This window comes from Oncorhynchus mykiss, chromosome 1, assembly GCF_057628025.1.
Source record: "Oncorhynchus mykiss isolate SJ-2025 chromosome 1, ASM5762802v1, whole genome shotgun sequence".
Taxonomy (NCBI): domain Eukaryota; kingdom Metazoa; phylum Chordata; class Actinopteri; order Salmoniformes; family Salmonidae; genus Oncorhynchus; species Oncorhynchus mykiss.
This window is the reverse complement of record NC_143022.1, coordinates 40,355,148-40,427,236: the sequence shown is the minus strand read 5'-3', so window position 1 is coordinate 40,427,236 and position 72,089 is coordinate 40,355,148. Positions and strand designations below refer to the sequence as shown.

Here is a 72,089-nt window from a genome sequence, read left to right as displayed (position 1 = left end):
AGGTCGTCAATGTTAGCAGCTTTGAGAATTTCCTTGTATATTATGCTTTCTCATCAGGGGGCTTTGGCTTTGTAGGACCAAACCTGCCAGGCAGGTTCAGAATCTTGAGGGGCTGTGCTGCTTTAGAAGGTCTCTGACCACATTCATCTTTCTGATTTGGCTGCGTACAGGCTACTTACAGTATGCCTTAAAACATATAAGGACTCCTCATTGCATGGGTTGCTCAGTGGGTGTCTAGGGTATAGGGTTGGGGACCATTCCATCATGATAGGACAATAAATAAACTATTTTTAATTATGTTTTATGGTGAAAACACAGACACAGAAAGCAACTACCCACAAACCATAGTGGGAAAACAGGCTGCCTAAACAGAGACAATGGGAACCATACCAGACCAAACACATAGAACTATAACACATAGAACAAAAACATAGAATGCCCACCCCAACTCACGCCCTGACCAAACTAAAATAGAGACATAAAAAAGGAATATTTGCAACCATTATCGTTTTTCACTCACAAAAACACACACCCCACCTTCCATCACAATACATCTGCACATAACCACATACTGTGCCTATGTCCTCTGTTTGCTGTGTTTTATCTCTACCATGTTGATTGTGTTCCAGTTCCTTATATTTGAAGATATATTAGTTAGCAAATTATCCTTTCCTCTAATGCTGTCTTATCAGATTATGAAATACTACAAAAAAAGTCTAATACAAATTATTTTCCAACATTCCCTGTCTAGAATGGTATAGTGAGGTTGTAGTTTATTTCTTTAACAATTTGTTGTATTTTATTGCTTTTCTATATATATATATATATATTTTTATTACAATCCCTACCTTGTGTAGTATTTTGTGTTCCATTATTCAACTACTCTATGGGAACTTTGTAATATTTAGAATAGCCATGGAGTAGTCTTTGTGTCTCGGAACATTTGGTTATTAATATACAGTTTATCGACTACGAGAGCCACACATTTCCCTTTTTGTCTATTCTCCTTGAAAATGAATTTTGCGCTGTTCTGCAATTTCCTTTGGAAACTGATCATTCATGCCTATGTTCGTGCCAGCAATTCTTTTACCCAGGCTTTTAACCATCATTGTATCTTTAAAGCAAATGGTGTACGTGTTCAAGTTGTATTTTGTCTACAGGTTCCCGTGGGATCTGAAGCGCTGTAAGTCACACCCTGACCTTAGTATTCTTTGTTTTCTTTATTATTTTGGTTAGGTCAGGGTGTGACATGGGTGATGTATGTGTTTTTGTATGTTATTGGGGTTGTTTACTATATAGGTGTTTTGTATCTCTATGGTTGCCTAGATTGGTTCTCAATCAGAGGCAGCTGTTTATCGTTGTCTCTGATTGGGAACCAGATTTAGGCAGCCATATTCTTTGGGTAATTTGTGGGTTATTGTCTAGTTGCCTGTGTCTGCACATTTATATAATAGCTTCATGTTCGTTTTGTTATTTTGTATAGTTTGTTTTGTGTCCGTAATAAAGGTAACATGTATTTATATCACGCTGCACCTTGGTCTCCTCCATTCAACGAACGTGACATGTTCTTCTTTTTAAGTTAATTTACGCCCGTTTCAATCATATTGACTGTCCGTTTTAGATTCAGTTGTTAACTCAAAATACAATTAATTCTGCTCTAACTTGAATATTACTTAGCTGATGTTCTAGACCGATAGCAGTATAACACTAACCCCTCATGCAACTTATTTACATGTTGCAGCAGACAGGGAGTAGAATGGAACGTGAGCACGCAATTAACATTCATGTTTGGTTTTGATTTGAAGGGGGGTGGTAGCATCTAAAAAATTTGATTTAATTATTTTCTGGCCACTGCTCGGTGATGCAAACAATGCATTTCTTTTCAGAACCGTCCACTGACCACGGATATACCTTCCGACATGGTAAAAGCGTAGCAAAACAGACACAGGTCTGTAAATAAGTCGCACGGTGGGTTTGTACGAAAGGTTGTCTCTGTCTGTCTCTGTCGAGTTGTTCTCACTCTAGGTGTGACGCATCATTCCTCTAGTTGATGATGGGTCTCGGTCATACCAGTTATTTTGATTATAAGGGTGCTCTTACACTCCGTGTATTATATTTGTGTATGCATACCATTTTAAGTATTATAGCACATTAGTGTGCCTTTTCAGTGTATTTGGCCTATTAAGAGAGTTAGTAATTATTAGTTGGTCAGTCAAGCCTAAGATGGCGCTGAAGCAAGTTGGAAATTGTATTAGGTCCCTCCCTTTCCGGGGTCCTTATAGAAATTAGTCATATTCAACCATTCATAATACCCTAGTCATTAATGTGTTATTACTGCCACCTAGGTGGCTTTAGTTTAAGCCCTTTTATATGTAGTAACATGGTTATAGTGATGCCTTTATAGTTTATATTGTAAGTGGTGTCGTGTCATTGTATTTCTATATATGTTATCCTGATATTAATGGCACTTTATATTCTGCTCTCTCCTAGAGAAACCACACATTCACTCTTCCACACCCTTATTTATGGATCAGTGGTACACACGGTAGCCTTCCTAGTGATCAACCCATTGCCCTGTACATACTCTGCCTGTTATTTACTGTTATTCGTCCAAGTAATCTACAAGTCAATCATTCACTGTGCCTTGCCATCATTACATTCTGACTGATGCCCGGAGACGAATATACCCATAAAAAAGCAACAATCTAAAAATAATACAGTCCTTACAGTCGTGGAACAAATTGGAGATATTCTCCTCCAATCCGTTTTAAAAAGGAGGCGAAGAGGACGTGAGAAATCAAAGAAATACATATTGGGAAAGAGTTTATCCCTGAATCCCAAATGAACCCCTAGCCCTTACACCCTATACACTTGTGTAGACCTGAGCGGATTGGATAGTTGTAAGCAGTATGGGGACAATTCAACCTGGCCTGTGTGTTTTCTTTCTTTCTCAAGTATAAACACCATGGGACCACACAGCCGTCATACCGCTCAGGAAGGAGACGCGTTCTGTCTCCTAGAGATGAATGTACTTGTGCGAAAAGTGCAAATCAATCCCAGAACAACAGCAAATGACCTTGTGAAGATGCTTGAGGAAACAGGTACAAAAAGATTTATATCCACAATAAAACGAGTCCTATATCGACATAACCCGAAAGGCCGCTCAGCAAGGAAGAAGCCACTGCTCCAAAACCGTCATAAAAAAAGCCAGACTATGGTTTGCAACTGCACATGGGGACAAAGATCATACTTTTTGGAGAAATGTCCTATGGTCTGATGAAACAAAAATAGAACTGTTTGGCCATAATGACCATCGTTATGTTTGGAGGAAAAAGGGGGATGCTTGCAAGCCAAAGAACACCATCCCGACCGTGAAGCACGGGGATGGCAGCATCATGTTGTGGGGGTGCCTTGCTACAGGAGGGACTGGTGCACTTCACAGAATATATGGAATCATGACCCAGGACAATTATGTGGATATATTGAAGCAACATCTCAAGGAATCTGTCAGAAAGCTAAAGCTTGGTCGCAAATGGGTCTTCCAAATGGACAATGACCCCATGCATACTTCCAAAGTTGTGGCAAAATGGCTTAAGGACAACAAAGTAAAGCTATTGGAGTGGCCATCACAAAGCCCTGACCTCAATCCTATAGAACATTTATGGGCAGAACTGAAAAAGCTTGTGTGAGCAAGGAGGCCTACAAACCTGACTCAGTTACACCAGCTCTATCAGGAGCAATGGGCCAAAATTCACCCAACTTATTGTGGGAAGCTTGTGGAAGGCTACCTGAAATGTTTGACCCAAGTTAAACAATATAAAGGCAATCCTACCAAATACCAATTGAGTGTATGGAAACTTCTGACCCACTGAGAATGTGATGAAAGAAATTAAAGCTGAAACAAATCATTCTTAAAATAAAGTGGTGATCCTAACTGACCTAAGACAGGGAATTTTTGCAAGGATTAAATGTCAGGAATTGTGAAAAACTGAGTTTATATGTATTTGGGTAAGGTGTATGTAAACTTCTGACTTCAACTATAGCTTGTTTGCTAGCTTAACATTGTAGCTATTAGATATTTTCTTAGCTATCTAATGTAGCAAAATAGCTGGCAACTAGAGCATCAAAAGTATCTAATCAATAGCTATTTAAAACCCAGTGCACTAACAAACAAATGTGGGAAAACATATGCTATCTGGTACAACGTTTTTTTGATTGCTGTCAACAATTTTATTTTCAAACAAGTCACTCTCATTGTCCTCTCCTAGTTGAGCTCCTGCCTCTAACACGCACCTGCCTCTGATTAGATGCCTGACTGAACCAATTGTAATAGTTTCTGCTCTTAGGGTGTCTTACAATAACTTAAACTCTTATGAGCGAAAGAAGGGAAGAAGCGGAATAGAGAAAGAAAAGGAAGACTAAGTAGGCTATTATGGAGGAGAGAGCGTATCCTCTAGAGGAGATGCAGGGAGATATAAATGAGAAAAGCGAGGTGGCCAATTCTGCAGCCTCATTACAGTAATGGAGACCAATCCGTTCTGTCAAGGCCTTTTGAAAATCTCCTCAGACACTATTGCTTTTCTTCACCGCTACACCCAGCATCTCCCGGGGAATGGAGGAGAGGAAAAGCCAGGAAGATTTGTGCATTTGGTACTGTAATAAGGTCTTGATTAGGACTCCTCTTGGCCGTCACTCCATAAAGTTCCCAGCCCGTTGACACTGTGGCCTTGGTGAGAGGGAAAGGCTTCTTAAAAGATATCCAGTAAAGGGGGGGTCACTGTGGGAGGGCAGTCGGGATGAAAGATGGACTGACTGGTTGGGGTGGGAGAGAGTCTAACCTTGCTGAACCTGATTATCAACATCTGTTTAGGTGCTAACCATATTTAATATCTTTAATCTCTGCTTCAGCCTTACAGGAAAATAATACTTAACTCCCATGTTAGAAAAGTTAATAAGGCTTTAAACAGAGAGCCGTCCATGATGGCTAAATTGAGATTTGTTAGAGGGTGTGAGTTATGTGCAGTAATGGTATCTCAGTGAGTGGGTGGTTAAGGAATGCTGGATGCCCGTCTCTGCCAGCTGCTGTCTGTGTCATAGTGCTGTTGTGAGTTGAGGTCAGGATCCACCTTCAAGCTTTTAAGAAAAAACGTTTTTCTTAGTCATGAATATAGTCCTCACTGTAAGAATGTGGCACCACTTTGAGGAGTAGTAATATCATGTTTTGATTGACGTGAGCAGCGCCTGAATTATTAACCCGTCAAAGAAAACTGGTTGCAATTACGTGAGGCTCATGTCATTTGTGACATCGTGGTCAAGTTGTATAATGATTGAAAAGGGAGGTTTTTTTACATGTCAGTTTTAACTATATTCCCATTATCCATCAGATTACTTGAACTGAAAGAGTGTCCTGCACACCAACAGGAGATTTTTTGTTGTCTTTGAATGTATGGTTTTGACAGTGTTTGGTGAGGTCTTCGAATTGATGATTCTCTTTCTGTCAGAACAACTTCTAGTTTCTTTACTCCCCTTTCCAAGGACAAGTTGTGTAGTACTTTTGGTGAATGGTGTGTGAGACATGTTTATCCATCAAATAATATCACCAATGCACACAAGCCCCGTAAGCCATCAGCGTGTTCTCTGCCGAGGTGGAAGAATAAGTTGGGAGCAGCAGAGTGTTCTGAGCTAGAGAGAAAGACCTTTGGTAGCATTCATCCAGTTTTCTTTGATGTTACCATCCTGCCCCATCTCCCCTAAACAAGTACTCTACAAGTTTTAGTTGAAGATTTATTGTCACATGCACAAGTATTGTGAATTGTTTTACTTGCAAGCTCTACCCAACAGTGCAGTAATCAATATCAAAATAGTATACAAATAAAATATATAAACATATAGACTAATGAGAAATACGAAATAAGAGAGGAAGCAATAACAGGGTCAGTGCCAATACCAAATTAAGCTTTCTAGCAGACAAAAAATCATTAGTAAGCATCTGTTTGCTCCAAACATTTGATTTAACGCAGTCAATGGATGCCTTGTAAGGTTCTCTGTATTATCCTACAGTTATTTATTGGTGTGCCATACATTAGGTAACATCCCATTCCATTTCATTCATCTGCAGCTCTGTAATCAGAGGAATAAAAAGCTAACAACTCAAGCAGACTAAAGCTGGTCCCCAGGGAACATCATTTTTCATTTCTGAACAGAGCAAAGACACTAGCTCGACTGCTCAGTGAGATGTGAAGCTCTGCTCCTCCACTTCCCTCGCTTCCCTCAGCCTGTACCCAGCCATGAATTTGAAACCCCTCATTTTCTATTCTCCAACGCCGTACCCCCATCCCCAGGGAACATGCAGTTAAATCAGACCCACTGTATTTGTTGTGTGTTGGGGGGTGTCTTTAGATTCAGGCTGTGGTGGAATTTTTCTCTCTCTCTCTTGGTGTGTGTGTGTGTGTGTGTGTGTGTGTGTGTGTGTGTGTGTGTGTGTGTGTGTGTGTGTGTGTGTGTGTGTGTGTCATTACGATGCCATATTCACTCTCCTTAGAGTGTGACGTCGTCATCAATAGTCATTTAGGGAAGGGCCGCTTTCCATACCTCCCAATGCAATGAAGATTCATAGCTGCCATTTGAAAGTGGGGAGAGGGAGGTAAGTGAAGAGGGAACATGCAAATTGTACACAAACACACCGGGCTGGCTACTCTGTTTTTTATATGGTGTGTCCAATGAGCCAGTAGAGACAAATACCAGGTACAGTAAATGGGCATAATGTGGGAAGGAGACATTGGAGGGGAAGGTGTAGTAGATCAAGAATATGACTCACAAAATTTACTGGACTATTGTATTGATCCGACCGCTGGAGTCAAGTGTGTGCTTTTGTGAGCTCTTCGGTGTGTGTTCGTTTGTGTGTAATTGAGTATGTTTCATCTAGTAATAGGTACAGCATGGAAAGGATTAGGGTTAAAAAAGTTAATCCTGGATCAATTTATACACCAGACCTAGATGAGAATGACAATCACTTGATCATTAGTGTTATCCATAATGCTGAAGTTCAGTGTAAAGCTGTTATTTCCCATTACTATTTTATTTATTTCACCTTTATTTAACCAGGTTGACAAGTTGAGAACAAGTTATCATTTACAATTGCGACCTGGCCAAGATAAAGCAAAGCAGTTCGACACATACAACAACGCAGAGTTACACATGGAGTAAAACAAACAGACAGTCAATAATACAGTAGAAAAATAAGTCTATATACAATGTGAGCAAATTAGGTAAGATAAGGGGGGTAAAGGCAAAAAAGGCCATTGTGGCGAAGTAAATACAATGTAGCAAGTAAAACACTGGAATGGTAGATTTGTAAATAAATAAATACAGTAGGGGAAGAGGTAGTTGTTTGGGCTAAATTATAGATGGGCTATATACAGGTGCAGTAATTTGATCTGACAGCTGGTGCTTAAAGCTGTTGAGGGAGATAAGTGTTTCCAGTTTCAGAGATTTTTGTAGTTCGTTCCAGTCATTGGCAGCAGAGAACTGGAAGGAGAGGCGGCCAAAGGAGGAATTGGTTTTGGGAGTGACCAGAGATATACCTGCTGGAGCACGTGCTACAGGTGGGTGCTGCTATGGTGACCAGCGAGCTGAGATAAGGGGGGACTTTACCTAGCAGGGTCTTGTAGATGACCTGAAGCCAGTGGGTTTGGCGACGAGTATGAAGCGAGGGCCAGCCAAAGACAGCGTACAGGTCGCAGTGGTGGGTAGCATATGGGGCTTTGGTGACAAAACGGATGGCACTGTGATAGACTGCATCCAATATATTGAGTAGGGTATTGGAGGCTATTTTGTAAATTACATCGTCGAAGTCGAGGATCGGTAGGATGGTCAGGTTTACGAGGGTATGTTTGGCAGCATGAGTGAAGGATGCTTTGTTGCGAAATAGGAAGCCAATTCTAGATTTAACTTTGGATTGGAGATGTTTGATGTGAGTCTGGAAGGAGAGGTTACAGTCTAACCAGACACCTAGGTATTTGTAGTTGTCCACATATTCTAAGTCAGAACCGTCCAGAGTAGTGATGCTGGACGGACGGGCAGGCAACAATCGGTTGAAAAGCATGCATTTAGTTTTACTTGTATTTAAAAGCAGTTGGAGGCGACGGAAGGAGAATTGTACGGCATTGAAGCTCGTCTGGAGGGTAGTTAATATAACAGTATAACTTTAGTCCGTCCCCTCGCTCCTACCTGAGCTTGAACCAGGGACCCTCTGCACATGTAGACAACAGTCACCACGAACCATCGTTACCCATAGCTCCACAAACACCATGGCCCTTGCAGAGCAAGGGGAACCACTACTTCAAGGTCTCAGAGCAAGTGACGTCACAGATTGAAACACTTTTAGCGCACCACCGCTAACTAGCTAGCCATTTCACATTGGTTACATTAACACAGTGTCCAAAGAAGGACCAGAAGTATACAGAATGGTGTCGCCTGTGTAGAGGTGGATCAGAGACTCACCAGCAGCAAGAGCGACATCATTGCTGTATACAGAGAAGAGAGTCGGCCCAAGAATTGAACCCTGTGGCACCCCCATAGAGACTGCCAGAGGCCCGGACAATGGGCCCTCCGATTTGACACACTGAACTCTATCAGAGAAGTAGATGGTGAACCAGGTGAGGCAATCATTTGAGAAACCAAGGCTATCGAGTATGCAGATGAGGATGTGGTGATTGACAGAGTCGAAAGCATTGGCCAGGTCATTGAATACGGCTGCACAGTATTGTTTCTTATCAATGGCGGTTAAGATATCTTTTAGGACCTTGAGGGTGGCTGAGGTGCACCCATGACCAGCTCTGAAACCAGATTGCATAGCGGAGAAGGTGCGGTGGGGAAACATTTTTTGGTAATCTGTTTCGAAGACCTTAGAAAGGCAGGGTAGGATAGGTATAGTTCTGTAGCAGTTTGGGTCAAGAGTGTCCTCCCCTTTAAGAGGGTGATGACCGCAGCTGCTTTCCAATCTTTGGGAATCTCAGACGACACGAAAGAGAGGTTGAACAGGCTAGTAATAGGGTTTGCAACAATTTTGGCAGATGGTTTTAGAAAGAAAGGGTCCAGATTGTCTAGCCAGGCTGATTTGTAGGGGTCCAGATTTTGCAGCTCTTTCACAACATCAGCTGACTAGATTTGGGAGAAGGAGAAATGGGAAAGGCTTTGGTGAGTTGCTGTGGGGGGTGCAGTGCTGTTGACCGGGGTAGGGGTAGCCAGGTGGAAAGCATGGCCAGCCGTAGAAAAATGCTTATTGAAATTCTCAATTATAGTGTATTTATCGGTGGTGACAGAGTTTCCTTTCCTCAGTTCAGTGGGCAGCTGGGAGGAGGTGTTCTTATTCTCCATGGACTTTACAGTGTCCCAGAACTTTTTTGAGTTTCTGTTGCAGGAAGCAAATTTCTGCTTGAAAACGCTAGCCTTGGCTTTTCTAACTGCCTGTGTATATTGGTTTCTAACTTCCCTGAAAGTTGCATATCATGGGGGCTGTTCGATGCTAATGCAGAACGCCATAGGATGTGTTAGTGTTGGTTGAGGGCAGTCAGGTCTGGCGAGAACCAAGGGCTATATCTGTTCCTGGTTCAAAATTTCTTGAATGGGGCATGCTCATTTAAGATGGTGAGGGAGGCATTTAAAAAAAATAATCAGGCATCCTCTACTGACGGGATGAGGTCAATATCCTTCCAGGATACCCGGGCCAGGTAGATTAGAAAGGCCTGCTCGCTGAAGTGTTTCAGGGAGCGTTTGAAAGTGATGAGTGGAGGTCGTTTGACCGCTGACCTATTACGGATGCAGGCAATGAGGCAGTGATCTCTGAGATCTTGGTTGAAAACAACAGAGGTGTATTTAAAGGTTGGTTAGGATTATATCTATGAGGGTGCCCGTGTTTACAGCTTTGGGGTGGTACCTGGTAGGTTCATTGATAATATGTGTGAGATTGAGGGCATCAAGCTTAGATTGTAGGATGGCTGGGGTGTTAAGCATGTCCCAGTTTAGGCCACCTAGCAGCACGAGCTCTGAAGATAGATGGGGGGCAATCAGTTCACATATGGTGTCCAGAGCACAGCTGGGGGCAGAGGGTGGTCTATAGCAGGCGGCAACGGTGAGAGACTTGTTTTTAGAGAGGTGGATTTTTAAATTGTTTGGGTACATTGTTTGGGTACAGACCTGGATAGTAGAACAGAACTCTGCAGGCTCTCTCTGCAGTAGATTGCAACACCTCCCACTTTGGTCGTTCTATCGTGTCAAAAATGTTGTAGATTGCAGATGTATACTATAGTCAGAGATTTGTAAAAAAGGAATGGAATATAAATTGAAGACAGAACCATTTTCCGTATATTTATACAAGAAAGACTGTTACACTTCTGCACAATAATTGCCTAATTTAAGTGTACATCAGACAAGGCAAGTGCACGCGCACACACACACACATTATTCATATGTTGTGTCCACGACTGTATAAACATTTTATAAAGTGAATAGTACTCCAGCCTGCACGATTAGGGTAGTCAATGCTAATTCCACTATTTCCAGTTTCTGTGCATTAAATATAAAACATTAACGCACTTAAATTCCGTTGATCACTCAGATATGCAAGTGATTGACGATGATAACCCCTCTTGTTGAACGTTTCCCTATATCTCCACTTCAATGCTATCTATTAGATCCATATTACTACAATTACTTTAACTTCAATTTGACTCACATCAGAAAAGCAGGTAAAGCCTCAGAAATGAGGAAAGTGTGTTTGGGTGGACCAGACCTTTGTCCTGGCAGACATCATCAGACCTTGCAAATAGCACATCATCACCACCTTGAAACAATCCCCAAGTCCCTGGCAATGGTTCACAGGACGACCCATGCTACTACCCACATCCCTCTGAGAAAGTATATTAGAGTTCCTACACAACAGGGAGACAAGAACTGTGTGTGTGTGAGAGAGAGAGATAGAAAGAGAGAGTGTATGTTAGGGCATGGGAATTTTTGTGTGCATGCGAGCATGGGCTTATGTCTATGTGAGTGTGTGCCAATATGTTTGTATGTGCATGTGCGTCTTTGTGTACATGCATGTACGTGTGTGTGCGTGTGGGTGTGTGTGTTTGTGTCGATATGTGAGCAGCTTTCGGAGGATGAATTATGACCGGCTTTCAACATATGTTTTATGGCGTGCACTGCGTAAGTGCACTGGAGTGCTTTATCATCCCCCGAAAGCTGTATCTGTAAATGCAAATACTTTGCCAGAAACTTTCAACATCTCCGCTCCATATCTTTCCCCTCAGGAAGAAAGGCAGGAAAGATGGTGAGAGACAGACACCCCAAGGAAAAGTAAAACACTTAAAAAAACTTTTCCAATGTTTTTAGAGGTGAAAAAAACATAGAACATCAATGACAGGTAGGTTGTTTCATTATTATTAAATTATATACAGTACCAGTCAAAAGTTTGGACACAACTACTCATTCCAGAGGCTTTCTTTATTTTTTACTATTTTCTACATTGTAGAATAATAGTGAAGACATCAAAATGATGAAAAAAGGGTTAAACAAATCCAACTAGGTTTTAGATTCTTCAAAGTAGCCACCCTTTGCCTTGATGACAGCTTTTCACACTCTTGGCATTCTCTCAACCAGCTTCACCTGGAATGCTTTTCCAACAGTCTTGAAAGAGTTCCCACATATTCTGAGCACTTGTTGGCTGCTTTTTTTTCTCTCTGCGTTCCAACTCATCCCAAACCATCTCAAATGGGTTGAGGTCTGGTGATTATGGAGGTCAGGTCAGGTCATCTGATGCAGCACTCCATCACTCTCCTTCTTGGTCAAATAGCCTTACTCAGCCTGGAGGTATGTTGGGTCATTGTCCTATTTAAAAATAAAAAAAGATAGTCCCACTAAGCACAAACCAGATGGGAAGGCGTATCGCTGCAAAATGCTGTGGTAACCATGCTGGTCAAGTGTACCTTGAATTCGAAATAAATCACTGACAGTGTCACCAGCAAAGCAGCCCCACACCATCCCACCTCCTCTTCCATGCTTCACGGTGGAAACCACACATGAGGAGATCCTCTGTTCACCTACTCTGCGTCTCACAAAGACACGGCGGTTGAAACCAAAAATCTCAAATTTGGACTCATCCGACCAAAGGACAGATTTCCACCTGTCTAATGTCCATTGCTCGTGTTTATTGGCCCATGCAAGTCTCTAATTCTTATTGGTGTCCTTTAGTAGTGGTTTCTTTGCAGCAATTTGACCATGACGACCTGATTCATGCAGGAGGAGGAGGTGTAATGGTGCTTTGCTGGTGACACTGTCAGTGATTTATTTCGAATTCAAGGTACACTTAACCAGCATGGCTACTACAGCATTCTGTAGCAATACGCCACTTAATGAGACTATTGTTTGTTTTTCAACAGGAAAAAAAAGGGTTTTCTAATGATCAATTGACCTTTTAAAATTATAAACTTGGATTAGCTAACACATCGTGCCATTGGAACACAGGAGTGATGGTTGCTGATAATGGTCCTCTGTACACCTATGTAGATATGCCATAAAAATCAGCCGTTTCCAGCTACAATACTCATTTACAACATTAACAATGTTTACACTGTATTTCTGATCAATTTGATGTTATTTTAAATGGACAAAAAATGTGCATTCCTAAGTGACCCCAAACTTTTGAACGGTAGTGTACATGGATGAAAGCTTCACGGCAGACTGATTTCATTTTCAGAGTCAGAGAGATTCAGCATGACACGATTGTCCTCCAGAAAGTAGTCCTTCACCAGTAACTCATCTCTTGGCATGTCCAGCCCACTCATTATCTCATCCAATCATGGCTAGCGGGAATGTTGCTGAACCAACTAGGCTCATAATTTAACAATTGTACTCATATTTACAGATGGCATACAAGTTTGATATAAGGCACATGAATGTTCACATGTTCAAGAAGGCATTTCTTCCAAAAAACGCATTTTGATGAAAAAAACAATGTGTAAAACGTAGAAATAAATTCTGTATCATAGTGCAGCAGGCGAATTTGAAGTTTGGTAATGGCATTTTTTGGAGTGGCAGGCGTTTTAGTGAAGATATGATGCTTTGGGCAAAAAGCTCATCTTTGTCAACTACAATAAGTGGAGCTGGTTATACTATAACCAAGCTATACTCGCCCTTGTCTCAGGATGGTAAGTTGGTGGTTGAAGATATCCCTCTAGTGGTGTGGGGGCTGTGCTTTGGCAAAGTGGGTGGGGTTATATCCTTCCTGTTTGGCCCTGTCCGGCGGTGTCATCAGATGGGGCCACAGTGTCTCCTGACCCCTCCTGTCTCAGCCTCCAGTATTTATGCTGCAGTAGTTTATGTGCTAGGGTCAGTTTGTTATATCTGGAGTACTTCTCCTGTCCTGTGTGAATTTAAGGATGCTCTCTCTAATTCTCTCTTTCTTTCTTTCTTTCTCTCTCTCGGAGGACCTAAGCCCTAGGACCATGCCTCAGGACTACCTGACATGATGACTCCTTGCTGTCCACCTGGCCGTGCTGCTGCACCAGTTTCAACTGTTCTGCCTGTGATTATTATTATTTGACCATGCTGGTAATCTATGAACATTTGAACATCTTGGCCATGTCCTGTTATAATCTCCACCCGGCACAGCCAGAAGAGGACTGGCCACCCCACATAGCCTGGTTCCTCTCTAGGTTTCTTCCTAGGTTTTGGCCTTTCTAGGGAGTTTTTCCTAGCCACCGTGCTTCTACACCTGCATTGCTTGCTGTTTGGGGTTTTAGGCTGGGTTTCTGTACAGCACTTTGAGATATCAGCTGATGTACGAAGGGCTATATAAATACATTTGATTTGAGCTGGTGGTGCTGGTGGTCGAACCTATCTGCTTCTGCTTCGAATGCAATCAGGTTGTGCTGCTGAAAATAATTGATATCAAGGGTGTCTGGCCCTTGGGGTACTTGGGGTTGGAGGTCTGGTGGTTTGAGTGGTGCTCAGGGTCAGCGTCGAGGTGTCCTCCTCTGAGAACATAAGCTCTTCTTGGACAGCAACCTCAAGCATTCCCCTGTCCTCTTCTAGCTTGATGTTTTCTTGCTTTTTTCTCCTTCTTTTCCTTCCTTCTTCCCAGCCCCATTCATCTTTCTTTCCAAAGGAACAAAAAACAACAATTACCTTATCTACTTTGCTCAACAACACACACACACGCACGCACACACACACACACACACACACACACACACACACACACACACACACACACACACACACACACACACACACACACACACACACACACACACACACACACACACACACACACACACACACGGCTAGCAGATAATTAGCCTGTACACAATGTAGCTTAGTGGCTATAGCCTACTAACCAACCTGGCATATTAATGTGTGCTGCAACATATTTCCATGCTGCATTTTTGGAACTCTGGTCACAGAATATATCAGAAGTTATATTGAAAAATGCACGGGTACCCGGACACTGGCAAATTGAAGCTCTCCTCCATGTTTTTGCATGATCTTGATTTGATGATGTGGCGCATGGAATGCGACAATTGTGTAAAGTATACAGTACGGCAACGTGATGACACAATCTGTGCACGTGGCGTAAGTATTTTGTGCAAATGGGGGACATGATGGCAAGCTTATTAATAAAAACATAACAAGATGAAGGCATTTGCCGTTGAGTGTTTTATTTTATGAATTTAAAGTATTAGACATAGGAATCTATTTCCTATGTTTTTATTTTCATAACCTTGGCAGAATAAATTCCTCACCTTTTCTGGCCATGATGGGTTCATATTACTGAAGTAGCCATACAACAAATTTACATGCGCAACTGTGATTTAATTAGGCCGATGTAAATAGATAGGCTATGTACAAGTTTGGCTGTATTATAGTCTACAGACTAAGTTAACAGGTGAACATTAAGACTGTTTATATTTTACTTTGAAGTACATTATGCTACTACTGAATGTAGCCTACTGTAATTTCTATTTGTTTTGAGTAACCTAGAGACAATGTTTCAGAATTCGTGAGCAGTCCAGCATATTTAGGTGTGGGAAAATTTGATGCAAAACATTGTTGAATTCTGCTGAAAGGTCCAAAACAATTTGCCATTGTTTTCTCTTTCAGAAACGGTCACAGTCTTTTGCCAAATACAGCATAAGTTACTGAAAAAGATTAAAACATTCTGCCAACAGAGTAAATAGGCTGGTAGCTTATGTCAAATATTTGACAATATTTGTAGGCTACAGTATTGATGCGCACAGGAGAGCAACATCTTAAAACTACAGTATTTAATCTCTGAGCCTATACAAGGCAGGACATAGAAACACAATAATCTATTGGTAAACAAAATATTTATCAACAATTCATCCTTTGCATAGAACTGTGGGCTGTAGCCTATCTTTAAATTGTTTCCAACATACAATCAATCTTGCAGAATGCGTAGACGGGCATTCGGCATAGCCATCGTGCAAGTTTGGTTTGAAAAAGTCACTGCAAAATATCATAACATTCTGCCCACACATCTACAAATATGCAATTACTAATGTATTTTACAAATTGCTGGAGCCTAATTTTAATAGTGCCAGATGATACAGCAAACAAAGGGCCATTATTGTCACCATAAAAGGTCAGTGGAAGGTATTTTCTGGGCGGAGTTAAAACCCAGGCCCAGAACCAAGGATATGCATATTCTCGGTTTCATTAGAAAGAAAACACTCTGAAGTTTGTGTAAATGTGAATTGAATGTAGGAGAATATAACACAATAGATCTGGTTTAGATAATACAATGAAAAAGAACATAACATTTTTATTGTTGTATCGAAAATTGTATGAGACGGAATTCACGACACAAGCGGTTCACAAAATGTTTCGTGTTATGCTATAAAAATTTATTTTATCAAACAAAAGACCAAAAGTACACTGCTCAAAAGAATAAAGGGAACACTTAAACAACACAATGTAACTCCAAGTCAATCACACTTCTGTGAAATCAAACTGCCCACTTAGGAAGCAACACTGATTGACAATAAATTTCACATGCTGTTGTACAAATGGAATAGACAACAGGTGGAAATTATTTAGCAAGACACCCCCAATAAAGGAATGGTTCTGCAGGTGGTGACCAGGCCACTTCTCAGTTCCTATGCTTCCTGGCTGATGTTTTGGTCACTTTTGAATGCTGGCGGTGCTTTCACTCTAGTGGTAGCATGAGACGGAGTCTACAACCCACACAAGTGGCTCAGGTAGTGCAGCTCATCCAGGATGACACTTCAATGCGAGCTGTGGCAAGAAGGTTTGCTGTGTCTGTCAGCGTAGTGTCCAGAGCATGGAGACAAAATGTGCATGTGTCTGCTCAAACGGTCAGAAACAGACTCCATGAGGGTGGTATGAGGGCTCGACATCCACAGGTGGGGGTTGTGCTTACAGCCCAACTCCGTGCAGGATGTTTGGCATTTGCCAGAGAACACCAAGATTGGCAAATCGCCACTGGCGCCCTGTGCTCTTCACAGATGAAAGCAGGTTCACACTGAGCACGTGACAGACGTGACAGAGTCTGGAGACGCCGTGGAGAACGTTCTGCTGCCTGCAACATCCTCCAGCATGACCGGTTTGGCGGTGGGTCCGTCATGGTGTGGTGTGGCATTTCTTTGGGGGGCCGCACAGCCCTTCATGTGCTCGCCAGAGGTAGCCTGACTGCCATTAGGTACCGAGATGAGATCCTCAGACCCCTTGTGAGACCATATGCTGGTGCGGTTGGCTCTGGGTTCCTCCTAATGCAAGACCATGCTAGACCTCATGTGGCTGGAGTGTGTCAGCAGTTCCTGCAAGAGGAAGGCATTGATGCTATGAACAGGCCCGCCCGTTCCCCAGACCTGAATCCAATTGAGCACATTTGGGACATCATGTCTCGCTCCATCCACCAACACCACGTTGCACCACAGACTGTCCAGGAGTTGGCGGATGCTTTAGTCCAGGTCTGGGAGGAGATCCCTCGGGAGACCATCCGCCACCTCATCAGGAGCATGACCAGGTGTTGTAGGGAGGTCATACAGGCACGTGGAGGCCAGACACACTACTGAGCCTCATTTTGACTTGTTTTAAGGACATTATATCAAAGTTGGATCAGCCTGTAGTGTGGTTTTCCACTTAAATTTTGAGTGTGACTCCAAATCCAGACCTCCATGGGTTGATAAATTTGATTTCCATTGATATTTTTTGTGTGATTTTGTTGTCAGCACATTCAACTATGTAAAGAAAAAAGTATTTAATAAGAATATTTCATTCATTCAGATCTAGGATGTGTTATTTTAGTGTTCCCTGTATTTTTTGAGCAGTGTATAACAATGAGCATTGGGTTGCAAACAGAGGAAGATAGTCAAAGGTAAAATATTTATTTTATTACAATTTGTGATTTTGTTACACCTGTGCTGGTTGAAATATATATTTTTTTATGGGGATCTGTCCTCAGATAATCACATCGTATTCTTTCGCAGTAAATATTTTTTTAAATCTGACAACGCAGTTGTATTAGCAATATTCCAGGCTTTCGAATCATGTGAGACACTTGTATTGTCATGAATGTTTAATATGACTATTTACGTAGCGATCACCGCATGTTGTCGAATTTAATCCCGCTCAGGGTTCAGTCCGCAGAGAGGTTAATAATGCTTTTTCACACCGCAAAATTTTACTACAGGTCTGATTTATAACAGAAAACATGCATGTCGTGCACCAATTTATAAATATCAATCTTTTTTATTTACAGATAATGGCAGACAAGTATTTTGTTATCAATTAAGCCCCAGGGCTCTATGGGGACAGATCACTCTCATTTGATTTGATATTCCACTCTTTCCCTCCACCATCACCAGCACAAATGTATGGTTATATTCAAGGCTGCCAGCATGGCATGCTATTTCAAATTCACTCCTCTGGCCCCCTTTGACAATAAGTTTATGTAATATGCTGGTTGTAGCTGTCAAATAAAGCCCTCAGTAAGAGGACTGTACTGGCTTAATTTGGTGCTTTCGCTCTACCGGGTGTTGCATATCACTGAGTATTATGGCTGAACTGGCCCAGCCCAACACCATACTCCCTCCATAAATCACGACTTCCCATTAGAAAAAGTAGAGTTAGGTCAAATGAAACACTCATGAGAAATGTGCCATTTACAACATCTTCCCACAATGGAAATGGAAGATAAGGGGTCCCAGCACAATAACATCTGATAGAAATATCAGAAATAAAACAGCGCAATGGGGTGCCTTATTAATAGCTATAAAGCTATAAAATGCATTGCCAATGCTGTTTAAACGCTTAATATTTTGTGGATTTAATTCAGTGTAAATGGAATTCATTAGGAGCTCTTTGAAAAAGTACAGACATTATTACAGGGGTGTGAGAGATAAGGCTGTGAGGAGGGGAGATTCAGAGCTGGGCAATACATGATGATGGTTCTCCGGATCTGACAGTGGCTCTTGAACCGCAACATGTCAACTTTGGCAGTGCGACGCTGAAAGCATTGCCTGTCCCCCAGGAGAAGCTGGCAAGCTCACCCCAGCGAGACCAGGCTTGCTGCTCATCTCTCTCCCCCACCTTTTCATCATCTCAGAGGGGGGGGGGGGGGGGTGGGGGTTCAAGTACGTCTCAGCAGCGGCGCCTCTCTGAGACAGATGGGTTCATCATCCTTGGCATCTCAATGTGTGTGCCAGTCTGACCTCTCTCTTTCTGGCTCTCTCAATTTTTTCTTTACCTCCCTCCGACTCATCTCAACTCCCCTGAATAGTCTAGCAGGAATATCAATGAATGAGTTTCTATTAATGTCTCAAATGAAACTCCTGGAACTACAGTAACATGGAACTAATGTGAAATACCACTGTTGAAGCATTGGTTTATCCTGTATGAAATGGTTATGGAAATTGCTCTGGAGGGTTTCAGCTGAGTCTACATGTCACGCCCTGGCCTTAGTTATCTTTGTTTTCTTTATTGATTTGGTTTGGCCAGGGTGTGACATGGGTGATTTATGTGTTTTGTCTTGTCTAGTAGTTTTTGTAGATTTATGGGGTTGTGTTCTTTTAGGTGTCTAGGTAAGTCTATGGTTGCCTGGATTGGTTCTCAAATAGAGGCAGGTGTTTATCGTTGTCTCTGATTGGGAGCCATATTTAGGCAGCCATATTCTTTGGGTATTTTGTGGGTGATTGTTTCCTGTGTCAGTGTTTGTGCCACACGGGACTGTTTCAGGTTTTCACGTTTCTTGTTTTGTTGTTGTGTTCATGTTAATTGTCTCTTATTAAAGAACCATGAACTATAACCACGCTGCGTTTTGGTCCGCCTCTCCTTCCCAGGAAGGAAGCCGTGACAGAATCCCCCACCAGGACCAAGCGGCGTGGTGACAGGCAGCACCAGCAGGAGCTGCGCAATCAGGACTTCTGGACGTGGGAGGAAATCCTCGACGGGAGAGGACCCTGGGCAAAGCCAGGGGAGTGTCGCCACCCCAAGGTGCAGCAGGAGAAGCGGCAGCAGGAACAGCGCAAGGAGGAATGGACATGGGAGGACGAGTTGGACGGTGATGGACCCTGGACACAGCCGGGGGAATATCGCCGCCCCAAGGCAGAGCTGGAGGCAGCCAAAGTGGAGAGGCGGCGGTTTGAAGAGGCAGCACGGAAGCAGGACTGGAAACCCGAGTGTCAGCCCCCAAAATGTATTGGGAGGGGGCACACAGGAAGTATGGCGAAGCCAGGTAGGAGATCTGCGCCAACTTCCTGTGCTTACCGGAGAGTAAGAGAGACCGGGCAGGCACCGTGTTATGCTGTGGAGCGCACTGTGTCCCCAGTGCGGGTGCATAGCCCGGTGCGGTACATACCAGCTCCTCGTATCGGCCAGGCTAGAGTGGGCGTTGAGCCATGTGTGCCATGAAGCCTGCTCTACGCATCTGGTCTCCAGTGCATCTCTTTGGGCCGGCGTACATGGCACTAGCCTTACGCATGGTGTTCCCGGTTCGCCTGCACAGCCCAGTGCAGGCTATTCCACCTTGCCGCACTGGCAGGGCAACCGGGAGCATTCAACCTGGTAAGGTTGGGCAGGCTCGGTGCTCAAGAGCTCCAGTGCGCCTGCACGGTCCGGTCTATCCAGTGCCACCTCCACGCACGAGCCCTCCGGTGGCAGCCCCCCGCACCAGGCTTCCTGTGCTTGTCCAGAGCCCAGGACTCCCTGTTCCTCCTCCCCGCACTCGCCCTGAGGTGCGTGTCCTCGGCCCAGTACCACCAGCGCCGGCACCACACACCAGGCCTACAGTGCGCCTCGTCTGTGCAGAGCCGCTAGAGTCTCCCGTCTGTCCAGAGCCGCCAGAGTCTCCCGTCTGTCCAGAGCCGGCAGAGTCTCCCGTCTGTCCAGAGCCGGCAGAGTCTCCCGTCTGTCCAGAGCCGGCAGAGTCTCCCGTCTGTCCAGAGCCGCCAGAATATCCCGTCTGTCCAGAGACGCCAGAGTCTTCCGTCTGTCATGAGCCGCCAGAGTCTCCCGTCTGTCATGAGCCGCCAGAGTCTCCCGTCTGTCATGAGCCGCCAGAGTCTCCCGTCTGTCATGAGCCGCCAGTCAGCCAGGATCTTCCAGAGCCGCCAGTCAGGATGGATCTTCCAGAGCCGCCAGTCAGCCAGGATTTTCCAGAGCCGCCAGTCAGCCAGGATCTTCCAGAGCCGCCAGTCAGCCAGGATCTTCCAGAGCCGCCAGTCAGTCAGGATCTTCCAGAGCCGCCAGTCAGCCAGGATCTTCCAGAGCCGCCAGTCAGCCAGGATCTTCCAGAGCAGCCAGTCAGCCAGGATCCTCCAGAGCCGCCAGTCAGCCAGGGTCCGCCAGAGCCGCCAGTCAGCCAGGATCCGCCAGAGCCGCCATTCAGCCAGGATCCGCCAGAGCCGCCATTCAGCCAGGATCCGCCAGAGCCGCCATTCAGCCAGGATCCGCCCGAGCCGCCATTCAGCCAGGATGCGCCAGAGCCGCCATTCAGCCAGGATATGCCAGAGCCGCCATTCAGCCAGGATATGCCAGAGCCGCCATTCAGCCAGAAGCTGCCAGAGCCGTCAACCAGCCTGAGCTACCTCTCTGTCCTGAGCTACTCAGTCCGGAGCTGCCACTTAGTCCAGTGGGGCCATTTAGTAGGGTTGCCAATCCTAGGTCGGCGGCGAGGGTCGCCGTTCCTAGGATGCTACAAAAGCGGACTAAGACTATGGGGGAGTGGGGACCACGTCCCGCGCAAGAGCCGCCACCGTGTACAGACGCCCACCCAGACCCTCCCTGTGGGTTTAGGTGTGCGGCCGGGAGTCCGCACTTTTGGGGGGAGGGGGGGTACTGTCACGCCCTGGCCTTAGTTATCTTTGTTTTCATTATTATTTTGGTTAGGCCAGGGTGTGACATGGGTGATTTATGTGTTATAGTCTTGTCTAGGGGTTTTTGTAGATTTATGGGGTTGTGTTCTTTTAGGTGTCTAGGTAAGTCTATGGTTGCCTGGATTGGTTCTCAAACAGAGGCAGGTGTTTATCGTTGTCTCTGATTGGGAGCCATATTTAGGCAGCCATATTCTTTGGGTATTTTGTGGGTGATTGTTTCCTGTGTCAGTGTTTGTGCCACACGGGACTGTTTCGGGTTTTCACATTTCTTGTTTTGTAGTTGTGTTCATGTTAAGTGTCTCTTATTAAAGAACCATGAACTATAACCACGCTGCGTTCTTCCCAGGAAGAAAGCCGTGACACTACACTATTACGATACAAAAAGTACAGCAACAAAATTGGAAATATGGTTCAGGCTCGTAAGCTTGAAATTAATAATTAGTATTCAAATGCCAACAGAAGAAAGAGAGAGAAAGACAGTGAACATAAGAGAAACATAGAGAGAAGGAGGGTGGGAGGAAAAAGAGACATCCGATTGCGAGAAAGAGATGCAGTAGATATGAATTGGTCCTGTGTTATGTTCCCAGCATAGTCTTTGGGGCTGTAATGTCCCTGTGCTGCATCAGTAGTTATTTTACACAGTCAGAAGCAGGAGTTGGAATGGGATCAGGAAATAAAACCAAAAACAACAATTTTTGATGAACAGTACCAGAACTGAGAACGAAAGTGATCTATACTGTTACTGAACAAAACCGTTCTTTTAAAACCATGGGAACCGTTTAATAACGTTTGTTCAAGTTCCAGGCATTTTTTTCCAGTCCCACAAAAAGACACAACAAAGTGCCTACGCAAAGCCCTCACTGTCACTCAGTAACGTATTCCAGTGCCTACCTGGCAGCTGAAAATCTTTGCCAGTGTGTGTGTAGACTACCTGCCCCTCCCCCTCCCTACGAAGCATGCCTAGTCCACTGTAGCTACTGGGGTTACAGGCGTGATTCAGAAATTAGAGCGAGAGATTTTTAATTACAGAACAATGGACTAACTTTTTCAATGCTAATTAAAGATTCTATAGTTATCACATTTCACTTTGGATTCATTAACTACAACAAGGTAAGACATGTTTTAATTTTAATTCTGGTCCCGCTCTGCACACACAAGCTTGTTAGCATGCTAGCTTGTTAGCTAGCTCTGATCTAGCTCTTAAAAACTCTAGGCAGCATTATGTGTAATGTAATGGAAGTGAGAGTCATGATCAAGGGCTAGCTCTGGTCCAAAGACATTCAAAGTTCCTTCATAGATGCCGCTCCTCCGTAGTATAATTCTGTGGGTCTAAATCAGATAATGCATGTTAAAAAAGGGACAGAAAGGAAGGATATAAACCGTTACCTTTTTTTGGTTCAAACTTTATTTTTGTGTTCGGAACAGTGGAACAGAATGAAACGATTGGAAAATTATTTTACTTCCAACCCCTGGTCAGAAGGTCGCTCACTGTACAGAACAGTCCACCTATCCACATCGACGCAACCGCAGTGGAAAACTTGGAAAGCTTCAAGTTCCTCGGCGTACACTTCAATGACAAACTGAAATGGTGAAGAAGGTGCAACAGCGCCTTACAGATGCACAATTGAGAGCATCCTGTCGTGCTGTATCTCCACCTTGCTTGGAAATTGCACTGCCCACAACCACAGGGCTCTCCAGAGTGTGGTGAGGTCTGCCCAACTCATCAACAGGGGCAAACTACCTGCCCTCCAGGATACCTACAGCACCCGATGTCACAGGAAGGACAAAAAGACAACCACCCAAGCCACTGCCTGTTCAACCCGCTTTCATCCAGAAGGCGAGGTCAGTACAGGTGTATCAACGCTGGGACCGAGAGACTGAAAAACAGCTTCTATCTCAAGGCCATCACTACCACATTAGAGGCTGCTGCCCTATATACATAGACTTGAAATCACTGGCCACTTTAACAATGAAACACTAGTTGCTTTAACTTCTCTAGGGTAGGGGGCAGCATTCGGAATTATGGATGAAAAGCATGCCCAAATTAAACGGCCTGCTACTCGGGCCCAGAAGATATGATATGCATATAACTGGTAGATATGGATAGAAAACACTCTAAAGTTTCCAAAACTGTTAGTATAACATAACTGATTTGGCAGGCGAAAACCTGAGAAAAATCCATTCAGGAAGTAGTTTTTATTTTTATTTTGTAGTTTTCTATTCAATGCCATTACAGTATCCATTGACTTTGGACTCAAATAATTGCAGGTCCTATGCCTTCCACTAGATGTCAACAGTCTTTAGAAATTGTTTCAGGCTTGTATTCTGAAAAATGAGGGAGTAAGACCAGTCTGAATGAGTGGACCCTACCGTGTCACAGAGCTTTTTCATGCGCAATCCCGAGAGAGTGCCTTTCTTGTTTACCTTTTATATTGACAACGTTAATATAAAACATTATAAATAATTTAGGCTTAAAACGACCTGAGAATTGAATATTAACATCGTTTGATATGTTTCTATGAACTTTACAAATACAATTTGGATTGTTTTGACTGCGTTTGAGCCTGTGGATTACTGAAGAAAACGCAAACAAAACTGAGGTTTTGGGATATAAAGAAACTTTATTGAGTAAATGAATGTCTTCTGAGTGCCACCATATGAAGATCGTCAAAGGTAAGGGATTAATTTTATCTCTATTTCTGACTTGTGTAAGTCTTCTACTTGGCTGGTTACTGTTTGTAATGATTTGTCTGCTGGGCTATATTCTCAAATAATCGTAAGGTATGCTTTCACCGTAAAGCATTTCTTAATAAATCTGACACTGTGGTTGGATTCACAAGAAGTTAATCTTTAAACCTATGTAAAATATGTTTTGTTTTCTGAATTTTTATAATGAGTATTTCTGTATTTGAATTTTGCGCTCTGCAATCTCACTGGATGTTGGCCAGGTGGGACGCTAGCGAGGTTTTAATAATGTTTACATATTTTGCATTACTCATCTTATATGTATATACTGTATTCTATCCTATTCTACTGTATCTTAGTCTATGCCGCTCTGACATTGCTCATCCAAATATTTATATTTTATTAATTCCAATCCTTTACTTTAGATTGTGTGTATTGTTAGATATTACTGCACCGTTGGAGCTAAAAACCAACATTTTGCTACAGAACACAAGGCTGCATTATGTCCAGTGCCCATCAGGCAAAACTCTGCTTTAATGATGTAGGACAAATGCTCAAAACATGCTCAGACACATATCCAACACAGAAGGGTTTCCGTCTTACGAGTTTCAACTCATCTTTGAGTGTTTCGCATACTTTACTGTTTGTACAGAAAGTGTATGCGCTTATCGGATCAGATCGGCAGTCACTAACCTCAATTTTGACTTTAACTTCAACAATACTGGACCCTGTTTCCCAAAAGCCATCACTACCACATTAGAGGCTGCTGCCCTATATACATAGACTTGAAATCACTGGCCACTTTAACAATGAAACACTAGTTGCTTTAACTTCTCTAGGGTAGGGGGCAGCATTCGGAATTATGGATGAAAAGCATGCCCAAATTAAACGGCCTGCTACTCGGGCCCAGAAGATATGATATGCATATAACTGGTAGATATGGATAGAAAACACTCTAAAGTTTCCAAAACTGTTAGTATAACATAACTGATTTGGCAGGCGAAAACCTGAGAAAAATCCATTCAGGAAGTAGTTTTTATTTTTATTTTGTAGTTTTCTATTCAATGCCATTACAGTATCCATTGACTTTGGACTCAAATAATTGCAGGTCCTATGCCTTCCACTAGATGTCAACAGTCTTTAGAAATTGTTTCAGGCTTGTATTCTGAAAAATGAGGGAGTAAGACCAGTCTGAATGAGTGGACCCTACCGTGTCACAGAGCTTTTTCATGCGCAATCCCGAGAGAGTGCCTTTCTTGTTTACCTTTTATATTGACAACGTTAATATAAAACATTATAAATAATTTAGGCTTAAAACGACCTGAGAATTGAATATTAACATCGTTTGATATGTTTCTATGAACTTTACAAATACAATTTGGATTGTTTTGACTGCGTTTGAGCCTGTGGATTACTGAAGAAAACGCAAACAAAACTGAGGTTTTGGGATATAAAGAAACTTTATTGAGTAAATGAATGTCTTCTGAGTGCCACCATATGAAGATCGTCAAAGGTAAGGGATTAATTTTATCTCTATTTCTGACTTGTGTAAGTCTTCTACTTGGCTGGTTACTGTTTGTAATGATTTGTCTGCTGGGCTATATTCTCAAATAATCGTAAGGTATGCTTTCACCGTAAAGCATTTCTTAATAAATCTGACACTGTGGTTGGATTCACAAGAAGTTAATCTTTAAACCTATGTAAAATATGTTTTGTTTTCTGAATTTTTATAATGAGTATTTCTGTATTTGAATTTTGCGCTCTGCAATCTCACTGGATGTTGGCCAGGTGGGACGCTAGCGAGGTTTTAATAATGTTTACATATTTTGCATTACTCATCTTATATGTATATACTGTATTCTATCCTATTCTACTGTATCTTAGTCTATGCCGCTCTGACATTGCTCATCCAAATATTTATATTTTATTAATTCCAATCCTTTACTTTAGATTGTGTGTATTGTTAGATATTACTGCACCGTTGGAGCTAAAAACCAACATTTTGCTACAGAACACAAGGCTGCATTATGTCCAGTGCCCATCAGGCAAAACTCTGCTTTAATGATGTAGGACAAATGCTCAAAACATGCTCAGACACATATCCAACACAGAAGGGTTTCCGTCTTACGAGTTTCAACTCATCTTTGAGTGTTTCGCATACTTTACTGTTTGTACAGAAAGTGTATGCGCTTATCGGATCAGATCGGCAGTCACTAACCTCAATTTTGACTTTAACTTCAACAATACTGGACCCTGTTTCCCAAAAGCATCTAAAGGCCAAGTTCCTTTGTAGGAGCATCATTAAATCGCAGAGTTGTTTTCCAAAACCATTGTTACTAAAGTTGCACATGAAAATACTTGTTATTTAACAACCGTCTCAGACTACTTTCTCTGCGTGGTGTTTTGGGAAACATATACTATATCTTCAGCCATTGTAGGAAAGATGCATTGTTAAAACACCTGCAAGCCGAAATTCCATTGCTATTGGGAAACCGGGCTCTGGACTTTTTGTTTACATCTGACCCGGTCCCGCTCTTAGGATTATCAAAGAAACACTGGCATCAACCAGGGAGAATGGGCAGGCGTCCTGGTCAGACTTAGATGCTGGGAAAATCGCCAAGCCTTCCCTCTGCTTTATTTTCCAATGTTCAGTCACTTGATAATAAGATAGACAAGCTCAGAGGGAGGGTATCATTTCAACGAGACACTGCAACATCCTATGCTTCACAGAAACTATAAAGGCACAGAGCGAAACCCAGAGACCCATAACTCTCCCAGTCAACCAGGTACTGGAAACCACTGCCCTGCGGTCGAACACTCAGGAGGCGTTTCACTGTGTACGCCGGATGGCCATCAATGACACAGGGAGGAGGGGTGGGCCTGGAAACAGAAGAGAAATGGTTGTGAGACACGGGTTTAATCCTAGACACATGGAACGTAGGGTGAATACGGAGGGTACGGGTAACAAAAGACAAACAGCATGGAACTAAGTATTCGGGATGGGGAAAGGAACAAAGAAACGGGGGGAAAGTTTGTGGGACTCCATCCGAAGGGGCAGGTCCCGTGTGGATAGCCATACCCTCTGCCCAATGTGATAGCGAGGAGCTGGAGTCCGGCGGTGGTCCGCTTGTCTATGATACCTGGAGTTGGTCATGAGAAGCACCGCCAGGGCTCTTCTCCAGGTATGGACGAACATCTGGGCCGAGGGTATGTTCCTGCTCTTGTTCTGGGAAGAGCGGAGGTTGATACCCGATGGAGCACTCGAAAAGGAAGAGTCCCATGGGCATACTCCACCCAGACCAGTTGTTGGCTCCAGGTAGTGGGGTTGGTTGAGACAAAGCATCTTAAGGTTGTTTCCAGGTCTTGGTTTGTTCGCTCCGACTGGACGTTGGATTGTGAATGGAATCCAGAGGACAGGCTGGCCGACGACTCAATAAGGTTGCAGAATGCCTTCCAGAACTGAGATGAGGTCGGAGACCATGTCCACTGGAAGTCCGTGAATCCTGAAGACGTGCTGCACCATGAGTGGGCCATCTCTTTGGCAGAGGGTAGTTTGGCGAGAGGGATGAAATGGGCAGCCTTGGAAAACTAATCCACTACCGTCAGAATGACGGTGTTGCTATCGGACGGAGGGAGCCGAGTGACAAAGTCCAGGGAGATATGGGACCAGGAACGATGAGAGACAGATCGTGGCTGAAGGAGGCCGGAAGTGGCTTGCCGCGGAGTCCTATTCTGAGCACAAAAATAAATGCTGTCAGAGGAAGGCCAAGGTTCGACCAGAACCCGGAAGACAGGTAAGCCTGGAGGAATGAGCCCATTCCAGGACCCGGGACAGGAATGAATTAGGTACGAACAACCGGTTAGCCGGGCCAGCTCCAGGGGCAGTGTTAGAGGAATTTAATTCCTACATGTTTATTAACCAATTAAATTAATCACTCTGCCCATTCCTAAGAATTTGTAAGATACTTAGTTGCATAAAATAAACAGAGACCAGTCTCAAAATCAATCAATAGCGTTTATTCTCGAGAGTACTGAACATGGTACAATTTACAACAGGTTATAAACAAAAAATGACGTCATAGGTTTTAAACTGTCCCTCCTCCACTCCGATACAATGGCAGTATAGTTCACAAGCCTTGCCACATCGTCCACCACCGGTTTAGATAATTTACTACCAGCCCAAGGTCTCTCTTTTCCCTGTGTAGATAAGCATTCTAGCCAGTCTGACGATATGTTCATTCGTTTCTACCAAGGAACAGACAGTCTGTTCTAATTCTTGTTTATAATTACACACATTATATTCAGTACTAGGATTATAATAAGATTCATACATCAATACAGTAGCATAATTGTATTATGTTTAGTCATAGTCATTATTGATAAAATCCCTTAACAGGCAGGCTGGGAACATTGTTCCTTGCGGACCAGGGTCTTAATACCCCAGTCCACAGCAGCTGCAAGGCATGAGTTAGGGAGGATGGTCTCAGAGTCAGAGGATGTGGCAGCGGGACTGTACAGGCGAGAGAGGGTGTCAAGTTTAACATTCTTGGACCCTGGGCAATAGGAAATGATAAAGTTGAACTTGGTGAATAGCAGAGCCCACCAGGCCTGCCTGGAGTTAAGGCACTTGGCTGTGCAGAGATATTCCAAATTCTTGTGGTCGGTTCAAACCAAAAATGGATGGTCTGCTCCCTCCAGCCAGTGTTTCCACTCCTCCATCTTGACCGCCAGGAGTTATCGGTTACCCACATTGTAGTTTCTTTCTGCAGAGTTGAGACAATGGGACAGGAAGGCACAGGGATGGGGCTTTTGGTCCTGGATGGATTGCTGGGACAGGATAGGCCCACTCCAATGTCAGAAGGATCCCATGGACGAGGACGAGGATGGACGAGAATGGGGGTTATAGTGAACCGATGCTTCAGGTCCACAAAGGCTCTGTCAACCGCTGAAGACCATGTGAGCGGTACCTTGGGAGAGGTGAGTGCCAAGAGGGGGGCCGCCAGGGTGCTGTAGACTCAAATAAAACGCAGGTAGAAATTGGTAAACCCCAGGAAACATTGTACCTGCACCCTGGAAGTAGGTTGGGGCCAATGCACTACTGCTTTCACCTTTTCCGGGTCCATCTGGACATTTCCTTCAGCGATGACCTATCCCAGAAAGAAGATGGTAGAACGGGGCAACTCGCATTTCTCTGCTTTCACAAACAACTGGTACTCCAGGAGTCTCTTATGGACTTGTAGAACATGGAGGACGTGTTCTTGGGCGAATGGGAAGAAAACAGGATGTCGTCATTTAACATGTCCCAGAGCACATCGTTTACCAGGTCCTGGAAGACCGTGTTGGTGAGTCCAAACGGCATGACCAGGTACTCATAATGTCTCCAGGCAGTGTTGAGGGCTGTATTCTACTCATCCTCTTTGCGTATCCAAACTAGGTGGTAGGCATTCCGAAGGTCCAGCTTGGAGAAGATGCTCCCAAACCGTAGCCCAGGAGAGTGCCCTTCCCGACATTAGCTTCGACGAGTCTGAAGGGAACGAAGATGGCTGTAGCTCAAAAATATGGGAGCACTGAGAAAGAAAACATTGGCAGGTTCCAGGATCCCCAGAATATCACTCCGGAGGAGGTAAGCAGGGTTCTTGGGGAGCCAGGGTAGGCTGTACAAACCCACCACTGATAGTAGATAGGTTACTGGGTGTTTGGGAGGTCTCAGAGGTGGTGAGCTGTCTATGAGCTAACTCACTGATTTGCTCCATAATAGCGTTCCGTCAGGGAATCCTTCCAAAAGGTCCAGCAGTAGCTCCTCATGCCTCCCAATGGTGGCTCCCTGCAGGGAGACCGTGTAGAGGATTGACACCCAGATGCAGACATGCGAGGCAGATGGTTCGAGCCTGAACAATTTCAAAACATCAGCCTGTTTAACCCCTTGCCAGGCCACCCTTGAGTTTCTTGAGGAGAGGGTCTTCTCCACACTTTGCGTGTGTGCCTCCTTGTCCACCAGTATCTGTCTTTTGATCTCACGTTGTACAAGTATTAAAGCCTGTCTATCACCCTCAGCTGCCTTCTTCCTATTAAGTAGTGGTGTAAGATTTTTTTGATACCCAAGACTTGTTAGGGAAGATTTTACAGGTTTTAGTAGGCACAACTGACTCAACACAGAAGTTTACATATTCTGAAACAACATCTGTGAGTTCATTAAGATCAAGCTGCTGTCCTCAAATACCTCCCACATAGTGTGCAAAGCTGTCATCAAGGCAAAGGGTGGCTACTTTGAAGAACCTCAAATATAAAACATATTTTGATTTGTTTAACACTTTTTGGTTACTACATGATTCCATGTGTTCTTTCATTGTGTTTTTGTCTTCCCTATTATTCTACAATGTAGAAAATAGTAAAAAAAAGAAAAACCTTTGAATGACTAGGTGTGTCCAAACCTTTGACTGGTAATGTATATTAGCTTATCGTTGAATGTACACAACGGTAACAAACAATTGGGAGAACTCATGGGGCAGATAGTAGGGTCACAATAAGCAGTTCAATGTCGGGGGTACAGTCTATCTCTTACCGGGATCGATTTACACCGTGATGTTGGTTGAGGTTATTCCTTTGTGTAATGAAGAAGTACGGCCATCTTGAACGAGGGTCACTTGAAGTGTACTGTTAGATGGAGGCGCTTGACCAGAAAGCATGCTTCAGTTTGTTTTCTTCGATTATTTACATTAAAAACTACCTAAAGTTGTATTACAAAAGTAGTTTGAAATGTTTTGGCAAAGTTTACAGGTAACTTTTGAGATATTTTGTAGTCACGTTGCTCAAGTTGGACCCGGTGTTTTTCTGCGTCAAATAAATGGACATTTTTGGATATATACTGACGGAATTAATCGAACAAAAGGACCACTTGTGATGTTTATGGGACATATTGGAGTGCCAACAAAAGAAGCTCGTCAAAGGTAAGGCATGAATTATATTTTTATTTCTGCATTTTGTGTTGCGCCTGCAGGGTTGAAATATGCTTTCTCTCTTTGTTTACGCCGAAAAGCCTTTTTGAAATCTGACATGTTGGCTGGATTCACAAAAAGTGTAGCTTTAATTTGCTATCTTGCATGTTTGATTTAATGAAAGTTTGATTTTTATAGGAATTTATTTGAATTTGGCGCTCTGCATTTTCTCTGGCCTCCCAGAGAGGTTAATTTTTACAGTCTCTGTCTGATCCTTCCGCATTTTCCATGTTGCATTTGGGTTTGTATTTGGAAATGTATCCCCATTACTCTTCCATCGGTCTGTGTCCATGTGTCTGTATAGTGCGTATGTTATCATGTGTATTTATGCATGTGCCTATGATTGTGTTGTTTCACAATCCCCACTGTTCCATAAGGTGTATTTTTATGTTTTCTTTTTACCCCTTTTCTCCCCAATTTCGTGGTATCCAATTGTTAGTAGCTACTATCTTGTCTCATCGCTACAACTCCCGTATGGGCTCGGGAGAGACGAAGGTTGAAAGTCATGCGTCCTCCGATACACAACCCAACCAAGCCGCACAGCACACATCCAACCCAGAAGCCAGCTGCACCAATGTGCGCTGTAGTACAGCGCCCTTAACCACTGTGCCACCGGGAGGTTTTTATCTGTTTTTTAAATGTGATTCTACTGCTTGCATCATGTGGAATAGAGTTCCATGTGGTCATGGCCCTATGTAGTACTGTGCACCTCCCATAGTCTGTTCTGGACTTGGGGACTGTGAAGAAACCTCTGGTGCCAGGTCTTGTGGGGTATGCATGGGTGTTCGAGCTGTGTGCTAGTCGTTTAAACAGCTCGGTGCTTTAAACATGTCAATACCTCTCACAAATACAAGTCGTGATGAAGTCGATCTCTCCTCCACTTTGAGACAGGAGAGATTGACATACATATTATTAATGTTTGCTCTCTGTGTACATCCAAGGGCCAGGCGTGCTGCCCTGTTTTGAGCAAATTGCAATTTTCCCTCTTTGTGGCACCTGACCACACAGCTGAACAGTAGTCTAGGTGTGACAAAACTAGTGCCTGTAGGACCTGCCTTGTTGATAGTACTGTTAAGAAGGTAGAGCATCTTTATTATGGACAATCGTCTCCCCATCTTAGATACTTTTGTATCAATATATTTTAACTATGACAGTTTACAATCCAGGGTTACTCCAAGCAGTTTAGTCACCTCAACCTGCTCGATTTCCACATTATTGATTACAAGGTTTAGTTGAGTTTTAGGGTTTAGCGAATGATTTGTCCCAAATACAATGCTTTTTGAAAGATTTAGAACTAACTTATTCCTTGCTACCCATTCTGAAACGAACTGCAGCTCTTTGTTAAGTGTTGCAGTCATTTCAGTTGCTGACGTGTATAGTGTTGAGTCATCCGCATACATAGACACACTCACCTTACTCAAAGCCAGTGGCATGTCATTAGTAAAGATTGGGGAATAACTCTTCATCCACAAAATACCAGGCGGTGTATAACACAAATGTTTTTCCAGCAGCAGACTATGATCGATAATGTCAAAATGCTACACTGCAGTCTAACAAAACAGCCAACAAAACAGCCCCCACAATCCTTTTATCATCAATTTCTCTCAGCCAATTATCAGTTATTTGTGTAAGTGCTCTGCTTGTTGAATGTCCTTCCCTATAAGCATGCGGAAAGTCTGTTCTCACTTTGTTTACTGTAAAATAGCATTGTATCTGGTCAAACACCATTTTTTCCAAAAGAGGGGCTTTACTATTCTTAGGTAGCGGAATAACTTGTACTTCCCTCCAGGCCGGAGGTCACACACTTTCTAGTTGGCTTAAATTATATGGCAAACAGGAATGGCAATATTGTCCGCTATTATCCTCAGTCATTTTCCATCAATGTTGTCAGACCACGGTGGCTTGTCATTGTTGATAGATAACAATTTTTTCACCTCTTCCACACTCACCTTACGGAATTCAAATTACAATTCATAAATTGGTCAAATATACTCGGATGTGTAGTGTCAGGGGTTGTTACTGGCATGTCATGCCTAAGTTTGCTAGTCTTCCCAATGAAAAAATCATTAAAGTAGTTGGCAATATCAGTCGGTTTGTTGATGAATGAGCTATCAGTGAATGATAGAGCTGAGTTTTTTCAAAAAAAATTCATTTAGGGTTATCCGAAGCTTTTTACTATCATTCTTTGTCATTTACCTTTGTTCCATAGTGTAGTTTATTCTTCTTTTTATTCAGTTTAGTCACATGATCTCTCAATTAGCAGTACGTTTGCCAATCAGTTGTGCAGCCAGAATTATTTGCCATTTTTTTTGCCTCATCAATCCTCTCAACCATACAATTTTTTAATTACTCATCAAGCCACAGGGATTTAACAGTTTTTCAGTATTTTCTTAATGGGTGCATGCTTGTTAGTAGCTGGGATAAGCAATTTCATAAATGTGTCAAGTGCAGTGTCTGTTTGCTCCTCATTATAACCCACATGCCTTTTGGTGAACACCAAACGTGTTTGCTTATTTTTTTTCTTTGAGTAATGGCTTTTTTTCTGGCCACTCTTCCATAAAGCCCAGCTCTGTGGAGTGTACGGATTAAAGTGGTCCTATGGACAGATGCTCCAATCTCCGCTGTGGAGCTTTGCAGCTCCTTCAGGGTTATCTTTGGTTTCTTTGTTGCCTCGCTGTTTAATGCCCTCCTTGCCTGGTCTGTGAGTTTTGGTGAGTGGCTCTCTCTTGGCAGGTATGTTGTGGTGCCATATTCTTTCCATTTTTTAATAATGGATTTAATGGTGCTCCGTGGGATGTTCAAAGTTTCTGATATTTTTTTTATAACCCAACCCTGATCTGTACTTCTCCACAACTTTGTCCCTGACCTGTTTGAAGAGATCCTTGGTCTTCATGTTGCCGCTTGCTTGTTGTTGCCCCTTGCTTAGTGGTGTTGTAGACTCTGGGGCCTTTCAGAACAGGTGTATATATACTGAGATCATGTGACAGATCATTTGACACTTAGATTGCACACAGGTGGACTTTATTTAAATAATTATGTGACTTCTGGTAAACAAGTTATTTTCTGGATTTCACTTCACCGATTTATACGTTTTTTTGGTGTGTCCATTACACGAAATCTAAATAAAAATCAATTTAAATTACAGGTTGTAATGCAACAAAATAGGAAAAATACCAAGGAGGATGAATACTTTTGCAAGGCACTGTATACTCAGTTTCAGTTTTTTGAAATCTAAGTATTACTATGAAGTTAAAGTGCAGATTGTCAGCGTTTAATTTCAGGGTATTTACATCCATACTGGGTGAACCGTTTTGAAATTAAATCACTTTTTGTACATAGACCCCACATTTTAGGGGAGCAAAAGTATTGAGACAACTTCACTTCTATGTGTATTAAAGGAGTAAAGTAGTAAGTATTTGGTCCCACATTTATTGCACGCAATTACATTTGTTGAATGCATTTGCTGTTTGTTTTGGTTGTGTTTCAGATTATTTTGTGCCCAATAGAAATGAATGGTAAATAATGTAAATAATGTATTGTCAATTGTATTGTTTATAAGAATAGAATATGTTTCTAAACAGTTCTACATTAATGTGGATGCTACCATGATTATGAATAATCCTGAATGAATCATGAATAATGATGAGTGAGAAAGTTAGATGCACAAATATTACTCCACCAAGACATGCTAGCCTCACCATTACAATAACAGGGAAGGTTTGATTCTATTTGTTGAGGGATATGATATTTGTGCATCTCTAACTTTCTCACTCATCCTTATTCACGATTCATTCAGGATTATCCATAATCATGGTAGCATACACATTCATGTAAAACTGTTTCAAAATGTATTCAATTCTTATTTACAATAAAAGTGACCCCAAAATGACCCTGTAAGGTTCATATTAGATTGTGTAGAAATGCAGATAATGAGCTTTAGATTCTGAGGGAGGACCCGCAAAGTTGCTCTGCTGGATGGTCATGTATGCATGCCAGTTTGCAGCACCTAATAAAGTCATTATATTCTGTAGCACTGTATCAAATACAGGGTATTTCCATCAGCCAGAAATGATGGTAGGCCAGGCTATAGTGTGGCTACAGAGAAATCCCTTGGCAGAGAATTATCTAGACCACCAGCCAAAGGACAAAAAACTGCTGTCAGAGTGTAAGAAATACTGCTTATATATTATTAGACTCAGTTAAGACTCACAAGTAGAACACACTCACAGCACAAATGCATTAATCTGCAAATGGCATCTAAATAAATTGAGGGGATCACTGATTTATCGATTGGTTGTGGTCCTGTGTGGTTCAGTTGGTAGAGCTTGGTGCTTGCGTGCCAGGATTGTGGGTTTGATTCCCAGGACCACCCATAAGTAAAATGTATGCACACATGACTAATAAGTCGCTTTGGATGAAAGCATATATTATTATGGTAGCGATGCACCTTCCTATATCCATGTAAGCTGTAAATTATTGAGAGTTATTAATCAGCCTGACAGAAACGAATTGAGCAGAGGTATCTTTTCTTCAGAACTCACAACCCAGAGAGAAAGAGAGGGAGGGGAGTAAAAACAAGCTGTAGAGGAATGCTGGTGTAAAGTGCCATTGCCTGTTCTCTTAAAATAAAATAAATATGATTTAATCATGTCCATTTCATAGAAAGAGGAGTATGTGAAAGACTGCTATTAATCGTGAATAGGATCAGATACTCATGTAGATGGCATTTGAGTATTAGTGGTTGATGGTGATTGTTGTCTATATGGTTGTCTACTCTACTCTACTGTACTGTATACTATACTGTAACTTTACATGGGGTCATTCAGTTTGAACATATTCTGGAGTCAGCATTAATGAACACCATTCGTATTAGTGCACTGGCAAATCTAATTTGTCCCCCTGGCTGTTTTGTACATAAGATCAAATAGATGGAGCTATAGTAAATTCATCAGCATCATGTTCATTTACACCCGTATGTTAACCCATACATTTATTTTTTGGGGAAAAAAACATATCCACCATCCTGTTGGGGAAGATTAACTTAGACAACTTTCAGGCATGTTTATTCATGACCTCACCCAGTGAAATCTTTAAGGTGTTGTCAGCACTCTTTAGCTGAAACCTCTCTCTCTCTCTCTCTCTACATAGAACACATAACAGATTATTAGTGCTGTTTTCGCCTTCAGCAAACTCTGCTCTAGATTTCTGTGCTATGCTTTTCTATTGCCAAGAAAACCCATTGGCAACACCAATCTCTATGTTGTGTGTTTAATTTACTTTACCAATTCAATGGTTCTGAACATTTCAAAACTTTTATAATTAAGAAATGCTATGCTGAGTCACACGTTTATATGATGTAACCCCAGGCGATTAACAAGACAGATATTTGAGTGCCCACATGATGCTTGTCGGAGTGATCCATCAACATAGTCTTACACGTCTTTATAAATCTCACATTCATGTCAATTACCTCGGATTCACTTCAGAATGTTGGAATAAAAATTCCTGTCTCTGCATCTCCCCTCCTCATCTGGGCTGATGGGATATGTGTTGTTTTTTTTGCAACGATAAACACAGAGGTTGGGCTACATAGGTGGAGAGATGGTGTGAAATCAACATATCCTGGAACACGACTCCCCCTGGAGCGCCTATGTGATAAATTATTTATGTTTTAAAGAGAGCCAAGTAGCTATATTTAAAAATCTACATTCCCATGCATTTTTCATGTTTTCAATCTTTTAAGGAAATACTAGTATTGAACGGTTATGTTTCTGCCTCTGAAGAGTTCCCAAAGTGAGAAAAAAGCAGGATGGGAGAGGGGAAGGAGTGTACATTTTAAGAAAAGAGAGGTTAATGTTTAAAGAATGTGAGGTTAATGTGATGCCATGCTGACTAGGGTTGAATGGAAGGAACCTGGTTACCAAGATTTACCACCCAAAACTACTCCCTTTTCCCGGGATAAATAACTGTGAGAAACCAGCTAATTATAATAAATTATTTAAATGAAGAGTATGGCGTGAAATGCAACTGTTCAATTATATGCAATGTCTAAATTCTCTACGTCCTTCTCTCTGCATGATCCATCATCAATGCTCAGGGTGGGGACATACAGCCCATTTCAGTATGGAGTGTAGTTCAGAATGCATGTAGACTCATCATTGTATCATGGTAACTTTTTTTTATTGCGACGGGTAGGCCCTACATTTGATGCAGCATAGGCTATTGTACATTAATATAAGTACCGAAAGCGAGTCTAATTTACACATGTTCATCTGGCTTTTGTAATTGCAGCTGAAGAGTTTCAAACAGCCTGTCACTCAAATATCGCTGCTTAAATGAGAACACCTGTGAGTACTTTCTCAATGACATTCAAATTGCATCCAAAATAGATAATCCTGTTCAAAATTGATATAGGCATATACAGTTGAAGTCGGAAGTTTACATACACTTTAGTCAAATACATTTAAACTCACAATTTTAAAACTCAAAGTTTTTCACAATTCATAACATTTAATCCTAGTAAAAATTCCCAGTCTTAGGTCAGTTAGATTCACCACTTTATTTTAATAATGTGAAATGGGAATGTGAAATCACATTCCCAGTGGATCAGAAGTTTATATACACTCAATTAGTATTTGGTAGCATTGCATTTACATTAATTAACTTGGGTCAAACGTTTCGGGTAGCCTTCCACAAGCTTCTCACAATGAATTGGGTGAATGTTGGCCCATTCCTCCTGACAGAGCTGGTGTAAATGAATCAGGTTTGTAGGCCTCTTTGCTCACACACACTTTTTCAGTTCTGCCCACACATTTTCTATAGGTTTGAGGTCAGAGCTTTGTGATGGCCACTGAAATTCCTTGACTTTATTGTCCTTAAGCCATTTTGCCACAACTTTGGAAGTATGCTTGGGGTCATTGTCCATTTAGAAGACCCATTTGGGACTAAGCTTTTACCTCATGACAGATTCCTTGAGATGTTGCTTCAATATATTCACATAATTTTCCTTCGTCATGAAGCCAACTATTTTGGGGAGTGCACCAGTCCCTCCTGCAGCAAAGCACCCCCACAACATGATGCTACCACCCCCGTGCTTCACGGTTGGGATGGTGTTCTTCGGCTTGCAAGCCTCCCCCTTCATCCTCCAAATATAACGATGGTCATTGTGACCAAACAGTTCAATTTTTCTTTCATCAGACCATAGGACATTTCTCCAAAAAGTACAATCTTTGTCCCCATGCGCAGTCTGGCTTTTTTTTTATGGCAGTTTTGGAGCAGTGGCTTCTTCCTTGCTGAGTGGCCTTTCACGTTATGTCGATATAGGACTGTGGATATAGATACTTTTGTACCTGTTTCCTCCAGCATCTTCACAAGGTTCTTTGCAGTTGTTCTGGGATTGATTTGCGCTTTTCGCACAAGTACATTCATCTCTAGGAGACAGAACGCGTCTCCTTCCTGAGTGGTATGACGGCTGCGTGGTCCCATGGTGTTTATACTTGCATACTATTGTTTGTGCAGATGAATGTGGTATCTTCAGGCGTTTGGAAATTTCTCCCAAGGATGAACCAAACTTGTGGAGGTCTCCAATTTTTTTTCTGAGGTCTTGGCTGATTTCTTTTGATTTTCCCATGATGTCAAGCAAAGAGGCAATGAGTTTGAAGATAGGTCGTGAAATGCTTCGTAAAGACTGAAAGCCATCTGCATCTAAATCTAGTCCTATATTATGCAAGCATGTCATTGGAAATGAAGATGAGGACAATGAAAAGTATTTCATTTAACTGTTGAAAGAGAGGAAGCAATGAAGTAACAATAGAGAAAGAAAGAGGAGATGGGCTCTAACATTAGGGGAAATATTATAAAAGATACGGTACTGGTGAAAAGTTCGGAAGAACCTACTCATTCCAGGGTTTGTCTTTATTTTTTTACAATTTTCTACATTGCATAATAGTTGTGAAGACATCAAAACCATGAAATAACACATATGGAATGTACTGTAGTAACCAAAAAATGATTAAACAAATAAAAATATATTTAAAGTTCTTTATATTTGACAGCTCTGCACACTCTTGGCATTATCTCAAACAGCTTCACCTGGAATGCTTTTCCAAAAGTCTTGAAGAAGTTGCCACATATACTGAGCGCTTGTTGGCTGTTTTTCATTCACTCTGCGGTCCAACTCATCCCAAACCATTTCAATTGGAGTGAGTTTGGGTGATTGTGGAGGACAGGTCATCTGATGCAGCACTCCATTACTCTCCTTCTTGGTCAAATAGCCTTTACACTGCCTGATGGTGAGTTAGGTTATTGTCCTGTTGAAAAACAAATGATAGTCCCACTAAGCGCAAAACAGATGGGATGGTGTATCGCTGCAGAATGCTGTGGTAGCAATGCTGGTTAAGTGGTATGGACTTGGTCTTTTACCAATTTGGGCCGCTGCCCATTCATACCTTCTAAACCCGCAAAATATGGAATGAAGAATATGGCTGCCTGTGTTGCTGCTTCATCATATGTGTGGAACTTGCAAGTGTATATGGGAACTCCATAGCCACAACATCACATGCAAAAACATTTTTACTTCGCACAAGCAGGTACAGGAGCTCCTCGAGAGGAAGCTGACGATGGTAGGAACAGTACGAAAAAAACAAGCCAGAGCTCCCACCTCAGCTGTTGAATACACGGAAGACGCCTATCAATTCCTCTAAGTTTGTGTTCACGGTCGACACATCCCTAGTGCCCTATGTGCCAAAGAAAGGCAAAAATGTGGTACTTATGAGTAAGCTGCATAGGGATGGGCGAATCTGTGGCCAGAAACATTAAAAAAAAGATGCCACGTGACTGGCTAGAGATGCAAAATAAGAACCCTACGCTGGCCACTTGTGACATTCTTCAACATCTTGGACATCTCAGCGTACAACGCGTTTGTCATCTGGATGGCATTGAACCCAGATTGTAACAAAGGGAAGCTCCAGAGGAGATGGCTCTTTCGCGTGGAGCTGGGCAAGACCTCAAATCCAGAGGAGGCAACATATCCCAAGGACACCAGCTTCTGCAGCTATTGTGAGGGGGATATAGGAGGAGGATGCTGGTGCCACATCCGCCGGACCCACAGAACCAACAACTCCAATACCGGAAGTAAGTGTGACTGATGTTGTTGCATGTGTGTGTCGGACTCTCCTACATTGGTGTAACTGCTGTAACTATATATGTGAGTGAGATGTTAGTAAAATTTCTGAACTAAGTGTTTTCATCATTCTAGATTGCAGTCGGTAGCAACAAGAAGAAGTGCTGCAATGTGTGAGTACCCAAGAAGACACAGTACACATGCATCAAGTGCGATAAATACATTTTCAACACACACACAGTAAAACTCTGTCCCTCATGTGGTGTGTAGACCGGCCTTAATTTGTGTTCAATTGGGCTCATTTATCGTGTCCATAAAATACTGTACGTAAAATTTGTCCTTCCAATTTGTTCAGTTCAAAGCAATAAACATCAAGTGATGAAAACCTTAATTTATATTTTCAATTTATATTAGTTCAAGATAAACATGATTTATTCCAACCATGTCTTGATTACCGATTTGTTTTAAAGAAATAGCGGTTTTATTGATAAATGTGATCTCCCAGAGGTATATGGCAAATATTAACCATATGTTGTCTATATTGCTTGTAATTTTAAACAAGTCAACATCTAAGTATGAAGTATGTTTACTTAAATTGTTATGGCTGTATTGTTTTAAAAACCCAATAATGTTGTGGGTCCATCAGACCTGCGAACATTGGGTGAATAACAAAAACGTGAACACCACACAAGGGTTAAAAGCTCTGCATGATCATTCCGATTTCTGCATTGGCCATGCAGCATTTATGGTGATACGGCCTCTGCAGAAGTCAGGGCATTCATACTTCTTGTGGAGGAAGTTGTCAAGGAAGTGAGTTTGTGTCACGACTTCCACCGAAGGTGGCTCCTCTACCTGTTCGGGCGGCGCTCGGCGGTCGTCGTCACCGGTCTACTAGCTGCCACCGATTCCTTTTCTGTTGGTTTTGTCTTGATTGTTTTTACCTGTACCTTGTTTGTTGTTAATTCCAGGCTATTTAAGCCTTCAGGGCCCGCCTGCTTTTGTGTGGGCTTGTTTCTTTTCTGTCAGTGAATGTTTGTGTTTTGTTCCTGTAAGGATTGTTTGCTGTCCCGTTTTTGTGGTCACCGTGCCTGTTGTTTTTGGCTTGACCCATTTGGAAAAAATACGTCTCATTTGGAACCTTTGCTCTCTGCGCCTGACTCCACACCCACCACTCCTGGCTAACGTGACAGAAGCCCGCACCATAAGCATGGTGTCAGCAGGAGCAGCTGCACCCCCCCTCCCATCCATGGAAGAGCGTGCCCTCCATCACACGGCCATCCTACACCGAATAGGGACGGCGATGGACCAGATGATGGAGAGAATGGACAGATGAGGTAGGGAGGCCACTCCTCTCCCATCTCCAGCTCCTCCACCGCCTGCTCTACCTACTTCTCCGGCGGCGTCCGGACCCAGCGCTCTTCGGCTCGCACCCGAGGGAGTATGATGGAACGTCTGCCGGGTGCAAGGGATTCTTGCTCCAGCTGAATTGCTGCCCGAATCCCTCTGGAGAGGAGAGTGTGAGCATCCTCCTCTCCTGTCTGACGGGCAGAGCCCTGGAGTGGGCCAATGTGGTCTGGGAGAGTCCACACTCCGCAAGGGATCACTACTCTGAGAACCCTGTGAACGGCTGTTCCACCTTAGGCAGGAGACGAGGAGCGGGGTGGAACGACAGGGCCCTAATGGACCACTACCGGTGTAGCCCCTGGGAGGACGTCCGCAGGGAGGTAGCTTGTCGGGACGCCACCCTCACCCTGGACGAGCTAATCGACATAGCTGCCCGTGGGCGTCCAGAGCGGGTCAAGTTTGTGTCAAGTTTGTTCCACCCCCCCCAGCCCTCCCGCTCCAACACCCTAGGAGAACCGGAGGAGGAGTTTCCTCCTGCACCAGTTGTGGTCGGAGAGGGCACACTGCCGATCGGTGCTGGAGGAGCTCGTCTGGGAGTCGAGAGGGCAGGCAGAGCACTTCTCGGACACCACAGGTGAGTCAGCACCAGACTCACCCAGAGCTCCCTGTTGGTCACATGTTCATACTAATCTCTTTTCCTGAGTTTCCCCCTCTTTCCAGCATAAGGCGCTAGTCGATTCAGGTGCAGCTGGGAGTTTTATGGATCCCGGACTCGCTCTTAGATTAGGGATTCCACTAGTGCAGATAGGCCAACCGTTCCCCGTGCACTCCCTAGATAGTAGACCGTTAGGTTCAGGGCTGGTCAGGGAGGCCATGGTTCCATTGGACATGGTAACGCAGGGGGGTCATAAGGAGCGGATTAGTCTCTTCCTTATTGATTCACCTGCGGTTCCAGTGGTGCTGGGGATTCCCTGGTTGGCTATTCAAAATCCTCAGATTTCATGGAAACAGGGGGCTGTAAAGGGGTGGTCAGAGGAGTGTTCAGGTAGGTGTAAAGGAGTTTCCATCGGACGACGGTGGAGTCCAGACCAGGTTTCCATTGTGCGCATTCCCTCAGAATATCCAGATTTGGCTATCGCCTTCTGTAAAAAGATGGTGACCCAATTACCACCTCATCGACCTCCAGGTAAACACCGCACTTCACAGGAGTCACGCTGTCACAGGAAGAGACAGTGGCTATGGAGACATATGTCACTGACTCTCTGGGACAGGGGTACATTCGGCCCTCCATGTCACTCGTCTCCTCGAGTTTCTTTTTTTGTGAATAAGAAGGAGGGCAGTGCATTGATTATCGAGGTCTAAATTCACAGTGGGGTTTAGTTACCTACTACCTCTCATCGATACGGCGGTGGAATCATTTCACGAAGCGCGCTTTTTCACAAAACTCTCCGGGAGGGAGATGAGTGGAAGACCGCGTTTAGTACCTCATCTGGCCATTATGAGTACCTCGTCATGCCGTATGTGTTACGGTGAGTGAATGAGGACCCAAAAGCGAACTAACTTAAACAGAGCTTCTTTAATAACCAAACTGTGGTAGGCTCAGATAGACCGGCAGATTCCGACAGGACAGGACAAGGTTACAGCAAACATGACGATAGTCTGGCTCAGGCATGAAACACAACAAACAAGAATCCGACAAGGACAGGAACAAAAACAGAGAGAGATATAGGGGACTAATCAGAGGGAAAAGGGGAACAGGTGGGAGAAGGGGTGACGAGGTAGTCAAGAGGAGACAAGGAACAGCTGGGGGAAAGCGGGGGAGAAAAGGTAACCTAATACGACCAGCAGAGGGAGACAGGGTGAAAGGAAAGGACAGAAAGACACAACATGACAATACATGACAGTACCCCCCCACTCACCGAGCGCCTCCTGGCGCACTCGAGGAGGAAACCTGGCGGCAACGGAGGAAATCCTCGATCAGCGCACGGTCCAGCACGTCCCGAGAGGGAACCCAACTCCTCTCCTCAGGACCGTACCCCTCCCAATCAACGAGGTACTGGTGACCACGGCCCCGAGGACGCATGTCCAAAATCCTGCGGACCCTGTAGATGGGTGCGCCCTCGACAAGGATGGGGGGGGGGGGGGGAAGACGAGCGGGGGCGCGAAGAACGGGCTTAATACAGGAGACATGGAAGACCGGGTGGACGCGACGAAGGTATCGCGGAAGAAGAAGTCGAACTGCGACAGGATTAATGACCCGAGAAATACGGAACAGACCAATGAACCGCGGGGTCAACTTGCGAGAAGCCGTCTTAAGGGGAAGGTTCTGAGTGGAGAGCCAAACTCTCTGACCGCGACAATATCTAGGACTCTTAGTTCTACGCTTATTAGCAGCCCTCACAGTCTGCGTCCTATAACGGCAAAGTGCAGACCTGACCCTCTTCCAGGTGCGCTCGCAACGTTGGACAAAAGCCTGAGCGGAGGGGACGCTGGACTCGGCGAACTGAGATGAGAACAGCGGAGGCTGGTACCCGAGGCTACTCTGAAAAGGAGATAGCCCGGTCGCAGACGAAGGAAGCGAGTTGTGGGCGTATTCTGCCCAGGGGAGCTGTTCTGACCAAGACGCAGGGTTGCGAAAAGAAAGACTGCGTAAGATGCGACCAATAGTCTGATTGGCCCGTTCTGCTTGACCGTTAGACTGGGGGTGAAAGCCGGAAGAGAGACTGACGGAAGCCCCAATCAAACGGCAAAACTCCCTCCAAAATTGAGACGTGAATTGCGGACCTCTGTCTGAAACGACGTCTGACGGAAGGCCATGAATTCTGAAAACATTCTCGATGATGATTTGTGCCGTCTCTTTAGCAGAAGGAAGCTTAGCAAGGGGAATGAAATGAGCCGCCTTAGAGAACCTATCGACAACCGTAAGAATAACAGTCTTCCCCGCTGACGAAGGCAGTCCGGTGACAAAATCTAAGGCGATGTGAGACCACGGTCGAGAGGGAATGGGAAGCGGCCTGAGACGGCCGGCAGGAGGGGAGTTACCGGACTTAGTCTGCGCGCAGACCGAACAAGCAGCCACGAAACGACGCGTGTCATGCTCCCGGGTGGGACACCAAAAACGCTGGCGAATGGAAGCAAGCGTACCCCGAACGCCAGGGTGGCCGGCTAACTTGGCAGAGTGTGCCCACTGAAGAACGGCCAGACGAGTAGGAACGGGAACGAAAAGAAGGTTCCTAGGACAAGCGCGCGGCGACGGAGTGTGAGTGAGCGCTTGCTTTACCTGCCTCTCAATTCCCCAGACAGTCAACCCGACAACACGCCCCTCAGGGAGAATCCCCTCGGGGTCAGTGGAGGCTACTGAAGAACTGAAGAGACGAGATAAAGCATCAGGCTTGGTGTTCTTAGAGCCCGGACGATAAGAAATCACGAACTCGAAACGAGCGAAAAACAGCGCCCAACGCGCCTGACGCGCATTAAGTCGTCTGGCAGAACGGATGTACTCAAGGTTCCTATGGTCAGTCCAAACGACAAAAGGAACGGTCGCCCCCTCCAACCACTGTCGCCATTCGCCTAGGGCTAACCGGATGGCGAGCAGTTCGCGGTTTCCCACATCATAGTTACGTTCCGACGGCGACAGGCGATGAGAAAAATACGCGCATGGGTGGACCTTGTCGTCAGAGAGGGAGCGCTGAGAAAGAATGGCTCCCACGCCCACCTCTGACGCGTCAACCTCGACAACGAACTGTCTAGAGACGTCAGGTGTAACAAGGATAGGAGCGGATGTAAAACGATTCTTGAGGAGATCAAAAGCTCCCTGGGCGGAAACGGACCACTTAAAGCACGTCTTGACAGAAGTAAGGGCTGTGAGAGGAGCTGCCACCTGACCGAAATTACGGATGAAACGACGATAGAAGTTCGCGAAGCCGAGAAAGCGCTGCAGCTCGACGCGTGACTTAGGGGCGGGCCAATCAATGACAGCTTGGACCTTAGCGGGATCCATCTTAATGCCTTCAGCGGAAATAACAGAACCGAGAAATGTGACGGAGGAGGCATGAAAAGTGCACTTCTCAGCCTTCACAAAAAGACAATTCTCTAAAAGGCGCTGGAGGACACGTCAAACGTGCTGAAGATGAATCTGGAGTGACGGTGAAAAAATCAGGATATCGTCAAGGTAAACGAAAACAAAGATGTTCAGCATGTCTCTCAGGACATCATTGACTAATGCCTGAAAGACAGCTGGAGCGTTAGCGAGGCCGAAAGGAAGAACCCGGTATTCAAAGTGCCCTAACGGAGTGTTAAACGCCGTCTTCCACTCGTCCCCCTCCCTGATGCGCACGAGATGGTAAGCGTTACGAAGGTCCAACTTAGTGAAAAACCTGGCTCCCTGCAGGATCTCGAAGGCTGAAGACATAAGAGGAAGCGGATAACGATTCTTAACTGTTATGTCATTCAGCCCTCGATAATCTATGCAGGGGCGCAGGGACCCGTCCTTCTTCTTAACAAAAAAAAACCCCGCTCCGGCGGGAGAGGAGGAGGGGACTATGGTACCGGCGTCAAGAGCTACAGACAAATAATCCTCGAGAGCCTTACGTTCGGGAGCCGACAGAGAGTATAGTCTACCCCGGGGGGGAGTGGTTCCCGGAAGGAGATCAATACTACAATCATACGACCGGTGTGGAGGAAGAGAGGTGGCCCTGGACCGACTGAACACCGTGCGCAGATCGTGATATTCCTCCGGCACCCCTGTCAAATCACCAGGCTCCTCCTGTGAAGAAGAGACAGAGGAAACAGGAGGGATAGCAGACATTAAACATTTCACATGACAAGAGACGTTCCAGGAGAGGATAGAATTACTAGACCAATTAATGGAAGGATTATGACAAACTAGCCAGGGATGGCCCAAAACAACAGGTGTAAAAGGTGAACGAAAAATCAAAAAAGAAATGGTTTCGCTATGATTACCAGAAACAGTGAGGGTTAAAGGTAGCGTCTCACGCTGAATCCTGGGGAGAGGACTACCATCCAGGGCGAACAAGGCCGTGGACTCCCTTAACTGTCTGAGAGGAATGTCATGTTCCCGAGCCCAGGTCTCGTCCATAAAACAGCCCTCCGCCCCAGAGTCTATTAAGGCACTGCAGGAAGCTGACGAACCGGTCCAGCGTAGATGGACCGACAAGGTAGTGCAGGATCTTGAAGGAGAGACAGGAGTAGTAGCGCTCACCAGTAGCCCTCCGCTTACTGATGAGCTCTGGCTTTTACTGGACATGAAGTGACAAAATGACCAGCAGAACCGCAATAGAGACAGAGGCGGTTGGTGATTCTCCGTTCCCTCTCCTTAGTCGAGATGCGGATACCTCCCAGCTGCATAGGCTCAGCTCCCGAGCCGGCAGAGGAAGATGGTAGTGATGCGGAGAGGGGGGCAACGGAGAACGCGAGCTCCTTTCCACGAGCTCGGTGACGAAGATCAACCCGTCGCTCAATGCGAATAGCGAGTTCAATCAGGGAATCCACGCTGGAAGGGACCTCCCGGGAGAGAATCTCATCCTTTACCTCTGCGCGGAGACCCTCCAGAAAACGAGCGAGCAAAGCCGGCTCGTTCCAGCCACTGGAGGCAGCAAGAGTGCGAAACTCAATAGAGTAGTCTGTTATGGATCGATTACCTTGACATAGGGAAGACAGGGCCCTGGAAGCCTCCTCCCCAAAAACAGATCGATCAAAAACCCGTATCATCTCCTCCTTAAAGTCCTGATACTGGTTAGTACACTCAGCCCTTGCCTCCCAGATTGCCGTGCCCCACTCACGAGCCCGTCCAATAAGGAGAGATATGACGTAGGCGACACGAGCAGTGCTCCTGGAGTAAGTGTTGGGCTGGAGAGAAAACACAATATCACACTGGGTGAGGAACGAGCGGCATTCAGTGGGCTCCCCAGAGTAACACGGCGGGTTAATGATTCTGGGCTCCGGAGATTCGAAAGCCCTGGAAGTGGCCGGTGGATCGAGGCGGAGATGGTGAACCTGTTCTGTGAGGTTGGAGACTTGGGTGGCCAGGGTCTCAACGGCATGTCGAGCAGCAGACAATTCCTGCTCGTGTCTGCCTAGCATCGCTCCCTGGATCTCGACGGCTGAGTGGAGAGGATCCGAAGTCGCTGGGTCCATTCTTGGTCGGATTCTTCTGTTACGGTGAGTGAATGAGGACCCAAAAGCGAACTAACTTAAACAGAGCTTCTTTAATAACCAAACTGTGGTAGGCTCAGATAGACCGGCAGATTCCGACAGGACAGGACAAGGTTACAGCAAACATGACGATAGTCTGGCTCAGGCATGAAACACAACAAACAAGAATCCGACAAGGACAGGAACAAAAACAGAGAGAGATATAGGGGACTAATCAGAGGGAAAAGGGGAACAGGTGGGAGAAGGGGTGACGAGGTAGTCAAGAGGAGACAAGGAACAGCTGGGGGAAAGCGGTGGAGAAAAGGTAACCTAATACGACCAGCAGAGGGAGACAGGGTGAAAGGAAAGGACAGAAAGACACAACATGACAATACATGACAGTATGGGTTGAAGAATTCTCCAGCCGTCTTCCAATCCTTCATAGACGAGATTCACAGGGACCTGCACGGGCAGGGTGTTGTGGTGTATATCGATGACATTCTGATCTATTCTGACACACGCGCCACGCATGTGTCTCTGGTGCGCAAGGTACTTTGGTGACTGTTGGAGCATGACAAGTACGTCAAGTCTGAGAAATGTGTGTTCTCTAAACAAGCTGTTTCCTTCTTGGGGAATCACATTTCCACATCTGGGGTGGTGATGGAATGAGACCGAGTTACAGCTGTGCATATTTGGCCGACTCCGACCTAGGTAAAGGAGGTGCAGCGGTTTTTAGGGTTTGCCAATTACTACCGGAGGTTTATCCGGGGTTTTGGTCAGGTGGCTGCTCCCATTACCTCACTGCCGAAAGGGGGGCCGGTGCGTTTGCGGTGGTCAGCGGAGGAGGGCAGGGCTTTTAGTCATCTGAAGGTGCTGTTTACCGATGCTTCCGTATTGGCTCATCCGGACCCCTCTTTGGCGTTCATAGTGGAGGTGGACGCGTCCGAGGCTGGGGTTGGAGCCGTGCTATCACAGCGCCCTGGCACGCCACCGAAGCTCCGCCCCTGCGCTTTTTTCCCGAGTTAGCTCGTTCCGGCGTAGCAAAACTATGTCGTTGGGGACCGGGAGTTGCTGGCTGTGGTAAAAGCTCTGAAGGTGCAGAGACATTGGCTTGAGGGGGCTATTCACCCTTTTCTCATCTGGACTGACCACTGTAATATGGAGTACATCTGGGCAGTGAGGAGACTGAATCCTCTTCAGGCAAGGTGGGCCATGTTTTCTCCTATAGACCAGGTTCACTTAACACTAAGGCCGACGCGCTGTCCCGTCTCTATGACACAGAGTCCATCGATCCTACTCCCATACTTCCAGTTTCATGTCTGGTGACACCGGTGGTATGAGAGGTGGACGCGGACATCGAGCGAGCGTCACGGTTGGAACCCGTTCCCCACAGTGTCCAGTAGGTCGTAAGTACGTGCCGCTTAGTGTTCGTGACAAATTGATCCAGTGGGCCCATACACTACCCTCTTCGGGTGAACCGGGAATTGGGAGGACAGTGCGGGGTCTTAGGGGGAAGTACTGGTGGCTCACTTTAGCGAGGGACGTGAGGTTTTATGTCTCCTTCGGTTTGAGCTCAGAGTAAGGCTCCTAGACACTTGCCTAGAGGTAAGTTTACAGCCCCTCCCCGTTCCACAACGGCCTTGGTCACATCTGTCGGTGGACCTTCCCCCGTCTCAGGGTAACACTATGATCCTGGTCGTTGTGGATCGGTTTTCGAAGTCCTGCCGACTCCTCCTGTTGCCCAGTCTCCCTACGGCCCTGCAGACTGCGGAGGCCCTGTTTACCCACGTCTTCCGGCACTACGGGGTGCCTGAGGATATAGTTTCTGATCGGGGTCCCCAGTTCACGTCCCGAGTTTGGAGAGCGTTCATGGAGCGTCTGGGGTTTTCGATCAGCCTGACCTCAGATTTTCACCCCGAGAGCAATGGGCAGGTTTCTGCGGTCATATTGCCAAGACCGGCCAGGAGAATGGGCGAGCTACGTCCCATGGGCGGAGGTGTTTGTGTTTATACAAGACCTCCCGCCCTCACCTACCTCAAACAACCATGTAAATGCGGCGCAACACGGAGCCCTCTGCATTGCTGTAAAATTTGAGGTGCACAGCAATGCGGTACAGAGCTCAATTTAGTCTTAGCGTGCGTCTGGAGGCTCCGCAATTGTGTCACACCATACATCCATACGACGCCTCCGACCACATTTTTGGATCAAGCATAAATTGGCTGTTACACACCGCCATGGCAAACTGGGGCAGGCAGCCTGACCATGTCCTCATGTCACTCTTCAGTAAACCAGCATGACCCTGTGGGAGCTCCCTAACAGACCAATGGGATGGCATCGTTTGAAGATGTTCAGTGACACCACAATAGCAGGTGTATGTAGTTGCTGTTGTGTTGAAGATATATTAAGCCTTCATAATGTCTCCAGATGGGAGCATTTGAAACAGCCCTGTAATTAGTCAAACACCTGCTCTGTGATCATCTCTTACAGAAGTAGAATCTTAATTTGAGCCCGTTTGTTACAGCAGGAAAATAATCCTTCACCAATAGGAAATGTGAGTTATTATGTGTATAATAATTAATGACAATTTTTTGTAGGGGTTGATGCATTTTTTGTTAGGGCAATTCAAGTCTGACATTTTGAAGTGGAAATTACAGACTTTTGAAACCTTTTTAAAACTTGAATACACTACAGATTAAAATTTTCTGCTGTGCAGGAAAATTCTCAGCAACAAAAGAGTGACCAAATGAAGATGCTACATCTGTAGGTAACACACTTTCCCTACTGTTATTTTCCTTTCCATCAGCTGTCAGGTATTAATTTTAATCATCCTATGTACATGGGTTTGGTCTGGTGTTTCTGGCTCTCTGTTGCATACCTGTGAAACATGAAAACAAAACTATAATGTAGTAGCACTTCTCCAACTTCTCTTTTCCAACTTTTCCCTGTGTTCAGATGCAAGCCTCGAGGCTCTTGAGTGACATCAGGAAGGATAAAACTACAGGAGAATGGTAGATGAAACAGATGAGTGAGATAGAGAAAACATAGACAGCTGAAGACAGGCTTTGTTCCAGATGAGTGCTTTTGTTTGGGTATCTCTCTCTATAGCTTCTCTATTAAGAAAATTGTTTTATTTGAGGATACTAATAATACGTATCACACAGTCTAATGTACCTCACTCTCCCAAATATAACCTGTATGGCGGGTAAGTCATCTTAGGCACTTGTTTACCGCATATGTCATTCTGAAGTAATTTGTCAGTAGACCCATCCACTTGTTCTTGGTCAGCCTGACGTGGTGTCATTCTTTCATCCTTTGTATTCATTCTCTTCAAGGCAGTTCTACATGTACCCACACTGCTTTGTCTGTTAGTACATTTCCATGGAAAGATAACTGCCAGTGATTCTCTACCCATTAATAGGCGAACATTTTGTTATGTTACAGCCTTATTCTAAAAAATATTGACACACAATACCGCATAATGAAAAAGCAAAAACAGGTTTTTAGACATTTGAGAGAAGAAAATATGTATACTGAAAAATCACATTTACATACAGTACTTGTCAAAAGTTTGGACACACCTACTCATTCCAGAGGTTGAATGTATTTTTTTACTATTTTCTACATTGTAGAATAATAGTGAGATATCAAAACTATGAAATAACACATGGAATCATGTAGTAACCAAAAAGGGGTTAAAACTTCTTTGGGATAGGGGGCAGCATTTTCACGTTGGATGAATAGCGTTCCCAGAGTGAACTGTCTCCTATTCAGTCCCAGATGCTAATGTATGCATATTATTATTAGTATTGGATAGAAAACACTCTGAAGTTTCTAAAACTGTTTGAATGATGTCTGTGAGTATAAGCAGAACTCATATGTCAGGCAAAAACCTGAGAAAAAATCCAAACAGGAAGTGGAAAATCTGAGGTTTGTCGTTTTTGAACTCAGCCTCTATCTTGGAACTACCCATCCTGGATCCAGGAGAATTGTCATCAACTACACTAATTAGCATAGCGCAACGGTCAAAAAATATTACTAGAAAATATTGATATTCATGAAATCACAAGTGAAATATAGTGAAACACAGCTTAGCTTTTTGTTAATCACCCTGTCATCTCAGATTTTGAAATTATGCTTTACAGCCAAAGCAAGGCAAGCATTTGTGTAAGTTTATCGATAGCCTAGCATAGCATTATGTCCAGCTAGCAGCAGGAAGCTTGGTCACGAAAATCAGAAAAGCAATCAAATTATTTGTTTATCTTTGATGAGCTTCGGATGTTGTCACTCACGAGACTCCTAGTTAGACAGCAAATGTTCCTTTTGTTCCATAAAGATTATTTTTATACCCAAAATACGTTTGTTGCTCACGTTATGTTGAGAAATCCAACGGAAATGGTGGTCACGACAACGGCAAAAAAAAAATCCTAACTATATTAATAATATCGACAGAAACATGGCAAATGTTTTTTATAATTAATCCTCAAGGTGTTTTTCAAATATCTATTCGATAATATATCAACCGGGACAATTGGCTTTTCAGAAGGAGCAAGAGGAAAAATTACTACCTGTCTTTTACGAAAGAATCACTCTGAGAGCCCTCAGCTGGCCGCTTACGCAATGTAGTCGTTTACGCTCATTCTTCAACATAAAGGCGTGAAACTACGTCAAAATGCTGTAGACACCTTAGGGAATATGTAGAAAAAGGAATCTGGTTGATATCCCTTTCAATTCATAGGGGTGCATAGGAACACAACGGTTTCAAAATAAGAGGCACTTCCTGATTGGATGTTCCTCAGGGTTTCGCCTGCAATATCAGTTCTGTTATACTCACAGACAATATTTTGACAGTTTTGGAAACTTTAGAGTGTTTCCTATCCTAAGCAGTCAATTATATACATATTCTAGCATCTGGTCCTTAGAAATAGGCGGTTTACTTTGGGAATGTTATTTTTCCAGAAATAAAAATAGTGCCCCCTAGTTTCAAGGGGTTATTAACACAATTATGGTTACTACATGATTCCATGTGTGTTATTTCATAGTTTTGATGTATTCAATACTATTCCACAATTTAGAAAATAGTAAACTAAAGAAAAACCCTCGAATGAGTAGGTGTTCAAAAACCTTTGACCGCTAGTGTATGTGCTTAGTTATTAACATTATCTGAATGATAGTGTTAAACATTTTAAGCAAGTAAATACAAATGCCATCAAGTAAAGAAAGATAATTGTAATGGAGTGCTAACTCTACTGCTGAGCTAGACTGGTTCTCTAACCCAACGGGCATGTACGTTGCCTTTGGATGTATTCAGACCCTTTGACTTTTTACACATTTTGTTACATTACAGCCTTATTCTAAAATGGATGAAATAAACAAAAATACTCATCAATCTACACACAATCCCCCACAATTACAAAGTGAAAACAGGTTTTTAGACATTTTTGAAATGTATTAAATATATAAATAGAAATACCTTATTTACATAAATATTCAGAACCTTTGAATGAGACACGAAATTGAGCTCAGGTGCATCCGGTTTCCATTTTTCATCCTTAAGATGTTTCTACAACTTGATTGGAGTCCACCTTTTGTAAATTAAAATTATTGGATATGATTTGGAAAGGCTGTCTATATAAAGGATCCACAGTTGACAGTGCATTTCAGAGAAATTACCAAGCCATGAGTTCGAAGGAATTGTCCGTAAAGCACCGAGACAGGATTGTGTTGAGGCACAGATCTGGGGAAGGGTACCAAAACATGCCTGCAGCATTGAAGGTTCCCAAGAACGCAGTGGCCTCCATCATTCTTAAATGGAAGAAGTTTGGAACCACAAACACTCTTTCTAGAGCTGGCCGCCTGGCTAAATTGATCAATAGGGGGAGAAGGGCATTGGTCAGGGAGGTGGTCAAGAACCCGATGGTCACTCTGACAGAGATCTAGAGTTCCTCTGTGGAGATGGGAGAACCTTCCAGAAGGACAACCATCTCTGCAGCATGCCACCAATCAGGCCTTCATGGTAGAGTGGCCAGAGGGAAGCCATTCCTCAGGTAAAGGCACATGACAGCCCGCTTGGAATTTGTCAAAAGGCACCTAAAGACTCTCAGACCATGAGAAACAACAATATATGGTCTGATGGAATCAAGATTGAACTCTTTGGCCTGAATGCCAACCATCACATCTGGAGGAAACCTGGCACCATCCGCACCAACCAACCGTGAAGCATAGTGGTGGCAGCATCATGCTGTGGGGATGCTTTTCAGCGGCATTGACTTAGAGACTAGTCACGATTGAGGCAAAGTTGAACTGAGAAAAAGTCCAGAGCGATCCTTGATGAAAACTTGCTCCAGAGTGCTTAGGACCTCAGATTGGGGTGAAGGCTTATCTTCCAACAGGACAACAAACCTAAGCACACAGCCAAGACAACGCAGGAGTGGCTTTGGGACAAGCCTCTGAATGTCCTTGATTGGCCCAGTCAGAGCCCGATCAAACATCTCTGGAGAGACCTGAAAATAGCTGTGCAGCAAAACTCCTCATCTAACCTGACAGAGCTTGAGAGGAACTGCAGCGAAGAATGGGAGAAATTCCCCAAATACAGGTGTGCCAAGCTTGTCGTGTCATACCCAAGAAGACTCAAGGCTGTAATCGTTGCCAAAGTTGCGTCAAGAAAGTACTGAGTAAAGGGTCTGAATACTTATGTAGATGTAATATTTCAGTTGTTTGTTTTAATACATTTGCTAAAATCTAGTTTTTGCTTTGTCATTATGGGGTATTGTGTGTAGTTTTTTTCATCAAACAATTTAATCAATTTTAGAATAAGGCTGTAACACAACAAAATGTGGAAAAAGTGAAGAATACTGAATACTTACAGTATGCACTGTAGGTAGTAGGGTCATTCCCTTTCTCCATAGAGCATTGGAAGTCAGATCTGAGTGCATTCCATCATTTATAAAACAGGCTTCATGAAATCCAATAGATCAGATGTATAAATTATGTAATTCACATTAACTGCTGATTAATTGGTGTAATTTCTGGTGTGTACGGAATAGTTTTTTTCTCTTCTCTGACCTCAATCTCTGGTGTCCTTTTTTGCCACGGCAATAACTTTTACTTATATTTTTTCATCCCCTGCTCCGGCTTGCTCCAACCAAGCAATGTTTCTGTGAAACCTCTAAGCCGATTTCAGTTTCCCTTAAAAATAAAATGCTCACAATGAGCAAAATGAAAGGCTTTATTCTCTTGGAGTTCTAGCGGATCAGCTTTGTAGCGCTGCCTCATCTTCCCTTTTATTTTGGCACTTCTTTAAACTACCGTGTCTAATTGTGATGGCATTTTTCAAGTCAAGGATATGTGTTTGTTTGTGAGGAGTAACTTATATCCTGTGCCCCCTCCTCTCCCTGTCCCTGCTATATGCCATATTTTTGCCTAATGAGAAAATGGAACAGCCAGCGGAGAACTTGTTGATATTTGACCTTCTCTAAATTCCAGATTAGCATCCATGCCCCAGACGGAGCTAGCGCATCCGAAGCTCAAGAATAAAGTGCATTCGGAGAGTATTCAGACCCTTTGACTTTTTCCACATTTTGTTACAGGCTTATTCTAAAATGGTTTAAACAGTTTTTCCCCCTCATCAATCTACACACAATACCCCATAATGACAAAATACATTTTTTATACATTTTTTTGCAAATATAGAAAAACTAAAACTGAAATATATTATATTCATAAGTATTCAGAGCCTTTACTAGAAACGTTGGCAGTGATTACAGCCTTGAGTCTTCTTGGGTATGAAGTTACAAGCTCGGCACATCCGTATTTGGGGTGTTTCTCCCATTCTTCTCTGCAGGACCTTTCAAGCTCTGTCAGGTTGGATGGGGTGCGTTCCTGAACAGATATTTTTAGGTCTCTCCAGAGATGTTCGATCAGGTTCAAGTCCAGGCACTGGCTGGGCCACTCAAGGACATTCAGAGACATGTCCTGAAGCCACTCCTGCATGGTCTTGGCTGTGTGTTGGAAGGTGAACCCTAGCCACCAGTCTGAGGTCCTGAGCGCTCAGGAGCAGGATTTCATCAAGGATCTCTACTTTGCTCTGTTCATCTTTCCCTTGTTCCTTACTAGACTCCCAGTCCATACTGCTGAAAAACATCCCCACAGCATGGTGCTGCCACCACCATGCTTCACCATAGGGATGGTTCCAGGTTTCCTCCAGATGTGACGCATGGTTTCATCAGACCAGAGAATCTTGTTTCTCATGGTCTGTGTGTGCCTTTCCAAATCATGTCAAATCAGTTGAACTTACCACAGGTGGACTCCAATCAAGTTGTAGCAACATCTCAAGGATGATCAATGGAAACAGGATGTACCTGAGCTCAATTTCAAGTTTCATAGCAAAGCGTCGGAATACTTATGTAAATAAGGAATTTCTGTTTTTTATTTTTAATACATTTGCAAAACTGTCTTAACCTGCTGTCGCTTAGTCATTATGGTTATTGTGTGTAGGTTGATTAGGATTTTTAAAAATTGAATCCCTTTTAGAATAAAGCTGTAATGTAACAACATGTGTAAAAAGTTAAGGGGTCTGGATACTTTCTGAATGCACTGTACGTCAAGCGGGATTATTCATGATCACCATGAGGAGACAAGCCAGTCTTTGACTTGGCGTCGAGCAGAAACATTGAAAAAAGAAACAGTGTATGAATCACGTTGTGTTCTAGTTCAGTGATTCTCAACTGGGGGGTGGGGTCAGGATTTTAAGGGGTCGTGGGACTTGTGCAAGAATTAAAACAATTAAATAAAAAATTATTTTAAAGGTAACCGCCACACCAAAGGCCTCATCTCTTATTGTTGCTGACTTTATACATGCAGCGCGTCGGCAGTGGTGAAATGGCTAGCTATGCTCGGACTTGGAGGGTTTTTGGGTTGCACACACTCACTGACCAATATAATAACATTCCCCCCCCCCCCCCCCCCCCATCTTCTTCTTCTGGGAGAGTCAGCTGCCAACAAACTTCAAACTAGGAGACATAATGCGCCAGACATCAGAGCGCATCAGTGAAAATTGCCATTACGCACTGTAGGTTGATGAATCCGCAGATGTGGCTAACCATGCAATTCTAATGGTCTATGTCAGACACGTGTGGGATAATAACTTTGAGGAGCAGTTCCTTGTTAGTGCGGATTTGCCCACCACCACTGCAGGGGCTCACCAAGGTAGTAAAGCGGATCCTGGAGAGAGCACCAAATGCGACGTGGAACCACTGCTTTCTACACAGGGAGGCATTGGCAGCGAAGGACATGGTGCCTGAGCTCCACGCCACTCTCCAGGATGTGATCAATTGTGTCAACTATATCAAAAAGAGTTCCACAATAGGCAGGTGTTTCCAAGCCTTCTGCAGGGATATGGCGAGCGAGCACCAGCAGGTGCTTTATCATACAGAAGTCCGCTGGGTTTCCAGGGGTAAAGTCTTGGTCACTTTTATGAGCTTCAAGCTGAGATTGCTGTGTTTCTTCTGGAAAACAAGTCACCTCTGGCCGAACATTTCGATTGTGAGGAATGGCTCGCACAGGCTGCCTACCTGGCAGATATTTTTGATAATCTGAATTCGCTCAATGTGTCAATGCAAGGGAGGTGGCACAATCGATTTGAACAGAGGGACAAAGTAGATGCCTTACCATTTGGGAAAATTATGTTTCTAATGGGATTATTGAAATGTTTCCCAATGCTGATTTCGCGAATCAGAATCTGATCAACAAAGCGCTCGGCGACACACTGAAAAAAAAGTTAAGTCAACGAAGAGGACCAGCTGGCGAAGCTGGCATTTGATCACGGACAGAGCACGCGCTTCCCGGAAATGACACTGCCACAGTTCTGGTGCAGCGTAGTAGGAGAATATCCTGTCATGCAATCAGAATCATGCTACCGTTCAGCACTACCTAACTGTGTGAAAGTGGCTTCTCTGCTATGGCCGTGCTGAAAACTAAAAGCAGAAACAAACTGGACAGCCAGCATGACCTCCGAGTTGCCCTGTCAACCATCACCCCAAACTTCAATAAACTTATCAAACTGAAGAAACACCCCCAGCTTTCCCACTGATAGCACACACAATAATTAAACAGGTTATTGAGTTATTGTTCACTATCTTAATTATTATTTTTAATTAATACTGACATTCATATTACATTTTATTGAACTGGTTAAAAACTTACACCTTTAAAAAAACTTTAAGGTTGTGAAAATATTGACATGGTAATTGATGAGTAAGAATTCCTAATGACAGTTTTTTCTATTTTAAAAACTGGTACTGTATGTGTTACTGTTCATTAACATTATTGGACTGGTTTTGATGTTATGCCTGATAATGTATTGCACCACAGTCTTGAACTGGTCTCCTAATTAAAAAGGCTAATTCTCTTGAATTTCTAATAACAATTTTCTCAGTTAATTTGGCTGTGTAATGACTTAATTTAATACCACACCATAGAGTCTATTTTGTAAGTGAAGCCTGCCCAAGAAGGCAGCTGCAATACAACATTACAAAATGGAATCATCAACAGTATATAATATTTGGTCTCGACTCAATTGTCATTGTCAAATTTGGGTCCCCAGGCAAAACCAGTTGAGAACCACTGTTCCAGTTAATGCCTTAGTTGGAAGAGGGTACAACATATACAATGGGTGCCATTGTTACAATGGGTATTGTATTAACGTACCTACTATGACATATCACCATAACTGACTCATCATTCAATTGAACAATGTATAAATCTCCCATCAATGATGATCTTTAATCTTTCTATGTGGAGAACAAATGCATAAATATCCAGTCGAAGACAGCCAACATGCTTATTATTGTGGTGCAACAATAAAGTAGTTGGGAGTATAATTTTTCTGTTTTTGTCTTTTTTCGGCCCAAAATACATTTAGAAATGTTGGATGTGCATATCACCCAAGCTCTGATCAAAACACATAACTGCTCCCTGTGTGGGGCTTTGACATGGGGATGGCGGAAGCTCATGGTCCTCTGTGGCTGGTAGGCCGAACAGGTCTTGTAGAGCTAGTCACATCTGGGGTTCAGTGTACTGATGACATTATAAGTATGTTCCATTGCTCCACTTCGTGGAGGGGGCTCAATGCCCAGTGGGCCAGCTGAGGAGGTCATGTCTGGCCATGCCTGAATACTAGCTAGCTAGCCCCAGAGGTGGAAGACAACCAGAGCCTGAATCAGCTAACTCAGCCAAGCTTACACACCCCAAACAAGCTTTAAGTTATGGAGGTTTGCCATAAGAGTGTTTGTGGTTGGTCTCGGGTCGACAAACATAGTACTGTTAATGTTTTTGTTGACAAGAGTGCCAGATCTTATCAGCTCACTCTGGCATCAGAACACATGCTCATCTGAAGATAAAAAAGAGACATTTTATTTCAAGAAGATGATCAAAACACATTTCTTGGCAGATGTCTTGGAACAAGGTAATTTGCATATGTAGGCTAGAATAATATGTAAACAAAATTGTGTATTAAGGCCCACACAGTAAAAATGCACTAACTACAGTCGACTGTGGTATTTTGGACACATTAATTTCAGAATAACTGAACTGGCAATTATCCTGCCCTGTAACTGCAGTTACACTGAAAATTACTGCAGTAGAAAAAAGTGTTATTTTGGAAGCAGTATTTGCAGCATACTGCAGTTATACTGCACTCTAACTACTGTTATACTACAGTGTACTGCACTCTGACTGCAAATCTTTTTTTATAAGGGTTGTTTTTTTCAGTGCATCTCTGCGTTAAATGCACTATTATGATACCTCATCCAGGTTACACCCATATAATCCTGGTCTTGTATCATGTCAACACAACATCATTAGATAACCTGCACTACTGTGCCGATTCACACCCGCTGTTCATCCTCTGATCTGGTCTGCCCATGTTGTTTGGTCGGCCATGTGTGTCCTGACTGGTCCTCCTCAGCTCTGTGCTGAGTGTATAAACACTCATTAGCTGGTTCTCCAGGCCTGAGCTACAGGCTGGAAGTGAGGCAGGGATCCCAGCGGGAGGCTTAGGGGAATAAGAATCTGTCCTGGACTCTCCATGGACTCTCCGTGGCCAGTGTGTGGTTGTGGGCTCAGCAGGAGGAGGGCGGTGAGGAGGACCAGGTGTCAGCTCTCTCCAGGATGCAAATTATACTGTGACATTCGGGTGTCTCCATTTTTTCCACTGGACTTCCCAAATAGGAGAATGGTTAAATTAGAGATCCCCCTCTACACAGACCTTTGCTGCATTTAGGGGAACTCCTCTTATTTGCGGCAGATTCGGTGATGGATTTGATGTGGGATTCAAAGGAGAGAGTGAGGTCCAGGTTTCTGACCTCGGATGATGGGAAGATGGAGCAGCCATCAAAAGACCTCACAAGGTCATGCACTTTTTTTTAGCAGAGCCTTGGGAGCCACCAACATGACCTCTGTTTTGTCACTGTTTAGTTTGAGGAGATTTGATGTTATCCAATTGTTTATGTCCTGGAGAACGTTGATCTTAGACAGGGGAGGGAGGTGAGAAGTGGGTTTGGTGTGGATGCAAATCTGGGTGTCATGCGCAGAGTAGTGTAAGTTGAGACCATGACGACGGCTGATCTGGCCCAGGGGAAGCATGTAGATGATGAACAGCAGGGGTCCAAGCACATAACCTTCTGTCAAATGCAGCAGAGAGGTTGAGGAGGATGAGATTATTGAAGTGGCAAGAGTCAGTGGCAATGAGGTCATTGATATCTTCCACCAGTGCAGTCTCAGTGCTGACTGTCAATAGTTAAATCAGCAGGAAGTGTGAATCATAGGTTTTAGCTATGCACTTGATGAGTACCCTTGAGAAGAGAGTCACAATCATGAATGGTCAGGACATGGGAGAATCAAATTGAAAATGAAATATTCATATAAGAGGTTATGGATAAATGTATTATGTTATTATTAGTAGTTGATTGGATTGTTTTTTGCAGGTGTTGTGGTTTCTACAGTCCTATCGTGACGCTGTCGTGTTTTGGACTTCCAACCACTTTTAAAAATGTTCTGTTTGAGAAACAAACTTCTGGGTTGTACCTGAACTAGTATTTTTCTTCTGCATCAGCTGATACCAACCATTATCCTGAGCTAAAGCAGTGTTTCTGAGACAAGTGGGAACCCAGACCCGGTTCTTCTCAGAAAAACGTCTCTCATTACCCCGAGAACAACATCCCCACAGTGAAGCGGTAGCATCATGCTGTGGGGATGTTTTTCATCGGCAGGGACTGGGATACTGGTTAGAATTGAAGCAATGATGGATGGTGCTAAATACAGGGAAATTCTTGAGGGAAACTTGTTTCGGTCTTCCAGAGATTTGGGACTGGACCAGAGGTTCACCTTCCAGCAGGACGATGAACCAAAGCATACTACTAAAGCAACACTCGAGTGGTTTAAGGGGATACATTGAAATGTCTTGGAATGGCCTAGTCAAAGCCCAAACCTCAATACAATTGAGAATCTGTGGTATGATTTAAAGATTGCTGTACATCAGTGGAACCCATCCAACTTAAAAGGAGCTGGAGCAGTTTTGCCTTGAAGAATGGGCAAAAATCCCAGTGGCTAGATGTGCCAAGCTTTAGCGACATACCCCAAGAGACTTGCAGCTGTAATCCCTGCAAAAGGTGTCTCTACAAAGTATTGACTTGGGGAGGGTATAGGTATGCACACTCAAGTTCTGTTTTTAAAAAAACTTGTTTCTTGTTTCTGTCACGCCCTGACCTTAGAGAGCCTTTTTATTTCTCTATTTGGTTAGGTTGGGGTGTGATTTGGGTGGGCATTCTAGTTTTTCTATTTCTTTTTTGGCCGGGCATGGTTCCCAATCAGAGGCAGCTGTCTATTGTTGTCTCTGATTGGGGATCATACTTAGGCAGCCTTTTCTCCACCTTTAGTTTGTGGGACCTTGTAGGTGCTTGTGTATGGTGTATGTTCGTTTTTGTATTTTGTTTTTTCGGTGTCATTTCAATCAAATGAAATAAACCCCCCAAAAATGTATTTTAATTCCAGGTTGTAAGGCAACGAAATAGGAAAAATGCCAAAGTCTCCCTGTTAAAAGAGGTGTGTTTTCTGTTTTGCAGAAGCTTGAATTGTTTACTGTGTTCATTTGTTTCCTGAACGTTTCCTCAAACAAATCACTTCAAAAAGTAGGCTTCCTGCACATGTTCTTTCACTCCAAAATAATTCCAGCATCCAAACAGTGCACTAGTGCCATTTGATGAATGAAAGCGACATCTGTTACAAAATACCGAAAAGTGTCATGACATTGGATGAGTCTACTACACTCTTGAATTAATTGGTTTCTTGCTGACAAAAGGACATCTTTTGTAGAAAGAAATTTGAGACACCTGAAAAGGGTCTGGGATATGGGACTGCAGCCACAAGGATATTGGGGGGTGTTCGTTTAATTTGGAATAAGCTTTTATTTTCATATTTACCACTGTAGCACTACAAATTGCATTTTAAACAAATAGGAGAATGGTTACCTTAGCAATATTTTGAAACCTCCCCAAAGTTTGACCTTTTTGCATTTACAGGACCCATGTCTCCTTCTGGGGTCTGAGAACCCCCTGGGCCGCCGTAATTCACACTCTGCTTGCTTATATGTTGCGTGCGACAGTTTGAAAATCCTAATAATTTTTTGCATACACAAATCCTAGAATCTCTACGTACGGCAGAAGTTATTAATAAGAAATTCATAGAAGGTTGATAAATGAGGTCCCTAAAGTCTGTCTTCTACAGACACATTGAAACCACTGAAAGCAAATAGACAAAGCCAGACCAATAAATGCAATAACATTTAATGCTGCCTCTCATGTGCACCTCAAAAAACAGGGGATGATAAGGGCACTTGTAATTATTTCTGCCTAAGTTTTTCCCATCCCTTCCACTTCTTCTCCTTCAAATAAAAACGATAACAGTTCTCCCAATGGCCATCCTGTGTTTATAGCAAGAGGAGGAAACAAATGTAATGCATTATTAGATTTGTTTCACTCTCTCTCTCTCTCTGGCCTGTGGTGATGTGACAAGGTCCAGATTGTTGTGATTTATGCAAGTGTTTTAATTTGCTTTCAGTGAGAGGCGTTCAGATTCCAGGCATCTTGAGCATTCCTCGGGCTGCAAAACAAACTCATCCTGTCTCTCATGTTCCCCCTTCTCATCTCACTAACCAGTATCTCTGTTCCTACCGCCTGCTGGGACTGCTCCCTCAGTAGTCAAACAGTTCCTCCATGAATGTCCTTGACCTTGACATGGATGTGCTGCTAAACTGAGCCTGTTAAAGAATGTCTGGGATTCTGCTAAATGACTAAAATGTAAATGTTTGAACCTCATTTTGAGTGTAGGTCAAGGAAAGGTCGGGGGAGAGAGAGAGAGAGAGTTGTATTCAAGAAGAAAAAAGCCATTGTCTGTGTTTCCCTTACTGATGTTTTCTATAGGTTATTGTACATCATACACATGCACCTGTTTCCCCACTTAATTTAGATAAGAGAATGCACAGTTAACATCAGCAATTGTAGTTAAAGGAAGCTTTTATATTGCATATAGAGATACAGAGAATATGGTGTTTCAGGAATTTAAGCTTCCCAGTATTTTAAGTAACACTCTTATCAATGGCTCGGGTGAATAAGCATTGGAATTATGGGAATGTCAGTAAATTAACTTGTATGATAATGACTCCATAGGGGAAAATGAAAGAGGGATATTACTAATAGATATTTAAAGCTTAGATTACTGTTTCTAGAATGTTCTCCCATGGAACAAAAATTAATTTGTGACTATAAAAATACAACCACACACTGAATGCAATTTGACTTGTATGTATTAGTAAATAAAAATGATAATGTAATAAAAAAACAATTGTTCACAATTTAGAAATAACTAGAAAATCCAGGATGTTAGTGCACTCTTAAATCTCAGTCACTGACATTGTTTGACCTAGCAAGCTTGCAAGCTAACATTGGAACTCAATGAAATGTTGATAGAAGATGAGTGATTCAGCAAATTAATACAAACCAAACGTTAGAGGTTAGATATGTGATCCATATTCCATTGGCCTGTATACAATATATTACAGATTGTAATTGAATTACAGTCATTCTCTAATAGTAAATAATTCCATTCTTTAAATTTTGAATCAGGACCATAGACGGGGATTGATTGGTATATCTCCACAGAGGGTGTGTTGCAGTTACTGCGGCTTGCACAGACTGTGTTGACACAAACAGGAAATGTGAGTCACACAGACAGTCTGGACAGGGTGACCTTTGACCCCCAGTCACAGATAGATGTTGACCTTTCACCTCTACAGCCAGATGGACCCACACCAGTGATTATTCATTATATTGACCAGATACTCTAGTGGCCGCTCTAACAATGAAAACAAATGTCTTCAGAAATGGAAGGCAGTCAGGAGAAGGCAAGATCAGGTGGAACCATTTTCCGATATTGAAAGGGCAGATACACTTGTGAATAACAGGCACAATGGTTTTCAGCCACAAAGTCAAAATTGGCTGTATTGTAAAAATGTATGAATTCATTTTTTTTTCTTTTGTCTTTCAGGTTAGGCATAAGGTTAAAAGTGTGGTTAAGGGCTAGGTTTAAAATCTGATTTTAAGAAGAAACATTTTTAAAATAGGCAAGGTTTAGGACCATGCCTCAGGACTACCTGGTCTGAGGACTCCCTGCTGTCCCCAGTCCACCTGGTCATGCTGCTGCTCCAGTTTCAGCTGTTCTGTCTGCGGATATGGAACCCTGACCTGTTCACCGGACATTCGACCTTGTCCCGGACCTGCTGTTTTCAACACTCTCTCTCTCTACCGCACCTGTTGACCCTAACTCTTAATGACCTGCTGTCTAATGACCTGCTAACCTGCTGTCTCTAACTCTGGATGATGGCAGGGTGAACAGGCAGTGGCTCGGGTGGTTGTTATCCTTGATGATCTTTTTGGCCTTCCTGTGACATCGGGTGGTGTAGGTGTCCTGGAGGGCAGGTAGTTTGCCCCCGGTGATGCGTTGTGCAGACCTCAGTACCATCCGGAGAGCCTTACGATTGTGGGCAGAGCAGTTGCAATACCAGGCGGTGATAAAGCCCGACAGGATGCTCTCGATTGTGCATCTGTAAAAGTCTGAGTGTTTTTGGTGACAAGCCAAATTTCTTCAGCCTCCTGAGGTTGAAGAGGCGCTGCTGCGCCTTCTTCACAATGCTGTCTGTGTGAGTGGACCCTTTCAGTTTGTCTGTGATGTGTACACTGAGGAACTTAAAACTTTCCACCTTGTCCACTACTGTCCCGTCGATGTCCCCTCTGCTGTTTCCTGAAGTCCACGATCATCTCCTTTGTTTTGTTGACGTTGAGTGTGAGGTAATTTTCCTGACACCACACTCCGAGGGCCCTCACCTCCTCCCTGTAGGCCGTCTCGTCATTGGTTGGTAATCAAGCCTACCACTGTAGTGTCGTCTGTAAACTTGATGATTGAGTTGGAGGCGTGCATGGCCACGCAGTCATGGGTGAACAGGGAGTACAGGAGAGGGCTGAGAACACACCCTTGTGGGGCCCCAGTTTTGAAGATCAGTGGGGTGGGGATTTTGTTTCCTACCCTTACCACCTTACCTTACCATCCCGTCAGAAGGTCCAGGACCCAGTTGCAAATCAAATCAAATCCAATTTTATTTGTCACATACACATGGTTAGCAGATGTTAATGCGAGTGTAGCGAAATGCTTGTGCTTCTAGTTCCAACAATGCAGTAATAACAAGTAATCTAATTAACCTGTTAGATCTCTATGGGCGCTATTTCATTTTTGGATAAAAAACGTTCCCGTTTTAAGCGCGATATTTTGTCACGAAAAGATGCTCGACTATGCATTCTTGACAGTTTTTGAAAGAAAACACTCTGAAGTTTCAGAATCTGCAAAGATATTGTATGTAAGTGCCCCAGAACTCATTCTACAGGCGAAACCAAGATGATGCGTCAACCAGGAAATTAGCAGAATTTCTGAAGCTCTGTTTTCCATTGTCTCCTTATATGGCTGTGATTGCGCAAGGAATGAGCCTACACTTTCTGTCGTTCCCCCAAGGTCTTAGCAGCATTGTGACGTATTTGTAGGCATATCATTGGAAGATTGACCATAAGAGACTACATTTTCCAAGTGTCCGCCTGGTGTCCTGCGTGGAATTCGGTGCGCAATTGCCAGCTGCTTGTACTTTTCCATTTGATATAGGGGAGAAACCATGCGTCCAAAAATGATATATCAATGAAGAGATATGTGAAAAACACCTTGATGATTGATTCTAAACAACGTTTGCCATGTTTTCAGTCGATAGTATGGAGTTAATTTGGAAAAAAGTTCACGTTTTGAGGACTGAATTTTCGTTTTTTTTTGGTAGCCAAATGTGATGTATAAAACGGAGCTATTTCTAATACACAAAGAATCTTTTTGGAAAAACTGAGCATCTGCTATCTAACTGAGAGTATCCTCATTGAAAACATCAGAAGTTCTTCAAAGGTAAATTATTTTATTTGAAGGCTTTTATGTTTTTGTTGAAATGTTGCGTGCTGGATGCTAACGCTAATGCTAACGCTAAATGCTACGCTAGCTAGCTACTTTTACACAGATTATTGTTTTCCTATGGTTGAGAAGCATATTTTGAAAATCTGAGATGACAGTGTTGTTTACAAAAGGCTAAGCTTGAGAGATGGCATATTTATTTCATTTCATTTGCGATTTTCATGAATAGTTAACGTTGCGTTATGGTAATGAGCTTGAGGCTGTAGTCACGATACCGGATCCGGGTTTGGGAGATCTGAGAGGTTAACAATTCCAAAACTACTGTCTTGTACACAGTGTAAGGGGATAAAGAATATGTACATAAGGATATATGAATGAGTGATGGTACAGAGCAGCATAGGCAAGATACAGTAGATGGTATCGAGTACAGTATATACATATGAGATGAGTATGTAAACAAAGTGGCATAGTTAAAGTGGCTAGTGATACATGTATTACATAAGGATACAGTCGATGATATAGAGTACAGTATATACATATGCATATGAGATGAATAATGTAGGGTAAGTAACATTATATAAGGTAGCATTGTTTAAAGTGGCTAGTGATATATTTACATCATTTCCCATCAATTCCCATTATTAAAGTGGCTGGAGTCAGTGTCAGTGTGTTGGCAGCAGCCACTCAATGTTAGTGGTGGCTGTTTAACAGTCTGATGGCCTTGAGATAGAAGCTGTTTTTCAGTCTCTCGGTCCCAGCTTTGATGCACCTGTACTGACCTCGCCTTCTGGATGATAGCGGGGTGAACAGGCAGTGGCTCGGGTGGTTGTTGTCCTTGATGATCTTTATGGCCTTCCTGTGACATCGGGTGGTATAGGTGTCCTGGAGGGCAGGTAGTTTGCCCCCGGTGATGCGTTGTGCAGACCTCACTACCCTCTGGAGAGCCTTACGGTTGAGGGCAGAGCAGTTGCCGTACCAGGCGGTGATACAGCCAGCCAGGATGCTCTCGATTGTGCATCTGTAGAAGTTTGTGAGTGCTTTTGGTGTCAAGCCGAATTTCTTCAGCCTCCTGAGGTTGAAGAGGCGCTGCTGCGCCTTCTTCACAATGCTGTCTGTGTGAGTGGACCAATTCAGTTTGTCTGTGATGTGTATGCCAAGGAACTTAAAACTTGCTACCCTCTCCACTACTGTTCCATCGATGTGGATAGGGGGGTGTTCCCTCTGCTGTTTCCTGAAGTCCACAATCATCTCCTTAGTTTTGTTGACGTTGAGTGTGAGGTTATTTTCCTGACACCACACTCCGAGGGCCCTCACCTCCTCCCTGTAGGCAGTCTCGTCGTTGTTGGTAATCAAGCCTACCACTGTTCTGTCGTCCGCAAACTTAATGATTGAGTTGGAGGAGTGCGTGGCCACGCAGTCGTGGGTGAACAGGGAGTACAGGAGAGGGCTCAGAACGCACCCTTGTGGGGCCCCAGTGTTGAGGATCAGCGGGGAGGAGATGTTGTTGCCTACCCTCACCACCTGGGGGCGGCCCGTCAGGAAGTCCAGTACCCAGTTGCACAGGGCGGGGTTGAGACCCAGGGTCTCGAGCTTGATGACGAGCTTGGAGGGTACTATGGTGTTGAATGCCGAGCTGTAGTCGATGAACAGCATTCTCACATAGGTATTCCTCTTGTCCAGATGGGTTACACAGGGCGGGGTCGAGACCCAGGGTCTTGGCCCTGTCCGGGGGTGTCATCGGATGTGGCCACAGTGTCTTCCGATCCCTCCTGTCTCAGCCTCCAGTATTTATGCTGCAGTAGTTTGTGTCGGGGGCTAGGGTCAGTCTGTTATGTCTGGAGTATTTCTCCTGTCTTATCCGGCGTCCTGTGTGAATTTAAGTATGCTCTCTTTAATTCTTTCTTTCTCTCTCTCTCTTGGAGGACCTGAGCCCTAGGACCATGCCTCAGCACTACCTGGTATGATGACTCCTTGCTGTCCCCAGTCCATCTGGCCATGCTGCTGCTCCAGTTTCAACTGTTCTACCTGTGGCTATGGAACCCTGACCTGTTCACCGGATGTGCTACCTTTCCCAGACCTGCTGTTTTCAACTCTCTAGAGACAGCAGGAGTGGTAGAGATACTCTCAATGATCGGCTATGAAAAGCCAACTGACGTTTACTCCTGAGGTGCTGACTTGTTGCACCCTCGACTGTGATTATTATTATTTGACCATGCTGGTAATTTATGAACATTTGAACCTCTTGACCATGTTCTGTTATATTCTCCACACAGCACAACCAGAAGAGGACTGGCCACCCCACATAGCCTGGTTCCTCTCTAGGTTTCTTCCTAGGTTCTGGCCTTTCTAGGGAGTTTTTCCTAGCCACCATGCTTCTACACCTGCATTGCTTGCTGTTTGGGGATTTAGGCTGGATTTCTGTACAGCACTTTGATATATCAGCTGATGTAAGAAGGGCTATATAAATCATTTTGATTTGATTTTGATTTGATTGTGATTGCATCGTCTGTGGACCAATTGAGGTGGTAAGCAAATTGGAGTGGGTCTAGGGTATCAGGTAGGGTGGAGGTGATATGATCCTTGACTAGTCTCTCAAAGCACTTCATGATGACGGAAGTGAGTGCTACGGGGCGATAGTCGTTTATCTCAGTTACCTTAGCTTTCTTGGGAACAGGAACAATGGTGGCCCTCGCATGTGGGAACAGCAGACTGGGATAGGAATTGATTGAATTGATTGGACTGAGCATGCTCTGAGGACACGGCTAGGGATGCCGTCTGGGTCGGGCAGCCTTGCGAGGGTTAACACGCTTAATGTTTTACTGACATTGGTTGCGGTGAAGGAGAGCCCGCAGGTTTTGCTAGGGGACCATGTCGGTGGCACTGTATTGTCTTCACAGCGAGCACATTAGTTGTTTAGTTTGTCTGGGAGCAAGACATCGGGGTCCCCGACGGGGCTGGTACATCTGCATTGCTTGCTGTTTTAGGCTGGGTTTCTGTATAGCACTTTGTGACATTGGCTGATGTAAAAAGGGCTTTATAAATAAATATGACTGATTGCTTATGACTTTGTGGCTGTGGTAACTAGTAATGACCAGGCAAACCTCACATATAAAGTGCTTTTTTTTCTCAAAGTTGCCAGGATGTGACATGTCCTACTTATATTAGTACATTTGTAACAACCTAATCATTACGAAACTTGTATTCTATCAAATATGCCACAAATAGCAAATAAGCCATTACAAATTTTGTTAACCAAATTATACACTCTTTCATTGACTTCCATACAATAACTCCTCACCTGGTGAATGAAATAAAATAAAACCTCCACCTGCTGGAGAAGAAAGATTTTGGGCCTAGTTATCCCTCTCGCTTTGCCTCTTCCTCTCTGCCCATACTGCCTCTGAGAATCATCTGGTTAACGATAAGGCAGAGGGCACTGTTAGTTTCAGGAACTGTTCTGGTTAGGTCAGTATGCCGAACCATAAACAGTATACCCAAAAAAGGGTTAGGTCAGTATGCCCTTTTTTTTTATAGAAAGACATCTCCAGATACAAAATAATTTTCTTAAATCCATATCTCTACACAAGATTTGGTGAGTTGCACATCAAACTATATCTCTATTTATATTTTATTATTTTACTCTCCAAAGGATAGTTTGTTGAACAGAATTTTTCAACATTTCAGCTCGCTCTGCTCTCAACCCACTGTCCATGTTTTTCTCCTCTGTGTGTTTCCTCTCATCCACAATTGTTCAGCCCGTTTCTTAATCTCATCAGGCCCAAGGATCCTGTCCCTTATATTTAACTTCATAATGAAGTGTATGATTTTTATTTCCATGTCATTTTCAGGACAAGCAGGGCTACGAGTAGACCACAAAACAATTTAACATAAACAGTTGCATTCATGAGTTTTATTGACAAAATGTCAATATATAAAAACAATTCCGCCAAGCAAAAACCTGAATCATTTATAAGAATGCTGTAAGTACAGAAATGGCCTGCTCAGTGGGAAATTTAAATCCAACTTGTCAGTGACAACTGTGTGAACGATGGAGGTTGTGACAGCAGGGTTGTTCTAGAGGTTAATAATTTTAACAATGTAAATCAAATTAAATGACAGCTTTAAAAAAATGCTTTTGCTTTTTTGTCACTGGTGTTACCTATATGACAATTCAGGCTTTCCAAAAAGTAATTTGACTATAAAGTCAAATACAGAAAAGGTTAATGATACTGTATATTAAGAAATGTTTTTGATAAGTAATAATTTTCCTATTATAACACCAGTGACGGTACCACCAGTGACCAGTAACACCAGTGACAATTCCACATACTATTTAATTAAAACCAGCAGGACAAGTAACACCATGACATTACCAAGTTAATCACTAATTTTCTAACAAATGAAGAGAGTGAAGACTCACCATGTGCTTTTCAAAACAGCCCCACCTCCAATGCACCTTTGACCCAGTAAGTAGTTGGCAAGGATGTTGTATTCTGTTTATAGTGTTGTTTTTTTTAAATGATGGGATAACACCAGTTACATGAAATTGAGGGACAGCTATTCCCTGTGAATTATTTATAATAACGAGTTGATATTTTGGTATTTGAAGTAGATAATAATGATAATAATTTCCTTTTCATTATGACATTTAAATTGGGAGAAAAATATATATATATATTTTAACTCAATATGTCACTACACTCTTGAAAAAAAAGGGTTCCAAAAGGGTTCTGTGGCTGTCCCCATAGGATAACCATTTTTGGTTCCAGATAGAACCCTACCTGTTTCCAGGTAGAAGACTTTTGGGTTCCATATATAACCCTCTATAGAAAGGGTTCTACACGGAACCTAAAAGGGTTCTACTTGGAACCAAAATGTTACATGTGTGTTCTACCTGGAACCAAAAGGTTACATGTTCGTGAGAGTCTCCGCTTTTCATAGATGTGTCATGATACATTGGCTTGTGAAACTATTCACCCCCTTAGCATTTTTCCTATTTTGTTTCCTTCCAACCTGGAATTAAAATAGATGTTTGGGGTGTTTGTATCATTTGATTTACACAACATGCCTACCACTTTGAAGATGCTAAATATTTTTTATTGTGAAACAAACAAGAAATAAGACAAAAAAACAGAAAACTTGAGGATAGACTCACCGATGCCAGCAACAGGGAATAGAAGGCCTTCCAATACCGAGTGACGAACTGGGGCCCACGATCATAGACAATGTCCTGGGGAAGTCTGTGTAGTCGAAAGACATGGATAATCATGAGATCAGCGGTCTCCTTTGCTGAAGGCAACTTGGCGATGAAATGGGCTGCCTTGGTGAACCGATCAATGACCACCAGGATAGTGGTAAGCCCTTGACTTAGAGGTAACCCTGTGATAAAGTCTACAGACAGATGAGACCAGGGCCTGCTGGGGATGGACACGAACGTGAAGACTTGCTTTGGGCACAGATGGAACAGGCCGCAACAAAGGATCTCACATCTTCCATCATGTTGGGCCACCAGAATTTCCGCCTCAATAACTCCAGTGTCCGATTAACCCCTGGATGCCCAGTTAATTTAGATGAGTGTCCATTGTAGTACTCAAGTTAGGGCTGATCGCGGAATGTATAGTCTGGTAGTGGGTCCCCTGCCGGGGTCAGGTACTCAGGTCTGGGCTTGTCGGACTGTAGTCTCGATACTCCATATCACAGGGGCCACAATTCGGGAGCTGGGGATGATGGGATCGGGGTCCCTCTCCTCGTTAGAGACATCGTGTTGGCGGGACAGGGTGTCTGCCTTCTGATTCTTGGATCCTGGGCGATAGGCTAGTGTGAAATCGAACCAAC

The 72,089-nt window shown here is 43.6% G+C and overlaps 1 long non-coding RNA gene across 1 annotated transcript; it reads left to right on the top strand.

The window, feature by feature from the left end:
- The first annotated feature begins 25,303 nt into the window (after window positions 1-25,303).
- On the top strand, window positions 25,304-69,318 carry LOC149985501 (uncharacterized). Its single transcript, XR_016482464.1, has 2 exons — window positions 25,304-25,611; window positions 68,177-69,318. It is a non-coding gene; the product is annotated as an uncharacterized LOC149985501 (long non-coding RNA).
- Window positions 69,319-72,089: the final 2,771 nt, after the last annotated feature.